Below are 72089 nucleotides of genomic sequence, written 5' to 3'. Positions count from 1 at the left end.
TTAGGAAACCCTTACTTGTTCCTAGAGGTGGATAGGCAAAGACCATCCCAAAAGCTGGAGGTGATGGAAAGTAACTTTGACAAATTTCAACAGATACGTCTTTGGTGCATCTCACTTGAAAATTTTGAATAGTCTTCTAAAATTAGAATCTAGAAAGACCAAGCTAACTTAGCAAAGGTTTTCTTTACTAGAAGTGCAGATATAGAGCCTGTACCTGATCGCAGTGTTTACTTTGCGGCTTCCAAATCAAGTTGTCTTTTATGTATGCTATCCTTTTTTTTTTTTTGCTTTCATTTCCTTTTATTTCTGAAATCTAACTATGGAAGTTAATGAAAAATCGGAAGGGCTGGAAGAGAAAGAAAGGCTAGAACAGACAAATGAATTCAGATCATTCCAGAAACTTGCCCGAATAGCATATCTCAACCTATGCAACTTTGTTTAGGAGTCTCTACCAACTCATTCCAATTTGTCAGCCAAGACAACAATAAGTCCAACAGATGCTGCTAATTCCTTCTTTCTTTGTTTCTTTTTTACATAAAATGTGATAGAACTTGAATCCACTAATTTTGTGTAAGCTAATAACCTGGTTTAATTGATAAAAAGATTTGGCCCCAGCACAAAGGTATATACTCTAAACCAATTAACTGGACACACCTTATTATTCAGTGATTTCAATCGCAAAAGCCATTTTATCTCCCAATGATCCTAATGGTACATATTCCAAACAATAAGTACCAAATTTTTATTCTAATGGCTTATAGATAATGCTTACATTATGTAGCAACTTTTCAATCAACAAATTCTTGTGAAGCAGTGAAGGCCATACATCCAAAAGTATGGTTCATTAAAAGCTGGAGTAAGAGATAGCAGCTCTCTTAAACTTTTTGGAGGACTGCGGTTTCAAGCAGGCAATAATTTACACTAGTTGATATCTTCTACTGTCTTTGTCATAATAAAACTAGTAGAGATCTATAGGACAGAGCCCAATCTTAAGAATACTTGATAATGGAGATTATACTGTATGAGAAATCTTCCATGGTCCCTTCTGCCTAGAAGCCCAATCAATAACATTTCTAGGATATGCTTCCATTCAAGTTTAGAGAAGACAAATTCCCTAGAAGTTGTAAGATTTTGTAAGATGGTAATAGGCTTGGAATTTTTAGAGACACCCTTTCAATTGGACCTGCTCTTTAACTGTTTTTGGGTGGCTTGCCTTCTTTTCTGCATTTTGTACGTATGTTCTTATAAAATTGAAAGTACTAACTTTTTTCTTTTCCTTTTCAAATATATTACTGACCTGCACCTTAGAATATGATTTTATCTACCAGTTCCCTTCCCTTTCAAGTAAAACCAAAGATAAGAGAACAGCCTGAGCCAGGTTTCATCTCTGGTTTTAATTGGATCTTGTTTTCATTTTTATGATTGTTAAAGGTGGTAATTACAGCAACTGCAAGCATAATTTACTTGGCAATGGTAGAAGCTGTGGAAGGCTCTTCATACCTGTTAGTCTTAATTCCAGCAATATATTTTACTTTTTTTTGTTAATGGTTTGAAAGTTTTTGGTGGCAGATGATCCTTCCTATTGCTGTTGATGATGTTAAAAGAGAGGTTAAGATATTGCAAGCCCTCACAGGCCATGAGAATATGGTTCAATTCTATAATGCATTTGAGGATGATTCCTATGTCTACATAGTTATGGAGTAAGTTATATTCTGTGGAGCTTTGCTTTCATATTATTCTGTACTCTTGGCTGATAATTTGGCAAAGCAGGGGACTCTCAGGGAAAGCTTGTTTTGGGCTGTATTGTAAGAATTGAGATTTATATGGGATCAACACTCATGCTCTGAGTGGTTGACACTATTGTTTTTAACTGTTATTTTAATTAAAGTTACCATTTCCAATCCAAAAAAAAAAAAATCCATACTCTTTTACTGTTTTGTAAAATGATTCTGGGTGATCAATTTTCTTTCTCTGGTCTTTATTTATTAATTTACTCAGAATTCAGCGGTTTTGTCTTTGAGTATAACTTTGCTCCTTTCTTTCATTTTTCACTGTTTTATTTCACTTTATTTTGTCTTAATATAAATTGCTCTATTAATTTTAATTGGTGGCTTGTTTGTACATTTTATATTAGGTTATGTGAGGGTGGTGAACTACTGGATCGAATATTGGCCAAGTAAGACACAATACTTGTAGATGCTTCAGTTTTTTTTTTCCTCTCTATGGTGAACCCCCCCCCCCCCCCCAGAGAAAATAAGAAAAACAAAAACAAAAAGAAATAGGCTCAAATACAGACACACAGACAAAAAAGAGTTGTTTTGTTGCTATGGTCTGCTTGCTGCAGATCATCTTTGTACTTTTTACTTCGTTTTATCATAATAGGCTTCAGTTGCCCATGATGATAATTAACAAAAATAGCACATCCATTTCTGTTATTTCTATTTATATCATCATATCTTTTATTTTTGTCATTATTTATTATTGATTTTGGAGTTGATTCTCTTTATTCAGAAAAGATAGCCGGTATTCTGAGAAAGATGCAGCAATAATAGTGAGGCAAATGCTCAAAGTTGCAGCTGAATGTCATTTACATGGATTTGTACACCGTGACATGAAACCTGAGGTATATTCAGAGTGCACAAACATTCTAGATATAGAATTTATGCTACATAGAGCTTCCCATCTTGAGAATACTTCTCGCTTATGCCTTTTCTTGCTTGTAGAACTTCCTTTTCAAATCAACCAAAGAGGACTCACCACTTAAGGCAACAGATTTTGGTCTATCCGACTTCATAAAACCAGGTCAGTAAAAGTTCTATAATAATGACATCTTTCCGATACTATTAAAATATGATTAACCTTTTTTTCTCTCATAAGATCCACCTTCTTGTAAATTTTTAAGTTCCACTTCCTATATAAAAGATAAATAAAATATGATAAAGTTAATTAGTTTTGATGTTTATAAATCATTGAATGAATATGTATCCTTTTGTAACTTCGATTATGTATTTGTTTTTCCTGTCTATATGAGATTTTTCATGTTTGCCAAGTAACTACATTATCCATGACCATGATTTTCAACAGGTTCCTCTTTTGTTGTCAGTGATGTTCTTTCCTTTTGTATATCAAGAAATTCTGAGTTGAAAATTAATAAAGTATTCTCTTATAACAATGGCTGATTGTCTAATGCAGGGAGGAAATTCCGTGATATTGTTGGCAGTGCATACTATGTTGCACCAGAAGTACTAAAACGCAAGTCAGGACCTGAGTCTGATGTTTGGAGTATTGGCGTCATTACGTACATTTTGCTTTGTGGCAGGCGTCCCTTTTGGGATAAGACTGAGGATGGAATTTTCAAAGAGGTAAGACATTTTCTGAAGCTGGGATGTTGATTGTTCATTCGCTACCTTACTTTTGTAAACTTTATGGTTTAATCTCTTCAGTAGAGGAAATTTTAACATTCTCATCCAGAGAGAATGTGCTTTTAGAATTGCTTTACATTTTATTTGCTGACCTGGAACATCAATACACCCGTTCTCTAGGGTGTCCCTCTTTTGTTGTGTAACTTTGATCACTACCATGTTATTCATCAGTCACATTCATTCCATGAATGGGTTTACTATTTATAGACCCACCTCTGTTATTCAGCTTGAGTACCTTTGCCTATAATCAGAAAAGTGGTACCTTCAATATACCTTTTGCAGCCCTAAAATCCATTCTTCTGTCCTAGGCTGCATAGTTCATGATAAAATCCTAATCCTCAAGGTGAATGGAATGGGAATCAGAATGGAGAAATAGGGTTCTTGGTTTATTTGTTTTAGGTTGTTGTTTTTAAATAGGTAGTGTACGGCTGTTGATTTAGCCTCAAACCTGTGGTAAGTAAATTGGACCAGTGGATATGAATGTTTATCCATGGTATACATGCTTGGTCAGATTGGACCCTAAGGCTTAGAACATGTTTGCTCGATGCCCTTTCCAGTCTTCTGATCTTATTTGGCTGCATCTTACAGTGGGAATGGCGCAATATTGTGGAAGTTCCCCAAAACCTTAGTGGAGCAGTGCCCTTCATGGGTTGGCTATGTAGCTAAAAAAATGGGTTGGCCTCATGGTTGATGATATATCATTTGGAACAAGATTTAAGCATGAATCCCTGAATCATTATTTGTGGTTCTGACACCAAATAGTTGGGACTTGGGATTAAGGCTGAGCTGAGTTGAGTAAATGAAAATGACACTTCTTTTGATGTTACTGACTTGCTGTTCCATTTATGTATACTTTTACTGAGTGTAACTTCCAATATCTATGCTATGCAGGTATTAAAAAACAAACCTGACTTTCGCCGAAAGCCATGGCCAAGCATAAGCAATGGTGCTAAGGATTTTATTAAGAAACTGTTGGTGAAAGACCCTCGTGCAAGATTGACTGCTGCTCAAGCCTTGTGTAAGTATCTTCCCTTAAAACTAAACATACATTGTAATGGTAAACCACAAGTTTCTTTTTTGGTGGTTTATTGGACACTGAAATGCATTTATTTTTAAAGTTTCCTTTTCAAGTAATTTTTTGACAAAGTATAATACTGTAACCACTTATTTCCAAGTTTTCTTTCTCATCACATGTGATGGACGGCAAAACTAATTTCTGACCCATTTCTTCTTTTTGCTTGGGTTATATGTAATCTTCTTCCTGACATTGCCATTTTTTCCAGCACACCCCTGGGTCAGAGAAGGGGGAGATGCCTCAGAGATCCCTGTGGATATATCAGTGCTATCTAATATGCGGCAATTTGTGAAGTACAGCCGGTTGAAGCAGTTTGCGCTAAGGGTAAGAAGTGATTCTCTTGGTTGGAAACCTGGAGCCCATTGTCTCAAGGACCAAATATCTTCACCATGACTTGCACTTAAAGAGTTCCATTAATTCTTATATCTGCATTTATTTCATCTTGCAGGCCTTGGCTAGCACACTTGATGAAGAGGAGCTTGCTGATCTTAAAGATCAATTTGATGCAATTGATGTGGACAAAAATGGTTCTATTAGTCTTGAAGAAATGAGACAGGCATGCTTTCTTTCGTATTCTAGAAACTTGATTAGCAGAAATTCAGCTCCTTTTGTTTTCCATAACGTTGCCTGTCTGTATGCAGGCCCTTGCAAAAGATCTTCCTTGGAGACTGAAGGAGCCACGTGTTGTTGAGATTCTTCAAGCGGTAAGCTAGTTTCCTTGAATTTGTTAATATAAATGTTATTCAGTGACTCCACTATCCACATTTGTTTATTGCCTGCTTTGTACAATTTTACCATCAGTAACTGGTTTCCTCTAGTTCTTTTCTCGTCATGAAGTTAGGTGTAGTTTTACCTTTGTCATGTTTGAAAAGATGAGTTCTGGTTGAATTCCAGCATAATGATTCACCACAGAGTTGAATTGTAGAAATAGATTTAATCCTACGCTTACACCCTACAATAACACTACGCATTTTTTCTTCATTACAATGTCCTACCAAATCCAAATTGTTACTGCTTTTTGCCACTTATTTTGCATTCATTTCTTCATAGGCCTTTGTGCCCTACTTCTTCGTACGCCCTCATTCATGCTGTAATTTCACTTCCTAGTTTGTTATGTTCACCTTCTCATGTGGGTTTAAATTTGCTTGAGTCAGATCGACAGCAACACAGATGGGCTTGTGGATTTCTCTGAATTTGTTGCAGCCACTCTACACGTGCATCAGTTAGAGGAACATGATTCTGACAAGTGGCAACAGAGATCACTGGCTGCTTTTGAGAAATTTGATGTGGATAGGGATGGATTCATTACACCAGAAGAACTAAAGCTGGTGAGTATCAAGATTACATTGGATTTGTGTGTGTGTGTGTGGCAGCACACTCTGAGAAAGCATATGCAGACAGATAAAACTACCAATTATTTTTCTCTCTGTTTCTGACAGAAGAAAGAAAAATCACTATGGTGGATATGCTGAAGAATATGTTTTTTACTTTTAATTTGTCTTTCATAACAAAGTTCTAAATATGATCAATCAAAAAAAAAAATTCAGATGTAATGCCTCTGTATCTTCTGATGCAGAAGGTATAACACCCCATTTCTTTAAGGAAATTAAGTTAGCATTTCTAGGGCACTTGGATCAATTCTTGGTATATGAGGCTCCATAAGTAGGATCTACCTATTCCTTCTTCCCCCAAAGCCTTGTATGCTGTAAAGAAACCATCCCATTGCTACTTGCTTCCTTCTTCCTCATTGAAAGATCTTGATATCCAAGAAATGATTTAATGTCAATACTTACTGTGATCTACTTTTTATTGATCGCAGCACACAGGATTGAAGGGCTCCATTGACCCACTTCTGGAGGAAGCTGACATTGACAAAGATGGAAAAATCAGCTTACCAGAATTTCGGAGACTTTTAAGAACTGCCAGCATAAGTTCACAAAATCTGGCCAGCTCATCTGGTTTTCAAAATTCTCGCAAGTTGTAGATTGCAAGTGAGGAGTTCAAAAGAGGTAAGAGAAGAGATAGATGAAGCAGAACTCGTGATTTTATGTACTATAAGATTGCAATCAGAACCTGGAGGACCTCATGTCTATCTAGCACATCTGCATCGCCTAACCTGAAGACCTTTTCCACAAGTCAAATTTTCTGTTGGGATCCAGGAGGACTCTGGAACACACAGATTAGACCAAGGAAAAATGGTTCTGATGAATAATTTACTTTATTTTTACTGTACATCCTTTGGCATGATGGGGCTTCTTTTTCCATCTCTTTCAATGTCATGTGTGATTGTAAATCATTAATGAAAATATGTTTTCTGAGAGTCACGATCCATTTATCTTGTTCGTGCACTTGAGAAACAATTTACCATTGGTATTGCTAATGCCTGCTGTCCATAGCATGTTTTAGGAATTTGAAGTTGCTATGCAACTTTATTCTATTAGAGCAGAGTTTGCTTCTGCAAGGAGAAGTCATAGGGTGAAAGGCGGTTAGGTGGTCTCTGGTAGCAGTCCAATAAAATGCAGCCATCTGTCAAAGTGAATGAACATCATCTAACTTGGAACCAGAGCATATTTTTATGAATTTGAAGGTGGAAATTGAAGGAGATTTGGAAGAGTATGTAGAGTGCAAAATCTTGTATTTTGTATTATTTTGCATGTATTTGTATTGTATATATTTGTATTTGTACAGTCATTGCGTCGCTAAAGAATGAGCAGAAGGTGGCTTGTGCCTTTAGAGATCTACAAAGGAGAAGTAGAGGGCCTACATGCAGCAGTGAAACGGATTTCAAGGATTAACAATGGGATGGCAGATGAATTAGCAAAGGAATAACAAGGTATCCACTATCCATTGTAGTGGGGCCAAATAGGCTACGGATTGAGAATTTCTTTCTTTGGAAGTTAGTCGTGGCTAGCCTCCGTAGTTGGTATTTTCTACCTTGATTTATTCATATTTCAATTTCTAATTAATAAAATTGAGTGTTGTTATTCAATTTATGTTGTGCAATGAGGTGAGTCACCAAAATCAGTGAGATTGTAATCCAAAAGCTTTAGTGATTAGGTTGTGAGCCAATTCTTCAATATAAATACCTTGCATCCAAGGATTAAAATATCGATACAATACATCTAATACGGCATGAGATATATCATATAGTATGACAAAAGATGGATACATGCACATTTTTGCTCTTTCATAGCATATTGAGGTGGATCATGCAAGCCATTATATCTATCTATTAAAAATACAACTTCCTAGTGTTAACAAGACTTATGTCATCCAAATGTAAAATGCACTCTTAGGCCACTAAACCAACTTCCCATTTCATGCTAAGAAAATGAAACAAAAAATAAGTTTTATTTAGTGTAGCATCCTCATGCAACCCAAATAAATAGTAATATATATTTTATGTTTAACTAAAAATTAAAAAGAGTAATCTTCAAAATAGTATTTTATAAATGTTAACAAAATGAATAATCTATCAAATCCATATTTATGTCAAAAAAGATTTTTAAGTTCAAGAAATTTATAGAAATAAAAAATACTAATAGAATTATTATTTTAGTAATTAAAATTAATGAACATGCATATGATATATTTAATACATCTTATATATTTTTAAGTTGAGATTATATATTTTTATAAATGATTAATTGATATTTTAATTTACATCAAATAACAAAATATTTATAATTTACATAAACAAAAATATTATTTACAAAATATTTGAGAATTTAATGTTAAGTGGGCTTTTTAGTTAATATTAAATGTAAAATAATAAAATAATAAATAATTGATTTAGTAATTAAAATACTATAGTTGCATATAATTTGTATCTTGGACTTCTAATTGATGCATTATCAATATCCTTCTATATTAATTGCAATGTATTTCTTCATATGTACCATTAAAATATGCATCTCTGATGTATTTATATTTTATTTGTGGTTATTTCAATCTTAACTTTAGTGTCATTAATGTATTGGTGGATTGTTTGCCTAATTGGAGTTAGCATGACCCTTAGGACTCACCGGGCTTAACATTCCCACCCACTGGTGCGTAGTAATACACAGTGAAGCCTCACAAGTCTACTTGTAACACATGATAAAATGGAGCTTTGTGCTATCACAGTAAGGAAATAAAACTAGCGGGGAAGCCCCTACTTTGTAGGGGTGAAATAGAAAAATGTCATTTGAAGATGCAATAATAGATTAGATTATTTTTTGTTAGAAAAACAACAATAACTATGTTACTACGAATAATAAATAACTATAGTGGGCTCTAGAGTTTAGGACTATCAATGGGTCAGGTCTAGGTAGAGCCAGTTGTGAGTAGAGTGTTAGGCTATATACGGGGGTTTTCTTGAAGGACAGAGGAAGACTGAGTGCAGGAGATAGGCTAAAGGCTTAGGGCAAATGGCATGATAGAATGATGATCTCGTTATGAGTTGGACCCCTATTTATAGGGAGAGATCCTAAGGTCCTGAAAGGAAGAAACCAAAAGCGTTTGATTCCCATTAAAAAAGGGAATCTCGAATTCATTGTTAGTTGTTAGGGAGCACTGCTAAGGTTTTGCCACATATGTTATGAGATATCTCAATGGCGAACTTTCCTTTTGTCTGAGTTCTACTTCCTTTAGTGACCCTTTTAAATCAACATGGCACGGATGGCGTCACTATTTAGCTTGTGTGTCCTTATTAGGCCCACGAGGTGTCCCATCACGCGTGTTATTTAACGATGCACGTGTTTCTATTATTTGCTTCTTACCTATGGTGAGTCCATTCCCATTGCAGTTCTGTGGTGATTTTAAGCTCACTGCAAGTCCACACGAGTCCGAAACTCATCGCAAGTCCATGCGGGGACAAAGTTCATCGCAACCTGTTTCGGGTCGATAGTTCATCACAGGTGTGCAATGAGTTGTGGACTCATTGCAGATGTGCGATAGCTTATAGACTCATCGCAGACATTCGTGTAGTATTGGTTTGACAACCTCTATATTCTGATGGTCTGAGTGACCACTATGTACTTACACTAGTCTCAAATTGATTATTTAGTCAGGATAAAATCAAACTTGATTATATTGAAAGCAGTAGTTATTTATTCAAATAATAAATTTAAATTTAAAATTTGATAATATAAACTTAATAAAAATGATAAAAAAAACTAAAATATTTATATGTTAAAAGTTAAACATTTTTCACTAATATTATCACATGATAAAAATTACAAGAAAAACAAACAAAATATATATATATATATATATATATATATCTTTCATAAAATAATTGGTTCCAGATCTGAATCAGTTCTAAACAGGCAAGAGCCAGAACCGACCCAATTATTAATTGAGACAAAATCATGGAACCGAAACCATTATAATTGGTTCAGTTTAGGTCCATTAGGTAGACCCAACCCATTAACAACCCTAGTTTGGTTACCTTTTTGCTAGTAATAATAATTTGTTAATAAATTATTTCTAACTAACTAACTAAATAAATAAATAAATGAATAAAAGTAAATAATGTATTTACTTTTATTAGATAAATTAACGTTTACATAATTATTTATTAGGTTTAACAAAATAAATAAATAAAAGCTTATTGGTATGAGACTAGTATAGGCTATCTCGAACCAAACCCAACCCGTTGATAACCCTAAATGTTGGGTCAGGGGATGGATAATGTGTTAGTAAATTATTTTTAAATAAACAAATGTTTAGATGATGATGATGATGGTGATGATGATGATGATGATGATGATAATAATAATAATAATACAAACAAATGAATAAATAAAATCTAAGAGAGAGAGAGAATAGGAGAGAAAGAGAATTATGCAAGAGAGAAAAGGGATGAATTTTTATTTTATAAGATGGCATAATTGTAGATAATTAAATATCTAGTAACAAATATGAAAGGGGGGGAGAGAATTATGTGATGTTATGATTCATTTATCTTATGTGTGGCAATCATGTAGTTTTCAAATGTCACTGAATCAAATATATAGGAAGGTTTGTCTTATATGTAGCACTCATAAAGGTAAAGATGGTACATTTGTCTTGTATGTGCCACTCTTGTAATTTTTGAATGCCATAGAGTCAATTACATAGAGATGTTTGTGTTATATGTGGTACTCCTGTAATTTTCAAATACCATAGATGGTAAAGAGAGGTGGGAGAATGGAAAGAGAGAATTGAGAGTGAGAGAGAGTGCAAAGGAGAAAATGGAGGGAGAAGTAGAAAAGACATGCATAAAAAATTTAGGGTAAATTATAGATTAGTACCCTGTACTTTGGGCTTAGTCTCACTTCGGTACTCGAATTTCAAAACATGTTAATTCAATACCTGGACTTTCAAAATGTCACAATTTACTCCATAATCATTAGTCATCATTAAGTGGCATGTGAAAATACGCAAATGCCCTTCGGGTGTCATCTAATTTTCTTTACTAACCATCCAAATGTCCTTTGGGTTGTTCACCATTTCTTTGGTTCAATTTTGATTCTTGCAGAAAAAGATGAACACCTTATTTGGAAGGGTAATTTTGACATTTTCAAAAGTTTTAAGTTGCACATGTCATCACATGATATAAATAACTATCAGGCTATTAATGATAGGGACTAAACTAGGATGTTTTGGGAGTTCAAGTACTAGATTGGCATGAATTTAAGTTCAGGCACCAAAGTGAGACTAGGCCCAAAGTATATGATATTAATCTACAATTTACCCAGAATTTTATTGCATGTCTGTCAAGCGAACAACATACCATGTGTTGATTTCCAAATTAGCATCACCCTTAAGTAGGGGTGGCAACGAGCTAAGCTTTTCATGAGCTATTCGAGCTCGGCTCAATTTCAACCAAGCTCGAGCTCGAGCTCGAGCCCAATTCATTGGCTCGATTATTAAACGAGCTGAGCTCAAGCCTACTAGAGCTCGACTCATGAAGCTCGCGAGCTGGCTCGAATAATTTTTTAAATATCAAATAAAAAATATTTTTATATATAATTTTTTATTTTTATAAAATGTTTTTTCTCAAAATCAAGCTCGAGCTTATGAATTTTTTACTCGAGCTCAAGATTCTAGCTCGAACCGAACTCGAGCTGGAGCCTTGTAGAACAGTCTCAAGCCAAGCTTGAGCATGGTAGTATTCGACTCAGCTTGGCTCAAATCCACCCCTACCTTAAGATTCATGGAGCTTAACATCCCCACCCATCGGTGCTTAGTGCACTACAAAGCCCCTTAGGCCCACCCGCAACATGTGATAGACACGAGGCTCTACACTAGCACAATAAGAAAATAAGTTACACCCTCACTATCAGCTACAACTTTTGGCATACCATGCTTGATCCTAATAATGGAATTAATAACAGATTCACTAATGTATTTGATCATATCTATATCTTTCCATCATATCCATGCATTTCCAAAACATGTTTATATTTGTATCTATATCCAAGCTTATTGATACGATACTTGATATTAATATTCGATCTTTTCTTGCATCTCTTTTATTTTTCCAATGTGGGCCTCTTCACTCATACACTCAAAATTTGACTCTCAACAATATCCCCCTCATGTATGAATCTCTTCTACATTAGTTATTCTATACTCCTCCTCAAAAGAAAGTTATAATTTCATCAAGTTTGATGTGTATCAATCAAGAGCCCTTCGCTCATTACCATAGGGAGCTATCACTTAGACACTAGGACCAAAACTAGGGAGCTTACAAACGTGCACAGTAATTTACATAAAAGTTGGACACTAGCTTTAACCTAAAAACTTAAACCATTAGGTATATATATATAAAGTCCCTTGCATCTCTATTCTCATTTCAATGTGGGACTCAGTCCATACATTGATTGATAAGTGAATTCCAACAATTTACTCATAATTCAGTGTTGTTACTTAAACCCACAGCACACTAAAGTAATAACAGTTAAGGATAGCTCGTTTCTCTCAACTCTCAAGTCCTGCATTTAACGTTTTAGTCATTATATTAAGGCGTATCCTAAAAGATAAATTCTTCAAATTTCACCGGGTGGGGGGCCTTGATTGGTCAAACTCTCAAACGTGAGAGTGGATTTAGTGGTTTGACCTAGGGGCATTTTCCAATGTTCTTTTTTCTTGTTTGTTTTTTTCGTTCTAAAAATAAATCACAACCATTTGGTTTGAAAATAAATTGTTTTTCAAAATAAAAACACAAAAGCATATTCTTATTGTGTAGATGTTTTCTGTTCTCAAATGTTTTAGGAGTGAAATTTTGTTTTCGTTTTAGAAATATAATTTTCATGATTTATTTTTGGAAACAAAACGATCTTATTTTCACTTCTCAAAACAAAAACAAAGTTAAATAACGTGATTTTTTTTTTATATATTTTGCTGACATGACAATTTTGGAAAACAAGTTAGAACATTCATATTCACATTAACATTGTCGAACATCTTCCTAGATTCTAAAAATCATGGTTAGGACTCAAGTAAACCTGTTTTTGTATGGATTTGAGTCTTAACCATGATTCTTATCACTTCTACCCTTGCTATGCTAAGGAGGTTAGGAGGTGGGATTTGGAATACGTGTATGAAAAGGATGCCATTTAAGATCAGAAACTACAACTGATTTGCTCACCGTTCAAGTGCCCGTTTGGGAGGGCTATGGCTTCTGGCTTTGCAAGGTAGGCCCCACATGGATATTCATGAAGCTATGTTTTGTGAAAAACTCAAAAAGCCCAAAAACATTCTTAAATTAAGCTGAGAAATCAATTTTACGGTGGAGTTGGTTTTGGTAACTTATTCGTAGTGGCTCAATGAATGCAATTCAATCAACACTGAAGCCCTTGTAAACAGACTAGAACAAGATCTGGTTGTATAGGGGTATAATGTGAGTCAAACAGACTAAACCAGCCTGATCCAATCCGATTTGGTTGATTTTTTAAAATCGTCGGTCGGTTTCAGTTCTTGTAAGTAAATAAACTGATAGATTGGGTCGGTTTCGGTTTTTAAGTGTGAAAATTGAAACCAACCCAAATCGAACCGAACATGTAATCTAAAATGTGTTTCCAACTTTCCATTCTTGGCTATTGCTCCTTACTCTTTAGTCCTTTTCTAACCTAGTTAATTGCTTTAAGTTTAAGTAACAATAGTCAAATGGGGAATTGATTTTGTTTTGGGTTTTGATTGTTATTTCTTTTTTCCAATACTTCCTTTTTTTACAGATTTGAAATAAGACTAACACTTTTATCTATTGCCTTTTTGGGACCAGCAAGACTTATAAGAAAGATCCCTAAGGTTTAAACTTACCAAACTTGGGGAGAAATTTCTGTCATGCACAGTTGCACACACTACACGGCCTTTTGTTTGGGTCTGAGTCACCTGACCCATCTGAAATCTGTAAATTCCCCAAACTGACTAACTAAACCGACAAATTGGCCCAAACCGATCCTTCATATTTGGGTTGGTTTTACTTCAGAGTTGGTTGGTTTCGGCTGGCTGAATAAGCAACCTGACCATGTCAAGTTGGTTGAACAAAATCACTGAAACTGACCCAACCCGCCCTGTGAATACCCCTACAAGTTGAATGGAATGGTAAAAGTTTATGAACTCCTAGAAGGTTGGAAACTGTCGAAGTTAAATTTTAACACAACCATTTAAACGCCCCAAGGCAAGTGCAGGATTCCATACATCAAATCCAAGCAAGGGTGGTGAACCAACAGAAACTGGAGAAAGGTGATGATGTAGGAGAACAAACAAATAAGTTGGAGTATGCAAGGACCACCTGAAGTTTAAATGAGACTCACGATCTCTTAACAATTACCTTCTAAAATGCAATTGGGAAATCCAGACTTGATGGATCTCAGTGAAAGATATCGAAGAACATGTTGTGGGCTGATGTATTGTTTCATTTGACACCACATACTTGACCCCCCTCCCTCCCAAAAAAAAACACCAAAAGATTTGTCATTCACACCTTCCTTTTGTTGGAGCAAACCATCAAGCACAATCCGTGTTGTTGGGTTAAAGTTTTCCTGCAAATGAATCAGTAGTCAATTTATTTGGTTATTCCACAGACCTTCCATCCTCAACGCATGTTGCAGATTATTGAAATAGTTAGAAAAAACTACATGGACATGAAGCAATTATAGGAGAAACAAGTAATATAGTTTATTCAAAATTTCAAACCAAACACAGCCTAATTGTTTAAGAGAAGATGAATTAGAAACCGCTTGGAAAGATAATGATCCAAATTCATGGCGTTAGGCCTGGTTTATCTGCAGTGCAATATCATTTGCACTGATGCAAAAGTATGGAGTGCAAATAATAAATTCTGATTCATTTTTGCTTCAACTTTTACCCTTTTTATGTTTCAAGGTGTTTTGATTCTCTCATTATAGGCTTAATTTGACTACAACCGAAAGGCTTTCAAAACTTGGAGAATGACTAGATGGCAGTAAATAGAAGACGTATCCTTTTTTAGGCCTCAGAAGTCCAACCATGCCGTTGATAGAAGACTTCTGTGCATTTATGACTTCTCTAGAACATATTAGTATTTAGAAGTCAAATTCTGAACTGTTTTAACCAATAGCGGGTTAAACTTAAGATGGTAACAATTGAACCTCATATACATTGTCAGATCAACTAATCCATTCCCTCGAATGATTTTGAACTCAACTCTTCATTATCTTCAAGCTTTTACAAGAGAACAACTCCAACCGTAGCCCTACAGGAACACCTTATGCATCCGGCTTCAGCTGTCACAAATTTACACTAATCAACTGAATTTGGCCTTTTAAACCCAATGGATCTATGTTGCTACACTACTAGAAGTTAGTTTTCGATCAGAAGGCAGACATTTTGTATTAATAATTTTATTTATCAATTAAATCCCAATCAGAAATATAGTACTAATTTCAGAAAAGTTGGACACTCAAACAGAAAACCTTGACCTTTTCCTTCTTCCTGGGAGGGGAAAACTGGCTCATGATCACCACTCAAGAAATGCTCATAGTTTGATTACACTATATTGCTAACTGGAATACCCCTTATTCAGCTTTCAATTGACAATTTTGTACACTGGTTCATCAACAATGATCAAGCAGCTACCTTCTTGGATGTTACAGAATTGACAATAATAGCAAACTCAGGACCCTGCAACCATGAGATTTCAAATGGTGTTAGGACAATGGCAAAATTGATACCCATATCTTAGCACATGTTTTACAATCCAACAGTCTGCAAGTATTGATATATCCAACATGGTTATTCTTTGTGTCTGTGCAGCTTTTTTCTTTCTTCTGTTTTTACTTGAGGGGGATTGGGCTTCACCAACACATTAGGGAGGGAGGAGGAGATTAAGAGCACCAATTGTTAGCCACTCTTGGAAAATTCCTATGCTGAAAATCCATCCATCAAAACAATGTTACCTTGTGAAACTAAATTCTTACAACAATAGATGGACGGAATTTCCTGCACACTATTTTTTGCAGTCAAATGAATGAGACTTCAATGGTTCAGATCATCTCACTTGGCTGATTTCGGATTGAGAAAAATCTGCCAAGTGGTAGATCCCATGGAGAACACCCAGGTAGAGAAAACAGAAAAGAAAATTAAAATTCAAAAAAAAAGAAAAGAAAACCTAATGATTTACTGCAGATATCCTGCTTCTTATTCTGAGTGTCATGATAAAAAACAACCAGGTTGACCTAAAAAGGGCAAAATTCACAAACCTTGTGAGAAGAAGGGATATACATGAGAATTAACAAAAAGCAGGTTAGAATGCCAAATGTGAACAGTTGGATGTTCATGTCCATACTGAAGATACAAGCATCAAAAAAGAATTCTGCCTGCAATCATATTCTCCTCTTTTATTCATCCAAAAAAAATCTCATCATGTCACTTCATCATCAATTGCACTAAAGTCAACATCTTCACAAATTATGGGAGTACCTTTAGAGAAGCGCCACCAACAAGAAACCCATCAATGTCTTCTTGTTTTGCAAGCTCTGCACAATTGCTCCCATTTACAGACCCTGCATATGAAGTCAGGTTCGTGATTGACCAAAATTGGAACCAAACAATTCAGACAAGTGACACCAAATTAATTCATTGCATGGGTATTGGTAATCAGACAAGGGGAGAAACCATGGATCTTGGGTTATTGAATAAGAACAACTACTTCTAATTATGGTTATTATTGTCAAGGAGGGAGGAAAGGACTGAAGAATGAAAAGGTTCCCAAATCCCCTATACAAAAAGATCCACTTGATCCCACAGACCCTGATAGCCACTTTCAATCACCAGCACCAGAAAAGGCAAAGATCTTAACTGTATTTTCCCTTTTTCCCTACAATGTCTATAGATGCTGCATATGCTTAGTGCGTGTATCTTACCCAAAGCATTTCTAATAGATTCATATTTTTATCAAAAAAATAAAAAAAAATGCAATCCATCATCCTAAAAGAAAACATCAATAGGTTAACACACCAACTACCTTCTACCACCACAAAAGAAACCACCAGAACTTGGTGTAGTGGTAAAATCTCAGGCTGGCAAGTATGAGAATGAAGGTTTGAATCTGAGAGCAGCCACTTCGTGAAAAAAAAAAAAAAAAAACGAAAAAATATGGCAGAGGTTAGGACTCTATCCAGTCTACCCCTCCCAAGACCCCAGATAGCTGGGACCAACATAGGGCAATGGCTTAAAGTTTCAAACAGGAAATTCAAACTTTATGATTTTCCTTTCACTAAATCTATTTTTGGATTAATGGAGCTACACAACGGGGGTAGCCCATCCCCCATCCCCTTAACCCCCCAACCCTGGTGGCAGCAGAATTTGATCTCAGATCTCTGCCACAAGAAGTCACAGACATGGGACCAACATTGGGCAATGGCTTAAAGTTTCAAACAGGAAAATTCAAACTTTATGACTTTCCTTTCACTAAATCTATTTTTGGATTCATGGAGCTACACAATGCGGGGTAGCCCATCCCCCATCCTAGATCTTTGCCACAACAAGTCACAGACCTGGGAACTGGGATAACTAAAACTTATTTCAATAAATCTTAATTAACTAAATAATGACCTAGGATAAAGTTTGCTAGGATTTCCTCCAACTCATGCAAAAATAGAAAGACTTGAGAAGCATGCAATTTTATGTCTTTTATGTGCCGCATCAAAAAAGAACATAAAATACCTGTAACCATCTAAAGGTACTCCTACTGCAACATAGTAAGAGTGTGTGCTAATTTTAAAAAGGGGGAGAGAGAGAGAGAGAGAGAGAGAGAGAGAGAGAGAGAGAGAAATTTGAACCAAGGTTCTAAATATCGATACAGGCCGATACGCCAGTAGGGCATATCAGGCTATCAGCCTGTATCGGTGCTTTTTTTTGGTGTTTTATTTATTTATTTTTCAAAACCAGTTCAGAGGGATTGGTTTTTAAGTCCTGGCTACCCTCTGAACCATGGCCTGACCTGATACACCCCCTGTAGGGGCGTATCAGGAAGGCCCCGATACGATATGTATCAGCCAATACGGGCCGATACATAACGATATTTTGAACCTTGGATTGAACCACAAACTCTAAATTTTTCCTATTTTCTCGACACACTGAGTGATTGACAAAAGTCCATAAAAGAGAAGATACAAACCATCATTGAAGTATAAAATGGCAAGGATAATGGTAACTACTAACTATCATAATTCACTCACTGAGCTGCCAAAATAATAAATGCCTATGCCTCCAATATTATTGCTTGGTAGTTGACATGTCTTCATTCTAACCAAAAGAAAGGGAAATTCTATTTGACTTTTCCTTGCGTCAGTAATAATAAGAAATTGAAGAATTCATGTATCGAGAGACCAACCTTATATGATATAATAATACTAACTTGATATAGCTTCAGCTGGAAGAAAATAGTTAACCAATAGTCTTGAACGTGCAATTTTCATTCAAAGTGCTATGGATGCCAAAAGGATGAATAGTTTTGGAGAAATTTACAAAATGGGGTAATGACTTTTTTTTTCTTGTGTGTGTGTGTGGGGGGGGGGGGTGTCTTTACTTCCAGTCACATTTATGGAAAGCTCATAAAAAAGGTCTATGGACGTTCAATATATGGATTTGGCCCTCTTTACAGGTTGTATGCTTCTTTTAAGGAAACCTAGAAATTCTGTTCTGAAATAATGCTTCCACCTTTGCATAAAATGTTTTAGTTCTAAAACAACATATATTTGTTAGTGTAACATAGTAGACTATCAATGTAACACATGGAACCATGACAAATTTGCAGTTTTCATAAATCAAAATGATCAAGGTAGTAGTTGGATATGGAATACCTCCATAGATAATACGTGTTTTAGAAGCAACTTCTTCTGAGACATTCTTCTTTAGCCAGTCGCGAACAGCTACATGTACTTCCTGAGCTTGCTCGGGAGTGGCCACCTTACCAGTCCCAATGGCCCACACAGGCTCATATGCAATAACTACATCATCCCAACCAGGTACATGCTCTGCATACCATGATCATAGCTCAAATTAGAAAGCAGTCATGTCATTAGGAGTGCAACCACAGGAAAAGGCATAGCACTGAGATTAAAAGACTAGCCTGCAAAAGCCTTCATCTGTTGGAAGCAGACGTCAAAAGTTTTCCCAGCCTCTCGTTCTTCCAGTTTCTCTCCAATGCATGCTATTACCTTAAGATTCTGGCTCAGGGCATATGCAGCTTTCTTTCCTATAAACTGAATTGGCAGGATGCCAGTCAAGTTAAGGTTTGCATCTGCTAGTCATAACATGGATTTAAAAATGTAGATGGACATGGAGATAGGGCTGCAAATGGATTGGATTTGAATCAAATATACCTAGATCTCAATTCCACCCATTAATAATTCGGATTCAAATCAAACCTTATCCATCAGATTCAGATATTGTATATAACTAACAAACTAAACTACAAAAATGTCATTTCTTGGTATAATGGTAAAATCACAGGTTGACTAGTGTGAGAACATGGGTTCAAGTCTGAAAGCTGCCACTTTGTGCAAAATGCCAAAAGACCCCAGATGGCTAGGATCAACATTGCATAATGGCCTTTTTTTAATAAATTAAACTATAAAATTATCAAAATATTATATATTATTAATAACTGAAGACTGAACTAGAAGTGACTTTGATATTATATATCATGAACAAGACGGTTTAAAAGTAACTCCTGTGAAACTTGAACTTATAATTTGGGAGGGGTGGACTGGATACAGACCTAATCTTAGGCTTTTTTTTTTCTTTTTTATACGGCATAAGGTGGCCATTCTCAGACTTCAGCTCATGTTCTCAGGTTTTCATCCCAAGGTTTTACCATTAGACCAAGCAATGGCCCCTAAGCCAACCTTACCAGTAAATACATATTAATTTTAAACATTATCAGTTTTGGATTGACATATCAAGTTGTTGTGAATCCATATTCAATCCAATTATAAACAGATTGAATTTAAATCACTTTAATCAGATCAGTTTCAAACTCAGTTTTGGACAAACTGATACCATTTGCAGCCCTACTTATAGAATGGAAAACATTTATTGTTTAATGAGGAGATATATACGACATAATGTTGGGAATCAATACCTGATCATCCTCACCAATAATATGTCTCCGTTCAGAATGCCCAAGAATAACCCACTTGCAGCCAATATCGTTCAATTGTTCCACACTTCATAAGAAAAAAAAAGAATTTAATTTGATCCTAGAATTAAGTTCATAAAACAGGAATGTGTTGGATTCCTTAAAGAATAATAGCATTAGTTAACTGGACAAAACAGTAAAGAAGAAAGACTATCATCAAAAGATTGTGATATTCATCTTTTCTCTTTTTCTCACTTTATAGAAAAAATGGAAGAGTGAGCATTCCCCATGTAGAAGGTTTCTATATACAATTGGGAAGAATGAAGCCAGAACCTTTAAAAGGTTTCCAAAAAGAAAAAATAAATGTTCATGCATTGCTATGAACTGCAGTCTCCCAACAAGGAAGGACAGAGAAAAAGAGAAAAAGAAGAGGTGGGAGGAACATCTAAATTAAGGTGGCATTTGGCAAAACTGAACTCGTATAACTGAGAAAGTAAAAAGGATCTGATTGTGACTCTACAGTCTGAATAGCCAAAGTTTGCATGTTTGTTTTTCTGTCATTTAAATGCAATTGAACTGTTTGAATATCTGAATGTAATAATATCTAAAACGAAATTGTGTTGCATATTTACCCCTATGAACTTATGAGTTTTTTTCTTTTCAAATGAAGAAAAAAAATAAGGGAAAATGGGAAGAAAATGGTTTACTAATGGCACTAGCTCCACCAAAAAAACAGAAGCAAAAGAGAGATGGTGTGTGTGTGTGTGTGTGTGCGTGCGTGCGCATGCACGCGAGAGAGAAGGTTTTAGGTAGAAGGCATAGAATTCCTATCAAAGTGTGAGGTCATTTTTGGAAGGAAAAGTTATAAAACACACCTTAACTCATTAAGAGGCAAATGGGCATGTGAGCTATTAAGAAGAATCTTTAAAATTAAGAGTCCAGATTCAGATGTTGTACCTAGGGGTTGATTTGAGCCGAGCCAAGCCGAATAGTATGAGGCTCGAGCTCAGCTCACCTAGGAAGTACAAGGCTCGAGCTCGGTTCGAGCTAGAACCCTGAGCTTGAGCTCGGCTCGAGTCAAAAACTCGTAAGCTCGAGTTGGGCTTGGCTCAAATTCGATTTGAGAAAAAATGTTTTATAAAAATAAAAAATTATATATAAAAAATATTTTTTATTTGATATTTAAAAATTTAAGAATTATAATATTTTTATTATATATATTATTTTCTATAATTTTATATATATATATAGCTCAACTCGTTTATTAATCGAGCCTGTAAATTGGGCTCGAGCTCGACTCGAAGCTTGGTTGAAGCCGAGTCGAGCCGAGCTTTTCACAGGTCGAGCTCGAGTAACTCGTGAAGAGCATGGCTTGTGGCCACCCCTAGTTGTACCAAATGATCTGGGATATCTGAAAAGTAATCTTTTTCAGACCTCAAACATCCATTCGGTGCAAATAAACCGGCCCTAAGTCTACCTATTTGTAACCAGATTTTGGGATTAAAAGTTCAAATGATAGAAAATTAGAAACCTTCACTCTTAGATTTCTATAACAATGGTTATCACATTAAAGCAGAGTCTTCAAATCAAATAGGGACTTTCATAGGTTGCAAGCAGCATAATGATACAGTCAGGAACTGCTCGCTCAAGTTTTCTGAGCTTAGAGAAAAAATCTAAGATTTGTGAAAAAACTAATTTTGCATATTCAATTAAGAGAAGAAGAGGACCTGATTTCCCCTGTAAAAGCTCCACCCTTTCCAACCCAAGAATTCTGAGCAGATATCTCAATTTGATCTGTTAATGAGTTCTTTACCTGATCAATGTATACAAAGGGAGGTGCTACAACAACATCTGCATCATTCAAAAAAAGAAAATAAGGAACTAAAATAGATTTTTTGCCTTTTAAGTAGATACAAAGTAACAATGACCATATTTTAACTGTCATTGCAGAATAAAGCTCAATTGAGAGACGAAGATCACTACAACAAATTAAAGTGCCAATAGAATTAGCATCAAAGCAATGCCAGTAGAAGTGAAAGGGATCAGGAAAACTTTGGATCAAGATATCCTTTAGCAGTCGAAGATAATTTTCTTCCCGTTGCATTGTAGGAGTAACATTTACTAAAGGAAAGGAGCACCAATAAAAGATGCATGCTGAGGCTTAGAAATAATGGAGGAATGGTAAAAGTAATCAAGCAGAAAAATAGTTATCTCACCAACATCAGCCTCCAGTTTGGCATTGTTCAAGTCAGAAACTAGTTTGCTGATAGAATCTTTTGTTCCATTCTACAAAAAAAGAATTGCAGAGGATGCAACAAAGTCAACTAGACAAAACTAAGACCAATTTAATAAAGACAACGAATCAAAAGAGAAAAGTGAAATTGCAAGTATAATATCACGATTGAGTCTGAAAGAGAAATCAGAAAATTTCAATAAGTTACAAAATACATAGCTGTAAATGAAATATCTTATATAACAAGATCATAATTAGAAATCATACATGGACCATGGATGTCCTGGCAAACTTTTGATATGTATTAATGCTAAGGTGCCAAACACAACCACCAAGTGTCGGACAACCTGTACTGATCAAACACAAAAGTTGACACATACACAAGGTTGTCCATAATGTTATGACAATCATGAACTAATCTATAGTATTGAAGTCTCCATGAATATATCCTAAACTTAATTAGTCCTTTTTCCTATTTACATAATACGAAAGGTTGGAAATTCCTCCATTACGGTTCAGATTAAATGGATCTCAAGGGAGCTCATATCTCACCCACGAGTTAGTGAAATCAGGTATGGGTAAGGACATTCTGTTTAGTGATATGCCTGCTAAATTTTTTGTTTGGGTTCAAGGATGTTTTCTATTTTTTTACTCCTTTCTCATTATACATCCTCTCATGTGTGTATCTATCTATATATTTTAAAATATATGCTATTTAAAGATAACAAAGCACTTCAGTTGCCAAAACTCTAGGGAAGTTGCATATCCAATGAGGATTTAAAAAATCTTATCTGGGTCCTCAAGTGATCTGTTCAAAACATTAGTTGGCACCTGTTGAGGAGTTAGTATATTTTATGCTATGTTATAGGCATTTAGTTGGTATCTGATTATTTTACTGTGGTCCAGCATGTAACTTATTGCTGCAAACTATATAAAGTGATCTGGGGTTAATGGACTGATCTCTTGACTCCCACAATCTCTTGTTCTTCAGCTCTTTCTCTTTCTTTCTCTATTTGCTGTTCTATCTCAGACCAGGTTCGAGAACTACAATTTTGATCTCCTTAAGAGTGCAAAGCCAGTAAAGTCTTGGGCGCACAACCCATAAAAAGTAGATCCCTTACTAAAACCCCATCAAGAGATTTAAGTGGATGACCACTTAATTGTCTGTTGTACTTGAGGCTGCACCTTGCACCTCTGGTTGGGAAAGTATTCATTGTAAAATCCTTTGTTTTAATTAATTAATGAAATACCTTATACAGTTTACTTATCAAAAAATGATTAAATATACTTGTGCTTGGTGGCCTTTCCCTAAAAAGCCTCCTCCTCCTTACCAAATGTTTTATGGCACGTTTGGGAGGACTGATCTGAAGATTCAGATAAGCTAGTTCAGCTGCTTTGAACACTCCGTATAGATTATTTAGGTCCCAGCTCCTAGAGAAGACTACCTGCTGACTCCTGGATTATTCTCTCTCTTCTTCCTATTTCCCTTTCCTTCCCTTCATTTCACATTTATTTCAGATTTACACTTGGCATTAACTAAACGCCATATCTGCTGTTCCTGAGTCCTGTTCTGCAAATTCATAAGACTCAAAATAGTCAAGGACAAAAAAAATGGAAACCACTGGGGGCCATTTGACAAGTCTTTTTTGAAAGATTTTCTGGAAGCTCTGACAGCCAAAAGACGTAGTGAGCTTTTGCATCAAGATCTTGACAGCCTGAAGACTGTTTGGTTAATCAAGATCTTGACAGCCCGAAGACTGTTTGGTTAAGGCATGTCTTTCCACGCGAAGACGAGTTGAAAAACAAAAAGCTCCATTTGGAGCTTCCCAAAAATAGCCCTTTGCACGCCTTTTCGATGCAAGCAAATGGAAAAAGACCACAACACGGTCTGCCGGGCTTCTAAATAGCCAACAGACCATGCAGAAAGACACACCAAATGGGGCCTCAATCTACCATGCACTTAGTGGTTTGGAATTTGGCCAAAGAGAACAAGGAATGTCAAGAAAGAACAATCAAGATCCCAAGTAATGTTAGAACCAAGATTGCTCCATCCTTGAGAAGTGATCCCAGGGTTGTCATGGCATCTAGAACCCAGTTAGACCTTGTTTTTTTTTTATCAGTGAAACCCAGTTAGACCATTTGGACACCATCTTTCTTTGTTATTTGATCTCAATTATTCATATGCCAATCCTTACTTATTTTCTTTGTATTTTATAGTTTAATATTTGCCTGAACTTTTGGGAAAGAACGGTCCTCATATTAAAGAAAAAGTACCCCAGCTCATTTACATTTACAAATAAAATTATATTGCATGCATCTGATATTTCATGTTTGCATTGCTCAAGGGACCATCTTTCAGGGAGGCCCTTGTATGGGTTTTCCATCCATGCATCATGATGAGGGCAGATTTGGCCCTCCAGTGAAATTGCGACACGTGGCACCTCGTGACAAGTAGGCAAACACCCAGGCAACAACTTACCAAGTTGGTATCCCACCCGAGCACCGGTCTGGCCGGCCTGGTGCGACCTGCACGCGGCTTGCGCGCTGCCTGGCGCGGTCTGCGCGACCTGGCCGACCTGGATCAGCCTGGCACATGATCCGACCTGGCCGACCTAGCCGCCCATAAGACGCCCACCGATAAACTCGGCATGCATACCCCGCGAGCTCGGTAGCTCACCAAGAAGCTCGCCAAGGAGCTCGATAGCACACCAAAGAGCTCGCCAAGGAGCCAGGCAGCTCGGAAGAGCTCGCCACGAGACCCGTCGACTGACGCAGGCGCCGCCCTGACAACCTGGCCCAGGCACCGACCTAGCCGCCTGACACAAGCACCAGCCTGACGACCTCGAGGAGTTCACCACCGTACCCTGGTTCTGACGGGATGTGATGAGTCTTACCGTTTGGAGGCTTTTCACCCACCTAACCCACGAGGACTCCGGTATATAAAGACCTCACCCCCCAAAGGGGGGGAGGATGGAAAAAATAGAGATAATCCCTGCTCTCTAGCTCTCTCGTTTCTCCAATATCATCTTCAAAGCTCTCTACAATCAGAGTGTTAACTTAAGCGTCGGAGAGTCCCTGCCGGGAAAATACCCCCGGGTCCTCTGATTCAGTTCTCGCAGGTCCCTCAGCTCCCACCGCCTACAAAGAGGAGGAAAAGGTTGAGTTCTCGCAGGTCCCTCAGCTCCCGCCGCCTACAAAGAGGAGGAAAAGATGGAGTTCTCGCAGGTCCCTCAGCTCCCATTGCTTACAAAGGAAAGAAGATCACCTCATGCAGAGGGTAGTCGGGTTGCGCTGCACCAGGGAGCTCCACCATTCTCTGAGTCACAGGCCGCCTAGTAGGGAGCTCGCCACCAGGTAGCTCTCCACCAAAGAGTTCGCCACCAGACAGTTCTCCACCAAGGATCTTGCCACCAGGCAGTTCTCCACCAGAGAGTTCGCCACCAAGTAGTTCTCCACCAGAGAGCTCGCTACCAGGCAGTTCGCTTCCAGGCAGTTCACCACCAGGCAGTTCGCCACCAAGGAGCTCACCACCAGGTAGTTCGCCACCAAGGAGCTCGCCACCAGGCAGTTCTCCACCAGAGAGCTTGCCACCAGGCAGTTCTCCACCAGGGAGTTCGCTACCAAGTAGCTCATCACCAAGGCACATCACCACCGGGTCAAATAACGAGGTAGTTCGCCAAAAAAATTTATACATTACAAAAAATGGTACGTGACCAGAAACGATTACATCACATCATATAAACAGTTAGTTAACTAGGGAAAATTGCATTACAATGGTAGGATGTCAAATAAATGATATTCCTGAACAGTTCTGTACTTCTATATAACAAACACATTACACCTAAGATCTTCAAACCCGGTCACCATTAAGGCAAAAAATCTAACAAAACAATACCAAAATCCAAGATAAGGACAGAAATAAGAAAATGGCATGTGATAACAGGTACTTACGCACTTCCAGTTCCCGCCAACAAAAAACTGCAATCACAAGAAAGTAAGGTATCAGGCAGTGCAAAGACAAAAAGTACAATATAAAACACTCAAAAACCCAAAAAGAAACAAGAAAAAAAATCTCTGCATGTACATTAGTTTAACTGACAGATCTTTTGTCCCATCAGCCAGAACTCAACAGTATGTTGAAGCATATGGCATTGCTACGAAGAAACAAAATGTCTTATTAAAGAACAGAAAGGTCAAAATAAACAAAAATAATCAGAAAAAAAAAAAAAAAACATCAAACTTTCAAATTCGCTGGGCTAGAAAAGGCTTTTGTCTATACAGAGCTTCACAAAATAGATCTTCTAAATTCTAATGATCAAGAGAAAAGGATGCTTTTCCATAAATGTCCAAGAAACACCAAGAGAGAGCCTTTTTGACTTAGAATTCCATGCCAGATAGGAATCCAGAAGCCTTGCAATTTTTTCGCAAGCCGATTAATGCATCAGTCCACTTTCAGCAAAGATACATTTTCAGGCTAGAAGCTCCAGAAAAAAAAAAAAAAAAAAAAAAATTAAATGAAAGAAGAGAAGATTGGAACCAGATTGCTTCCACATTCCTAAATACTTAGAATAACCACTGAACGAGAAAAAGGGGGGAAAATTCTCGCTTAACGCAAATTACAGAAAATATGAACAGATAGAGATACATACAGTCATACACACATGTCGAATACAAGTTTCAATAGCAATCTAAATGAAAGGAAAATGGAACCAAAACAGAAAGAGCTAGGGGTGGAGGGGGAGAGAGATTGTATAAACAAAAAAAAAGGTTCACCTTTCCGGAGCCGGCCATGGTAATGACACCTCTGCAACCTCGTCGAGCTGCGGAGAGATGTAGGTGAGAATCAACATGCTGAAAAAAGAATTGGGTTGTTGATAGTGTTTGCGACTGATCCAACTTCAAGCTCAAGCCAGAGAGACGCAGTCCACAGAATTGTGGACAGGAAGAGATTGTGGACATCATCGCCATTTCTCAGATCTTCCTCAGCTACTGATGATGCAGCTTCTTCTTCCCAGGAGGACACCCTACGCTGTGGCTACGACAAACCAACGGTCATCCGAGCGAGTTTTCACTTTAAAAAGACTACGGTATCAGCGTTGTGGTTTTCAGGTAAACACAAGACGGAAAAGAGAAGGAAAAAAATCTGAAAACGTACACAAAGCTGACGAATTCGGACCTGCTCCTGACAAATCGCGCCTCACACAGAGAACGTTTCATCCGTGAATCTGAAGCATCTCCCATCATTAAAAATTTACGATTACCGAATTGTTCTAGATGCACGACTGAAACGTGCTGTGACGTTGAGGACCAGATCTGAACTCAACTAATCCGGACAAGACAGATTCGGGATGGAACCTCGCTGGCTGTTGCTCTACGACCAACGCCTTTTCTATCTTCTTCTACTTTTTTATTCTTACTTTTTTTAATAGGATAATACTAAAGTCCTCGTCCTTTCGCCACGTGTTTAATGAAAATGAAACCAAAGTATTTTTCGGATTGGTGGGGTGGTCACGGATTCAAATACACGTGTGTCCACGCCCACCAGTCGCGCAATTTTAACTTTTAACAAATGCCAGATTAGTAAAGGTTATTGGAACGGGCTTTGCCCTGACCCAAACCGGATTCATAATTTTGGGGATTGGGGTCCAATAAGAGTCCAGATCTTCTATCCACATCTACCCAGATCACAATGGTACATGAAAAACATCCCGGGTAGGTGTGGACAAAGTTGTCATGAGCAAGGATTTTAAAATGGACTAGAAGAACGAACCGGTCAGGGCACCATTTTCCGGTTCGACGGTCAATTATCCGGGTCGAACGGTTTGACTCGTGACGTCATAAATAAATAAAAAACAAAAAATATTTATATGTGATAAAAAATAACAAATAACTCTCTCGCGTCTCTTCCCTTTAAAAAGAGTCTTGACTAATACCTTGGCGGCATTGAGCCAGGTTTTTATCTTAAGGTCTAAGACATCCCAAATTTCCAATCATCTTTTGGATACGAGAGGAGGTGAGCTGCTCGATTCCAAGACTTTAGAGACCTTTGATCTCTTTATCGTAGCTCGAGGAAATCATGCAATCGGCGATGGACTTGAGATCCGAAATTGCGAGCGTGGAAGCTTGCTCGGCCTCGGAGAAAGAGTGAGCGACGACATGGACGTCGTCTTCATAAGTGTCATCGTAATCGGAGGTGCTGGACGGAGGCGGAGACGAGGGAGGAGCGGTTGGAGATGGATTTGGGATAGAGATGATCAAGACGATCGCGATTCGGGATCGAGATGATCGCGAACGGCGACAGTGGGCTTGGTTGCCAATGCCCCGTGCCGAGTTCCGCTGCAAGCTCGCCGTTCGCCGCTGCAAGTGTTGGTGAGGGTGAAGTATTTTATTTTTTGTTCGTCGTTCGCATTTCGCCATTGCAAATCGCAGCTACAAGTGCTGATGAGGGTGAGGTATTTTATTTTTTGTTCACCGTTCGCCGTTTGCCGTTCGTCGCTGCAAGTGCTAAAGGGAGTAAGGGATTCGAGCGGTTCGACCGCCCAGTTCAGCGATTTTTTGACTTTTCTAACGTTTTTTAACAATTTCCGGTTTTTAGTAAAATCGGACTCAGGGAATGACCAATTACCGATTTTCTGGTCCGACCGTCCGGTCCGGTTCGGTTTTGAAAACCATGATCATGAGAGAGTTTCTGGGCCAACAACACGTTCATGGTAGTATACCGCTCATGTTTTTGTTTTTGGTCAAAATAAATTAGGGGGCAATTACTAATTTACCCACTCTCGTGATAGCGTGGCATTCCCAAAAACTCTCTCAAGTTTTACCCCTAAATCAATGTAAAATTGCATGCATGTCACTTTTTGAGTTGAGAATGAAAATAAAATTGACAATTTGACACCGATTTTATGATGTAAAAACTTTTTTTTTTTTCTAGATCACTAGTGGAATGGCCCATGCGATGCACGGGGTATTTGATATTGATGGTGATATTTGACTATTCTTTTACATATCGGGTATAGATTTGTAATTTATGTTTTTTTTTCAATTTTTATGATTTACTGTTTTTTTGTAAATTTTCTATGTATTTCTTTGTTTTTTATAATTTATATTATTTTTTTCATTTTATGTGTTTTCTCATAATTATTTTGCAATAACATATATATAATGGGAAAAATAGAAAGTTGAGGGTAAAGTTGTAAAGTAAAATTAGGGTGTTTTGACCAAACCAATTGCAACAATTCTCATTTTTTAGTATATAAGATATACATGGTATAGAAATTTTTATGATTTTCTATATTTTTTTGTAAATTTTTTGTGTATTTCACATTCTCATTTTTTTAGCATGGTATAGAAATTTTTATTATTTTCTTTTTTTTTTTGTAAATGCTTTTGTGTATTTCTTTGTTTTTTTTTTTTGTTTTATAATTTATATTGTTTTCTTTATTTTGAGGAGAAAGGTGCATAGGATAAAGAGACGCCATTTCTATTTCCTCTTTCTTATTGTGAAGTAGGGGGAATGGATAAGATATACACCATACTGAGAGGGATTTAAAGGAGAGAACTGGGTTTTAGAATTTATTTATTTGCTTCACATGTGAATGATAATATTTGGCCTTTTGCCGCATGTCGTTCTGCTCATTAATAATGGGGTCGTTCTTTGCATATCTAACGGTTAGCATTTGGATATAGGTTGATCTTGATTCGTTTATATTCGGATTTGAATTGAACATCTGTTTGATTTTTGTAGAAGAGTCTGGATCTCCTGCCAACAAAACACATTCCAAACCCTTACGACCCTACCAAGTACCAAACCGCTACAGTATTACGTTGGTAGGGTGTTAGATTATTGGATTGGCCTAATAATCATCAAGAAAAAAGCACCCCAAAACAAATCAATAACCTAAAAGCATTTCCCGATCCAATACAACTTATTATGTTAATGGAGACAATCAAAATAGAGGAGAAATGGGAAAAAATACCTAAAAAAATAGGGAGAAAACCAAAAAAGGCTTCATTTAAAAATCTAATTGATTGTTCGATGATGAAAATAGAGAGGTCAAAAAAATCCATTACTCCCTTCAATTTGAATTCTTGGGTTTTGAGCAAACCATTCGATACTTGACACATGTTGGTTTTAATCAATGAAGAGGTTCATCAATTATGCCTGACGTGAATAGGCCTGTTAATGATACCCGAAAATCCGAGGCCCAATTCGACATCCAATCTTATCATCCTGGATTCAGATTACGTATTTATGTAACCTGATTAGATTGGGATGTTACAATCTACATCCAATTAATAATCAGATCAAATTTGGATTTGACCCAATATGATTTGATTAAAATTTGAATATGATTATATTATAATATTTTATTAATTTTAATATATAAATTCTATATTATTATATTAAATTTTATAAAAATATATTTTAAATATTATATTATATATGAATTTATATATAATAAAATTAGTATGTTATATTTATATTAATTTATTATATATAAAAGTTGAAAATAAATATTTTTTTTATTTTAGTGGCATTTTAGAGAATCTAAAGTGGAGTTGGATTAAATTTGAATCCGATATGAGTTTGTTAGGATTCAATTCGAATATGAGTCTCTAAATCCAATCGAATTTCGAATCAAATTTGAATGTAGGTTCTTAATATTCGGTTCGGATGCAGATTTTGCTACATCCAATCAGAACCCAATCCGATTGCAGCCTTATTGGGGAGAAGATCAGATAAGGCCTAAGGGGAGAGAGAGGAGTAGGTTCCATAGTGGTTTTATTATTATTTTATTTGTTACAAGCATGAACCGTTAACTAAATAAAATTGGAAAAATAAAAAACTATTATTATTTTATTTGTTTTATCCAATTACAAGTGTTAATTGTTAATTAAATAAAATTAGAAAACTGAAAAAGGGTAAACATGGAAAGTGAAAATCAAGCTTTTTCACGAAACATTGTCACTATCCTCATTTTTATAAATGGTACAAACAACATTCTCATTTTTTAGTATGGTATAGAAATTTTTATGAATTTCTATTTTTTTTTTAATTTTTTACATATTTCTTTGTTTTTTCTATAATTTATATTGTTTTCTTCATTTTGAGGAGAAAGGTACGTAGGATAAGAGAGATGTCATTTCTACTTCCTACTGTAAAGTAGGGGGAGTGGATAAGATATACACTATACAGAGAAGGGTTTAAAGGAGAGAATTGGGGTTTTAGGTTTTACGTCTTCGCTTCATGTGTGAATGATGACATTTGGCCTTTTGGCTCCTATTGTTCTGCTCATCAATGGTGGGGTCGTTATTTACATATCTAATGCTTAGCATTAGGATATAGGTTAATCCTGATTCATTTATATTTGGATTCGAATCGAACATCCATTCGATTTATATAGAAAAATTCAGATCTCCTACCAACAAAATGCATTCCAAACCCCTATAGCCCTACCAAGTACGATCCCTACGATATTACGTTGGTAGGGTGTTAGATTATCGGGTTGGCCCAATGATCATCGAGAAAAAACACTTAAAATGAATCAATATAATGAACCTAAGAGCATTTCTTGATCCAATACAACTTATTAGGTTAAGAGAGACAATTGAAAAAAAAATTAGGGAGAAAAAAAGCTTCATTTAATCATCTTATTGTTCCCTGATGAAAAGAGAGGTAAAAAAAATCAATTCTTCCCTTCAATTCAAATTCGTGGTTTGGGCAAATTATCCGATACTTGACACGTGTTGGCTCTAATCAATGAAGAGGTTCATTAAGTAGGTGTTTCGAGAGAATATCAGATAAGGCAAGGAATAGGTTCCATAGTAGTCTTATTGTTATTTTATTTGTTTTATGCAATTACAAGTATTAACTGTTAATTAAATAAAATTGAAAAATAAAAAATATAACAAAGGGTATAAATGGAAAGTGAAAATCAAACTTTAAAATAAAATAAAAAAACATGATAAAGGGTAAAAATGAAAAATGAAAATCAGGCTTTTTGACAAAACATTGTCACCATCCTCATTTTTATAAATGAGAAAATGATGAGATGCAGAGATTATCCAATTACAAGTGTTAACTGTTGATTAAATAGAATTGGAAAAATAAAAAAAAACATAATAAAAGGTAAAAATGGAAAGTAAAAAATCAGGCTTTTGATGGAACATTGTCACCATCCTTAATTTTATAAATGATACAGATATAGTATAATTGGAATTATAAAATCAGGGAAGGGGTAAATTTGGAATTATAAAATCAGCATTTTAAGAGGGGATAGGTTTGGAAATATGAAATCAAGAAAGGGTAGAATTGAAATGCTCATGGATTTCTCTTTTTTATAAATGGGTAAGAAATTAAACAGCCAATCATTAAGGTAAAAGCTTAAACTCTCATCTCTCTCTTCTTTTGACAAAGACGGTACATCGATCACTTCACATTTACTTTCTTTGTTATCAAACGATGTCTACCAATCTTAGCGTCCGTTTGGTTTATAGATGGAATCAGAGTGGTGTATTCCTTCACCTGTTTGGTTCAACTTAAAATTGGAATTAGAATTACTATTGGCTAGAATAAAATTACATTTCCAAGGGAGGGAAGGGGATGACCATTTCTCTCGTATAGACCATTCTAATTCCAATTTCATACCCCTATATTTTCAAACCAAATGGACCCTTAGATCTTGTGAGAAAATATTATCTTTGATGCCATTTCAAATCTTGTGAGAAGCACCATTTTTCCCTTCCATCTGTTATTGTGGATGATGAATGGGCAAATTCCATTCAAACCATGGTTTTTAAAACCGACCCGGAGACCGAATCGGTCAGTGGTCCGATTATCGGATTGGCCGGTTCTAACAAAAAATAAAAAAATTAACCGCCCAAGTCAGCAATTTACTGACAAAAATCAATGGTTTTAACGGGCTCTTAGTTTTTCGGATCCGGTTTTGAAAACCATGATTCATACGTAATAAATGTATGTAACTGGGTCTCGTGATCCAGTCCCCGTTATTTACACTTAGCTAAACCGATGCATGCTTTATTTCCACCATATGCTTTTGCGTTTACACTGCCCACAATCATGTATAGGTATTTTCTAATCAATGAAGCTGCTTTTGTGTGCCAAAAAAAATAAAAAATACAAATGTAATGGAGGTAGGTGTGCTTTTCTCAGAAAATATCATGTCAGTGCCATATGAGTGTTTTAAGCTAATTAATTTTTATTTGGCTAAACTAATTTGAGTAAACACGGTTGCACCTATTTTATCTCGGTTTTGGTGAAAAACACTTTGATACAAACAATTTTTTTAATGTCTAGGCTATGTATATTGGTGGTATAAATGCTGATTCAATACATAAATATATTCTAGTTTAATTTTGCAAGCCTTTGATAAGCATACATTTATGTATCAATAATGACAGTTACCACACATATTTGCATTCATAATTGATAGATACAAGTTTATATCAATGTTTTGGATACAAACTTTGCGCTTCCGTCTATATAAAAAGGTGGACTTCTATCTTGAAATCCGTGTTTATATACATTACAACCAAAATATCGATTGGTTATATTCATTAACTGAACTCGATAGAAAATTTTTTGAATGTACATATTTGTTTTTTAATGGAAACAAATGCAACCTTAATATTTTTCAAAGGTGGTTTTATCTTATATAGAGTTAATAATGTCTACATGTATCAAATCATAATAAACACAAACAAATAACCGTATACCAGAGATTGTGTACAATTCACTTCTCTTCTGTTTTCCAAGATAAAGAAAGTTATTTCAGACGATAAATATGGATACCAAACAAGCTTTCCAACTTTTCCTCAACGTTCTAATTTTTTATTAGTTTCTATCAAACCAAACACAGCCTTACAAAGAGGTTGAAAGTTTCTTGAAAGTCTACGAATCAAGCGGCTGCCGACTTGATCTGATTTACAATTACAACTTTTCACCAAACATAAAATAAAAACAAAGAAGGAAAAAAAAAAATTAAACAAAAGAAGGCAAAGAAAATAGTAGCATTCAACGATTTACAACAGACGATGAATTTCGTCTCACGCCGGAAGAGGGTTGAATTTTGCGATTTGAATCGACCACATGCGATTAAACCTGTTCATGGGCCGGGTAGCCCGACGGGCCAGCCCGGCCCAGCTCGGCCCCCGGACGGGCCTGAACACACATTTGAGCCTACGGGCCTAAAAGCCCAAACTCAACTATGTTGTGGGCAGGGCTCGGGATTTGTTAAAAAAGTCTGGCCTAAACCCAGTTCGGCCCGACCTATAGGCTAAATAAAAAAACCCTAATATCCTAACCCCTCTTCTTATTCATCTCTTTCTTGTCTAAGCCAGTTAACTGAACATCTTCTCAGTTTTCACAGTGACTCACAATCTTACACTCTCAGGCAAACATAAAACCGATGAACACTCATCGACACAACTAATAAACTCTGACAAACCGGTGTGAGTCCTCTCTCTCAAACACCAACTCAGCACCGGCAAATACAATCACCAACGATGAGTCCTTTCTTCTGTTAGGTTGGGTTTTGGGTTTGGGCCCTGGTTTCGGGCTTTTTATCAGTGTTGGACTTGAATTCGGGCCTAATAAAATCCTGTTTATAGAGAGTGAAAGCCCGCCCGGCCCATAAACAGGTCTATATGCAACCACAGTCGCCATAAATATAAACCGTCCAGACTAACATAGATTCAAACTAACAATTTACAAAGGTTGCAAATTAGTAAAATCTGCACATATGGAAGACTGGGTTAATGAGACACGAGTCACAAGACAAATCAACGTTGGTGCATGTCCGTCCCTAATGTCAAAGGTGGAGCTAGTGTGGCTAGTGCCTCCCTTGTTTTGTTAGTTGAACGCTTTAGTGTTCAGTGGGATGTGGAATCAAAAATAAGGTTTCAGGTTAATAATAAAATACATAGGGCTAGGGTTCGACATAAGTGGTTACAGGCTCTAGCCCCACAACTCTTGACAAAGAATATTCCGAAATTCACAAGGCTGGGCTGAATTTATCCTACTTAACAGATTACTTTGCCCAAAACCAGCACAACTGGATGGCCATATGACTTAATATCTTAAGTCTCAATCATGATAATGTCTCCATTTGTATGGTGGATGAGCTTCTATATCTGCAAAAGAATGCCAAAGGTATTTTCAGTCTAAAACGCTTCACTTATATTCCCACCTCTTTTAACATTACATTATGTATTTACTACTATTCTTTTATTTCTAAGGTAAAGATATAAATAACTATTTTATATACAAAATTATCAAGACATCGTTGTCTAATCATGTATTAACAAAGTAATTTACTTAAGTCTCTATGTAAATGAACTGTTTCAGGAATTATTCTTTTTCATGGGACTATTTAATACCCACAGTAGGAAAGTGGATTTATTTCTTTTATGTGGGACCTGCCAACTTACTTAACCCTCATTTACAGAAAAACGATCGAGGTCAAGTATAAAATGGTTAAAGGTTCATATGAAATTGCTTAGGATGGGAATATGGGATCATCTCAACCATGTCTCAATCCTTACTTAAATAGTTCAGTTTAATCAACTCTCACATCAATAAAGTTGTTGTTTTTGATGATGTGGAAGTGATTTTAATTTTTAGGAAAATTTGTAGATTAGTACCCAGTATTTTGGGCTTAGCTTCACTTTAGTTCTCGAATTTCAAAATGCTTCAATCCAATATTTAAACTTTTAAAATGTGCCAATTTAATACAAAATTGTTAACCGTAGTTAAATGGTATGTGAAAGTATGCAAATGCTCTTCCAGTGTCATAATTTTCTTTATCAACCATCCACATATTCAAGCCTCTTAGTAGTCCGTAGAAAAAAAACAATTTGTCAAAAACCGATATTGCTTTGGTTCAACCTTGATTCTTGAGGAAGAAAATGATGAATAGTGTTGAGGGCAATTTTGATGTTTTCAAAAGTTTCAAGTCACACAAATAGTTTTCTTTATCAACCATCCAAATGTTCAAGTCTCTTAGAAGTCCATAGAGAAAAGCAATTTGTCAAAAATTGATATTTCTTTAGTTCAACCTTGATTCTTGAGGAAGAAGATGATGAAGAGTATTGAGGGAAATTTTGATATTTTCAAGTTTCAAGTCACACATATCATCATGTAATAAAGATAATTATCGGATTGCTAACGCTAGGAACTAAACTAACACGTTTTAAAAGTTTAGATACCGTATTAACATGTTTTAAAATTCATGGACCAAAGTAAGACTAGTCACTATATCCAAAATATACGGTATTATTCTACAATTTTCCCTTAATTTTTAGAAACAAAACCAATCATGATGTCAAATGCCCCCTCAGAATTTAATAACTAGAGTTTGAAAAAGAAATCACCATGTTATCAATTCTATTTACAAAACGAAAAACGAAAGTGGCAACACGTAGACGATTCTCTGCTTCAGCAAACCTATTACTTTTTAGTTGGATTAGATATTTTAATTACTTAAATTAATTGGCAAAACCACCTACCACCTAGTCTTAGACCAGTTGGTGGAACATTAGCTTCGAGATGCACTAAAATTAGGGGGTTGGTGGAAGTTGATCCTCTAAAATTCCACTTGCCGGTAGCTGATGCCAAGACGCATTAATTGAATTGCCTATTCGTTTTCACATTTTCTCATTCAATTAATTTAGAAAAAACCACTATGTAAATATTCATATTCAGTGGATCACATCAATCGCATTTATACTTTATTTGAATTGGATTTGGATTACAATCAAATATTGAATAATGTTAATAAATTAAACCAAAAATATCACATATTATTAATAAAATGAACTAAAAATGATCACATTAATTAAAAAAATTACATAGTGTGTTTATTTTTATTGGTTCACATTTAAACAATTAATATGTACCATTGAAGACTTTAATAATGTTAAAGATTCAATTTTGTGACAATGAAATATCATCTTATCACTGGTTTAAATTTTTTACTTCATGTTCTATTCATGCACCATAGATTTTGCCCATTAACAAAAAAGGAACTTCAATTAAGGGTGTCAATGGACCGGTTTTGTACTGGACCAAAATCAATTTGGACGTATTGGATAAATCCAGTCCAAAATATTTATTAGATTGGATTGGACTTGGTCCGTCCATAAAAAATTTATATTGGATTGGGTTGAATTAAGCCAATATTTGGTCCATTGATATAAGATTAGAATATAGGTGTCAATGGACAGGGTTTAGGTTGAATCCAATCTAAATTAAAACAAATTTGAACATTTTGGATGGTCCAGACATTGAATTGGATTGGTCCAAAACATTCATTAGATTGAATTGGACCTAGTCATTTGTAATGGACTCACATTGAACCAGATCAGATTGGACCAAATCCAATCCAATTAACACCCCTAACTTCAACTACACTAGACTTAAATTAGGGTTTTGGGCTCATCCAAAATTTAACAAATACTTAATGCAACACCCGACTCAAGTTGCAGCCTAGTGATTATAGGTTGCATCAATTAAACCTCTTAAGCTATTTTGCTTCGTTTGCTTAAAGTAAATGAAAAAGAAGGGGTTTGGTTGTATTGGAAGGGTTGGGATCCATCATATGAACTGTTGAACCATGCTAGATGGCTGGGTGAAATCTTAAAAATTTTCTAATCCTTCTAGGAATCGGATTCAATATGTTTTGAAAATTTACATTTTTCAGGATCGGTCTTGCACTGAACTAGACTAGATTTGAAACCCGACAAAGAGGGAGATTTATACATAATACGGATACCACAAAGGCAGATCCAAAGGTGGAAGTTCATGCCCAAATCAGTCCTAAAACCGGCCCCCATTGAAAATGGCATAGTGTATAGGTGAAGTTGATTCGGTAACACAATTTTCAACAAAATTGCAACCCAACTGCTTCGATCGAACTGGGGAAGGTGAGCCTGAAATTTCTATGAATTTTGCTTGCAAAAATCAAAATAAAATTGATCTCTATTAGTCTTTGAAATCCTAGGTCATGATAGAGTTTCTTGGAAGACAAAAGAGAAGAAGAGAGAACAAGAGAGAGTGGTCTTCTAGTATAGTTCGCCCTCTTCTTCTTTTATCTCCTTATTGAGCATTCTCCTAATCAAATTAGGAGATTATCCAAATCTAATGGGTATGGGTGCTCTATACCCATTTCCAAACTCAAATTTGACCGAGAGCACATGACAACTTAAGTTGACATGTGACAACTTACTTTATTAATTATAGGCCTTAGGCCCATTTCTTTCAAATGCTCACGACCCAAAATGTTACATAGCCAACTTAGGCCTGATTTGTATGGCATGGGACCCCACAATGACTTCACATAAGTCCACATGGGTGTGGCCTAACCTCTATAAAAATGTTTGGTTGAATTCACTACTAAACATAGTGAACCCCTCAGCCATCCTATGAAGACTTAAGGGTAATGGATTTAAATAAGATAAAGTGCATCATGTAGTCTCTTAATGGTCTCTTACACTTAACTTCTCGGCCTATAATGATCAAACATTACCTAACAGGGAATGACCTCTCCCCTGGCTACAAGGTACAGTGCCACTCTCTGATTTGATGGATCCTAGGAATTAAAACCTTTTGCAAACAACTGCCCCAACATACCCCAAATTTTGACCCTTAATGGATCTCACTGATTGGCATATCAAAAATAGCCCAATCCAACACCTAGTGCAATACCATAATCAAATCTAGGGTTTATGTATAACTTTCCAGTTTTGCCCATCAATCTCTAAGGTCTAGGGCATAACTGGAAAATGGTTTGGGTTTAGTGTGTCATCCAAACACACATTGCATGTGCTTTGGGTCTAACCCTAGTTACTAAGACAAGCTACCCCAACTTCATTGGCATCACATCAGTGTTAGCCTTAGTAGGATAAACTCCCCAATGTCTATCTAATGGGTGAGAACATTCTAAACTAACACGAATCTCATAAGTGTCCAGTTTAAGGGGTAATTTCACAAAAGCATACCAATATACAATAAATGTATCTATACATTAATCTAATTAGAGCTAAGGGCATACATTGTCTAACAAGTTGGAGTTAAAGTTCTCCTTTTAGGCATCATTTGGCATTCCTTGTTTTAAGGACTTGTCTCCTTTTTGCACTTAAAATGCTGCTATGAATACTGAGTTTTTAACTAAAAAAAGGAGATAGGTCATTTAAATAAGGAACGCCAAATGCAGCGTTAGTCCATTAAAGATTAAATGTAAAAAATAGCTTATCATAACTTGGGGGGGGGGTTGCCAATATATATGCATTTGTTTTTTTAATAACATGTGTTTTAAGAAATAGAATTCTGTGAAGGGGATGTATTCAAATTCTGGTTTTGCTTTTCAAGAGAGAGAGAGAGAGAGAGATAGCAAAATTTTGGAAACCATAATTACCTAATTGCTAGAGGAACTGATGATTAGTGAACCGGATCATTATGAGTTTTATCTCAGATGCCTCTCTCCATATTTATTCTCTTATCACAAACCCATTTGGATTCCCTATTAACTATTAACAAATGTTATGATTAAAGTATGCATGGGTCTCAAATAAGTGGGGAAACAGATACATTCTCATTCAAAAATTGAAATAACTTCCTAAATTAAAATGACTTTGGGTTCCATAATCAATTCCAAAAAGGAGGTAGAAAGGAAAATGACACAAGAACAAGGAAAACTTTGGGGAAGTGAAGGGCTTCATGCTTCCATTTGATACAGTAACAAAAAAGAAAGGTTCCATCTTGATAAACTTTTGCTTTTGAGCATTGGACCGTGGAAAATAAAATTAACCAAAAAAAAAAGCATTTGGAGCATTTGTAAGAGTTGCTTTTGATTTTGAGAATCAAGTTACTACCTTTTTTGTGCTAATGTTCCTGCTTGTTGAAATATAATCAATCTGTTATGTGAATGATTTGAATATTAAACTAGCCAGGTATGTTGAACTTGGTACAAAACTGATAAAACCAATTTTTAATATAGTTCAACTGTTAGGTCTAGAACCAGGGCATTTTTCGGTTTAGTTCCTGATTCAGTTTTCTAAAAATTGCTTCTTTCTTGCATAATCTAGCAATCATGTTGATCCCATCTAGTATATCTTGTGGAAATATAATTTGTGGCACACTTCTATATAAAGCTTGTTAATGAGTGGTTACCATATTTCTAAAGCTTGCTACTTATTTCTATCCCATCAAGACATGGCAATTTCTTAATAAGACTTGCTTTATTGGATATAGAGGTTTACATTGTTGATCTAATTGATTTTCTTTTTTAATTGGGAAACATGGCTATTACTAGGTTAATCATCATTAGCCTGGACATATTTTTATATTTCAAACCTGCTATGCAGGATGAATAAGGTCTAGGCTTAGGTTAAATCCCCTTATAATAGGGGTGCTCATAAACAATAAAATGTTTCAAGTTGTTTTTCATTCAAAAGTTACATTTTACCTGTATTATATTTCAATCAAGGTTCAAAGGTTGGGACCTTTCATGAAGGCCGTGAGCCTGTGGCTTTTGCTTCGATTGGTGGGCAGGGTGATGGTAGCTTCCTTTTGCTTTTCCTTTTTCCTTGTTTTTCTGCTTAATGCACATCTATTGTTTGTTCCTTGTTAGATCTTCCTTTTGTACATAAATGTGAACTTTTAAAAGCCATAACTTTGCAATCGAAAGTTTGATTAGGGTGATCTTTTTTTTTTATTTTGGGCAACTTTTCGAGATTTATGTGTTTCCAAGGTGAAAAAGGTGCTTTGCCCTATTGTTTTTTCTAAAAATGCATTTTTTTTGCTCTAAATGTTAATTTTTTATATAAAAAATTAAAACTAAATAAAATATATGTTATAAAAGAATATAAATATACTGAAAATGCGTATTTGATTAAAAACCATAGTGGACAAAAAAACCCCAAAACCGTGGTGGATAGAAAATTGCTGCGAAAATACAAAAAAATGCACAAAAAAATTGATGAAGATCACATGTTGCATGATAACTATATCTTGGTTCACTCAAGATTTTGTCAAAGTGGATGAACATATGATTAGAGAGACATCACTTGAAGAGATTCAATATCAACATAATTATCACAAGGCACATTAATAACATCATACATATGATGTTATAGTCACAACAAGCAACAATTGCAATGTACTTATTGTTGAGTTGGGTTTGTGATGTGGATGAACTATGGTGAGTAGTACTATTCCTAAGTGATTTTGGATGGGCCCAAGGTATTCGTCCACCCAAAGGAATGACCCTTTATGGTTTTCTCAAACTGGACAGTAGAGAAACCATCACCCATAATTTGTTTTAGTTTTTGCCATATGTGGAGTCATAAGACTATTTCCTTACGAGCATCACAATTAAATCTCTTCGGCCATTTGTACCTACAACATGCAATATTAATGAGCATAAAAACATCATAACCATATTATAATCAAAGCAACATAACAATTTGTATGAGATAGATAAAACATTAGCTATGTCATCACACGTACAAGACCAATAATATCCAATCAAACAAATATAAAACAAAAAGTGTATTTGGTTGCAAATTATCATAAATGTCAATAGTAATGCATGACTTTGTAACAATGACTAGGGGTAGCAACTTTTCACCCAACCCGCTGAACCCACCCAATGGGTTGTGGATAACCATTGGGTTAACCATTACAGACATAAGTATTAATTCCTTAGCCTTTTTTTTTAATTTTCTTCATTTGAATTAAATAGTTTATAATTAATGCGTTAATTTTCTATTAATTATTGACTAAATTTAGTTTTGTCTTGAATCAACACACTTCACCCAACATAAATCCAAATCAATTTGCCCCGAGTTTGGACCAATTCAACACGATCTGACCTAATCCAGCATATACCGATCCGGGTAGACCCGAATCTGAAATAGACTACATGCGGGACGGTTTAGTAGCGCTTGCTCTACCTGGTTTGGGTCGTCTTGTCCAACCAGTATTCACACAGCATGACTTGGCCTGGCATAAGCCAATCCGTGTTGACCCGAAATCAAAATGGTTTCAAGTGGAATGGTTTGGTGCTCGTGTGCTTTGCCTGGCTTGGACCGTCCGGTCGACCAATATTCACACAACCCAAATATGAATCGACCTGATTTACTTGCATTGACCCACTTTGGGCCAGTCGGTTCGGTCCCAAATCCATGCACAACTTAATATGGTCCAATCCAAGTCAATCCACCATTGGTTGAACTGGTCCAATCCGATCCGATTCGATCGGATTGATCTGGATCTAAATGACCCGAATTCGAAATAGTTTCAGGTGGGATGGTTTGATTCTCGAGTGCTTTGCCTAGTTTGGACCATCCAATTAACCAATATCCACACAACCCAACCCGATTTACTTACGTTGACCTACTTCGGATCAGTCGATTCAGTTCCAAATCCATGCATAAACCTGATATGGTCCGGTCCAAGTTAATCCATTATTGACTGAACTGGTCTGGTCTGGTCCGACTAGACTTATCCAGATCTAAATGGTTCAACTACCCTTAATGTGATTAGATCGAAGATAATCCAATTCGATAATTCAAGTTTGTCTGACCAGTTTGAACCTAAGCGATTCGGTCAAGCCCAAATCCAAACATGACCACTTATGTAAATAGTAACATACATGTAATGTCATTTGAACTTTCACATCTTGTGTAAGTAGTAACTACAATTACCACCAAACTATGACCAACTTATTTGTTAAGAGAGAGTTAATTTGTTTTTTAAGTCCATAAATATAAGATTAATGTGTTTGGGCGGGTTGGATTGGGTTAAAGCGGATTTAGGTTGAACCCAACACATTTAATTTATATAACTGGGTCATTAATGGGTTGATGGGTTAAATGGGTTGGGTTGAAGCTCAACTCAAACCAAACCCAACCTAACCCGCCCAATTGCCACCGCTAATAATGACTAAAAAGCTATAGATAGAACACTAGCTAAGTCATTGTTGATTCCTTTGGTATTGCTCCCTTATTGCATTTGAGTGTCCCTAATAGCACTCATTTCGACATTGGAGGTGTAAGAACTAGCAACTTTTGTCTAACTCCATGACCATTACTTTCATCAGTTGATGCCATGTGCTCATTGGCCCAATGGTTAATGTTTGCATCCTTACGTGCCTCTCTCTTTATGAAATGTATATTATGAAACACGCTGCTATGATGTACGGTTGGATGTCTAAGTCATATCATGGCTTATTTTTCAATATTGAAAATTTTCCCTTCAATATCTCAAAGCGTTGCTCAATGACATTGTGTAAAGAAGAGTGAGTGTAGTTAAAAAGATCCTCCTTAGATCTAAACCTACCACTGTGACCATGAAATTCACTAACATGATACTGTTGTTTATCATATGGAGTTAGGAATCCTAATACATTAGGAAAGCCAACATCAACGATGTAATATTTACCTACATTTCATATGTGGTTAGTATTATGAGCAACAATTGAGTAAAAGTGTAATGGATATAACATTTTATTTTGAATCACCTGAATGAGGTATTGGAAACCTAATATTTGGCCTCGCCATGGCTTCTACAAGTATCATAGATTCATGTGTAGATCCTTCCTGACTAGTGTATACAAAGGTAAAAAGCATATCAAAGTCACATGTTGCTAAGACATTTGATGTGAAAATTTTATCCTACCCCTATAAGGTATTTACTCAGCCTGCGGCACACTAGTAGAAACATGTGTGCCATTCATAGCACCAAGGCAATCTTATTGGTGTTTAAACAATCTCAATAAGAAATCATAAAAAATAAAAGAACAATAGTGTGATTAATATTGTAATTACCTTGAACTTCAGGTAAAATCTCTCTAACTCCCTAATATATGTTGAAACCTGATCGAAGGAAGGCGGAGCCACTATCTCTCTCCCTACTCGACAAATTGCTATGACAACCCTTTTTTTGTGTGTATTAATTGTCCAAGAAGAGTGTTGAAAACGATCTGCCATCATTTGGCCTACAATTATAAAAAAAATGCCAATGCCTCTTCTATAATGATATTTCTCATGTCTTTCAGATGTCCCTTTTGCCTAAGTAGATTCGAAAGTTTTTTAACACATGTCATTCCATCCTAAATGGCTCATAACATCTATTTAGATTTTTTTTAAGTAATATAGAATTTCATGCCATGCGTATGTTATATATGTTTATTTAGAGAAGATGTCTTACATGGTTGTTTTCGTATTCTCGTATTATGCATTTTCCGCACCAAAGGTAGTGCAACACCCATCATCATCATGTCATTATCTAATGATGACAAATCATCACCATTTATACACCTCTTACACCAACGTGTCACCATGACGATATGTTCCATTGTAGTAGAAAATATTTACCCTATGATGATTATAATAAACAAGATCAAACAAAAATATGTTCCAAAGCAATAGTCCAATATGTATTGGACTCAAGAGTGCATTCTCACATTGTTTCCAAAAAAAAAAGCATAGAATGAAACGTATCATAGTTCATATAGGAGTTCCAAAAAAGTCACATAGGAAGCATATCAAAAAAGTAGAGCAACTATTAGTTCGAAGATAAAAGTGCATGATAAAAGATGTTAATGCTGGCTCAGTGATCCATCACCCATGAGAGTTGCAAGTCAATCATTCCTAAGTTCAGGTCTCATTGGCATTAAAGATTTCATTCATTTTACATTATGAAAGAGTTTCATCGCCTTGAAGTAGCAGTAGGTTGAAAGGTGTGATTTTGCATACATGTCATTAAGAATGTTCATACATTGTTGTATTTTTTCCATCTCCTCCATTTCCATGTCCCTTAGCCTTTCTTCATTGTCCCTTTCTCTTGCTACTTCTCTCTTATATATCTCTACATCTTATTTCATTTGATTCTTCTTTGTTTTCACCCAAGTATGAATGACACACTCAATCCCTTGAACGTTATGCCTTTTCCCCTTCTTCATGGTGGTTGGAGGATCCCCAACTCTAGTATGACGTTCAATAGTCTCTATTGAGATATTATGTTAAGATCAACGATGTTAGGATTTGACAGTAATTCCCCAATAAATGGGGTTCCACTGTCTTGAAAATCAATACTAGTACAGAGCTACATGGCTATGTGAATTCAATAAGGTGATCTAGATCCATGTTGGTTAAGTAATCCCTATTTCCCACTACTTGTGTCCCCTCAAAGAAGTATTATAATTCATCCCAATGTCGATATGTCATCATCCTGAATTTCTTTGCCCACGTCCATTTATGCATGTGTTTATGTATAATTAGTATTTACATCAATAAGCTTTTAAACCATGTCAGTGTTTGTGATTCACTAACATTATAAACATTCTGCCAAACATCTTCATTAGCAACTGGTATCTTGGTCTTAGGATCTACTGTAAACCTAGTATTATTTATGAGTTTGTTGTAATCCTAATGGCACTTCCTAAGTATGTTGTATTTGTTCTCGAATTGTGTATGCATATAATTTTGTATTAAATAAGAGTACACCCATAATTAAAGTAAGACAGAAGCATGGAACCATTCTTCTATCAATATGTCATTCCCCAATAGACACACAAGTGTTCAACTAAAGATGCGACTACATAAAAATATACAAAAATATTGATTTTCCTTACCCAAACATGCAAATTAAGTAAAAGAATAAATTTCTCATACCATGGTTCTTTTCCTTTTGTATCTCTAAATTAATTGGTAGAATTGGTTCTGGTTTTGAGCTTCGTATTCTAATTATAATTGGGTTAGGATTGATTCTTATTGGCTCAATCCTATCAGTAGTGTTCAGCTTTAAGAGAATCAAAAGATTCATATGTTGACAATAGGGTTATCAACTATCATATGATGACAACAGATCTGATTCACAGATCATATATTTACATAACCTGTAAGTGTATAGATCTACAAAGCATGGAGAATTTAAAGAGCAACCTTATTCTCTAAGCTGGTTAGTGAAAGAGCCAACTCAACTCAAACTCTCATCAACTGTAAGTTGTTGCTAGCACACAATTTTTGCTCGGCCCCTTCACCTTACCTTTTTGTACCCTTCTTTCAAACCCCAAAACTTAGAATCATAATCAAATCAAATTGAGACTTTACAAAGTAAAAAAATTTCTCTTTTAACACAATCCACAAGACAAATGAAAACCTCGAAATCAATATCGCTGTCAAATCAAATATGGCCTAGACTTAGGAAACAATAAATAAGTCACACATACACCATTCATCATGCCAACTTCATTTTTGATAGCCCTGCACAACTAGAATTAGAAAACCTAGACTATCCATTTCTTTCTTAGATTAGAAGCATCCACTCAACTCTTCACCTTAATCTGTCCTTACCCACCAAATTTTAACTCAAACTTCCCAAACTTCCCCCATTTGACCCACCATCAGGCCAAAATCCTAATTCAACAAGCCTCATTAGTTAAAGTTTATCATCCATCATCCCAACTTCATCTGACCGATCAAACTTCACCACCGTGTTTAGAGATCCAAAAAACCCCAACACTTCAAATTTAATGACCAAATTCTTCCATTTGACCATTAAAAAAAGTGAGATTCCATTTTAGGTCATTTAATTAACTATTCCATTTTGGGTTATCTCATTAACTGATAAACCATTGACCCAAACTAAATATGTCAATTTACACTTATGATCAAAGATCTATTACTTTTATCAAATTCAAAATATTTAAAAGTGCTTATTCACCAAATTTCATCCCAAAATTTTTCTGTTTGACTCTTCATCAAACAAATATTCCATTTTAGTAAATCTCATTTATTAAAGCTTATCATCCATAATCCCAACTTTATTTAATCAATCAGACCTTATCACTATGTTCGAAAACCCAAAAAACCCTAGCACATCAAATTTCACAACCTAACTCCATTTGACCGTTAAAAAGTAAGATTTCATTTCGAGTATTCTCGTTAGTTGATAAACTATTGACCCAAACTAAATATGTCAATTTACACCTCTAATCAAAGATCCATCACTTCCATCAGATTCAAGATTTTCAAAAGTGCCTACCCACCGAATTTCATCTCAAAATTCCCCTACTTGACCCTTTATCAAATAAAGACTCTATTTCAACAAATCACATTGATCCAAATTTATTAACCATAGATCTCCATCATCCTGATCCTATTAGACTAATTAGATCTCACCACTGTGTTCAAAAACCCAAAAAGCCCTATCACATCAAATTTCATATCTTAATTCACATGTTTGGCCATTAAACTAAGAAGATATCATTTCGACACACGAGATTAAATTACCACATCATCTGTCCCAACTTGAAACCTTAAAAGGGTGATGGATGATGCCAGACCTATTCTTGAATTGTTCAAACACCTGGACCAATGAAATTGAGCCTAATAAGCTTAAGAATCTCAAAATACCAAAGATACCCCCACTTAAAACTAAAAAAAAAAAAGACAAAACCACATTTAAAAGTTTACCAAATTTACATTTTCCACCACTGGCAGCCCCACATACAAGACAACCATGACAAGCATGCCCAACCTCACATTGGATGCACAAAACCCATGAAAACCATCCCCAAATCGAAGAAAACATTTCACCAAAGATGAAATCTTGACTGAGTACCATTTTCTTTGAAAAATCTTTACCCATTTTTGTGAAAAAGTTATTTTCAAGTTCAGACTCTCTGATTGGATGAATTTCAGAACTCATTCCCTCATTTTTTTTATAAATACAGACCCAACTCAAAATCTGGGAGAGGGGAGGAGAAATCTACAAAAGAAGGAGAAAAGAGTATTTCCATCAACCTCTGTAATACCTCCATTTTACCTGAAATCCCAAAGTCTTTGAAGATCAAGCCTTAAATATGCTTCCACTGTTTTCCAAACTGAAGATTTAAAACCTGAAACACTGACCCCAACTCAATAACTCGTCCAACCTTCATTTGAACTCTTTCAAGCTGTTGGCAAACTCTTCTCAAGGTTGTACATGAGAGGTAAGTCTCTTATTCCACCATTTTTCTAAATTCGAATTTGTAATCTCTATTTTCAATTTAGTTCTGGGTTGCTTGAAGTCCTGAAATCATGGAAAACATGCATTCCTAGTTTCCTCCAGATTGAGAAAAAGAGGTAGAGAGGTGAGGGTCTTAGGGAAATTAGTACCTAAGACCCAATAACATTACCTCAAATCAATTCTGGGTGAAGTTGGAAGCATTTTTTCCTAAATTCTAGACCTCTGAGCAACTGTTTTCATTGGTGATTCATTAGAATTTGAGGTTAGACAACTCCTGTATTGGGTTGCTACATCTTGGAGAGAGGGGTGCCTAACACCTTCCCTGTCACAATCCTTGGAATCCAAAATCTCTTGGTAGGTGCCTTTCCTGGCGAAGAAAGGAGACACTATCAAAGCAAGTAAATTGGATTTTCAAATCTGAAAATAAAGACCCAATTCCTCTAAAAAATTGGTGGCGACTTCATTTCTTTAAGCCGTCCATGAGCTTTCTAGAGCTCACAACTACCAGTATCAATTAATCAAATAAATTTGAACTACAGATGTTTTCCACCTAGCATCCCCCAGTATGATTCCCTCTTTTTGACCATAACATGGCTAGGCTATTAGTAGACATGGGAATCCATTTTAACGAATAGTTTAGGTTGGAAGGTATTGCCAATGGTAGGTCCTTCAGTCTTGAGTAGAAATCAACTTGAAAATCTCTTTCACCAACTAAGCTATCCCACTCCCTTTATAAATCTTAGTCTATAAGAGCTAAGAGTTCAGCCATTGGAGAAATTCTAGTCCTCACCCATCCCAAGTACCTTAGTAGCATGTTTCCACAATGGTCTTTGAACACTCCTATACTTGAATGAACCTCCAAGGGAACTATTGTCAAAATTTAGTTTAGTCTATCATTGTTTAGGTAGTGCCCCATGGCATAGAGCTGACCAAACTCTAAGGAGAAATAGTTGATGAGTTAAACCCTCTTAAGATTTAATCAACTGTGATTCCTTGTTATTACTTTCCAATGTGCCACTACTGTCAAAAAAGGGTATAGAATACTTTCTGCATGGTTGCTTCCCCCCCCCCCCCACCCACCCTAAAAAACCCAAATCCTAGGAAATGCCACTGGTAAGTTCCATGGCAGAATGTGGGCATAGTCTTGAGAGTATTAAAGCCAGTATAGAAGCCTGAAAACCAGATTTTGATGCCTACATTGGTATGTTCTATGGCCCTTTTGTCTTAACCCATATTCTTTAACCACTCTTAGTCTGCTTTCCATACCTCTATTTTCATATATGTTGATCTCTGTTTCTTCATTTAATTTGACATAGTCATCTTTCATGATTTTCTAGTTAGACAAATAAAACCTATATGGAAAAATTCTAACCAATTTTTACTTATATTGGCAATGGGATCTGATGGAGCGCAATCCGGTCGGTCTTAGCTGTCAACGAACTCGCCTTTGAGCTGGAGCGTCGGGGAGCCTGAAACGGGAAAAATGAGAGAACTCCGGGGGGAACCCGGTGTGATAACTCCGAAGCTCAAGTCAGTAATGTCTCAAAGGCAAAGTGTAGACCAGATGGTGCAAAGTTCACATACCTTGTTCGTTGGGGGCAAGGGGCTCTTATAATCACTTCGCGCACTCGCTCCGAGGCCCTTGTCAGGTCGGGTATGATTACCCTTACGTCTGTCAATTCAGCCATCGTCCTTTCTACTGGGACAGAACCGTCACTGCCTAACCGTCTCTCTAACTGGAGATGGTGGTGTTAGGTGGCGGTGGCAGGTGGCCATTTAGAGTGCGGCCGTCAAGCATCAGATCCCAAGCCAGTCAGGTGCGGTGCCCTTGGGAACGGACTTCCTCAGTGTCAGGCATGGTACGGTTTGTTTGGTTTTGGTGCCCTGAAGGTGTGGAGTGGTGAGCGAGGCGAAGTCTTGAGTTTGGAGGCAAGTATAGGGCAGGTCAATTCGGTGAGGTGTATCCCGAGCTATTACCAGGTAGGTCAGTTCGGTGAGGTATGTCCCGAACTGTTACAAGGTAGGCCAATGGATTATTTTTCGGTTTGGGGCCAAAGGTGAGTTCGGGCCCTTAGTAGGGAGTTCGGTCCGCTGGTTTCTCCTCTTGGTGAAAACGCCTTAGGCTTGCTTTTGTGTCGAGCTATTGCTTTTGCCACGTGTCGCATAACTATGAGATCGGGCCAAATCATCCTTCATCAATTGCCCTCCACTCCTCGCGCCAAGGGTCTTGCCCTGGTGCGGGGAGTTTTGCAAGGTGGTAAGTGGATTTGTCCCGTCCTTCGAATCTTGATTGCGCGAGTTACATTTGCCAGGGTTCTTTGGTACCGAGAAGGCGGGAAACGTGCCTACTGCTCATGAATGTTGATGGTCGTGACAGCGCGCATTTTAAATTTCAAAAATTCACATCGCTGGGACGTGACAGTGGGTCATTTAAATTTGAAGAAAGCGTGCCTCTGTCGTTCTGAAGGGACGTGCGCTGGCGGTTTTTGTCAGTTGCAGGGGAATGTGCGGCGCGATTAGTTTCGGAAAGACGTGTGCCGATGCGACGTCGGTTTCAAAAGACGTGCATTGACGTTTCGCTCTTTTCAAAAAGACGTGCACCAATCACGTCTCGACCTAAGGGGACGTGCTGTCAGCGCGAATGTGGGCCGCCGGATCGTCTTTGATATGCACGGTTGGTTCTTGGTTACTGTAGCTATAAATAGTGGGGGACCCTAGTCGATTTGTCACTTCTGCGGTTTGCCTATTGAGATCGCGTCCAAGGTTTTTAGCTCGCGTCTAGGCTGGTTACTTAGCCTCCAAGGTTTTTTGGCTTGTTCCCGTCTCCGGAGCCTTCAAAACTTTCTTCCGGTGAGTACCTTCCTGAATCCACCTATTTTTCTCGATGTCTAGCTTTGATAGCTCAGACGACTCTTCAAGTAGGACTGATGTAGGTTCTACAAATCGAGCCGTATCCCCCGACTGCCTTAGTGATCCCGAGGTGGAACTTGAGGATGACTATGAACCCGTAGGCCAAGCAGCTTCGGGCAGTTTGGCGTCTACCTCTCGCCGAGGTCAGATGCTAGATAGGTTTGGTACCTCAACCATGACGCCCGAGGGGCTCCAATCTATACTCATCTCTTACAATATGCCTGGGGGTATACATATTTCATTCTCTCGGGTAGTTTTCCTTGGTAACACGGTCCTGACGAGATCGTGATTTTTCGAGAGCAGCTCGCCGCGGGGCTGCGACTGCCTTTCCACCCCCTTTTAGTCAAAGTCATAAACCACTTTGGCGTTACCATTGGCCAGCTTCACCCGAACTCTATTCGCAACCTAGTGGGGACAGTCTCCCTTTTTTGCGAGCAGAATTTCCCTTTAGACGTGGAGATATTCTCCTCCATCTTGATGCTTAAGAGACAAGCGGGTTCTCTTCCTGGGGAAAGACGAGCGTATTACCTTTCTCCTCGCCCGGGCTATAGATAATGGTCGCCCGCGTCATTCTTGCAAGTGGGCACTTTTTCCGTTGCCAAAAACCTCCCAAAATCAGCCACTATTTCACTACTGTGGTCGTTGCGTGGTGCAACCACTACGATGAAATTCGGGTCAAGAAGAAGGTCAAAGCAGTCGGACTTTGGATATTTCGACCCAGACCCGGTTCTACATCCATTTTTTTCTATAATTTCAGTTTTATTCATTATTATTTTATCATTTATTTCATTAAATCAAATAAATAAAAAATAATCTAATTCACTTAAATAAATTTGGTCTCAAATAATTTTCATTATTTAATACTTTTGGAAAATTAATAAAAGTTAAAAAAATTTAACCATTTATTTATGTAATTCGAAAAAATATATATATTTACAGTAATTTACTAATTAACTTATTACTTATTTCTAATAATTGTTGGAATATTTATTACGAAAATAATTATTATTAGTCTAACAATATTTATTAAATTAATGCGTGTATTTATTTTTTAAAAAATTATTTCCTTTGAGGAAATTAAAATAATTTAAATTAATTTTGTGTAAACCAAACAAATAATTTCAGGAAATTAAATTTAGAAAACTAATAATTATTGCTTATTAAAAATAACTCAAAATTTTCTGAAGATTTTAATTCATTATGTTAATTAATATTTTGTTAAATAATTAAAAGAAACGGTTTCAGTTATTTGATAATTTTAGAAAATTAATAATTATCAGTTATTTAAAATGTCTGATGATTTCCTGAAAATTGTAATTAATATTTTGTTTTCGGAGAAAATTATTTACCTTAATTTATTTTGGTGTAATTAAAACATATCATTTCAATTATTTGTAATAATTTCCTAAAATTGTAATTAATTACATTAATTAATATTTTTTAATTTTGGAGAAAATAATTTCCCTGAAATAGAACAAATAATAATTATTTTTTATTTAATTTTGGTGTAATTAAAACAAATAATTTCAGTTATTTGATAATTTCAGGAAATTAATTAAAAATAACTCAAGATTTCCTGAAAATTGTAATTAATTACATTAATTACTATTTGGTTTATTTTAGAAAAGAAATTCCTTCAATTAAAACAAAATAATAATTATTAGTTTTTTAATTAATAATTTCAATGGAAAATTAATTCTCAATATTTTTTTATAATTGTGAATTACTGAATACTATCAAAAGTTAGTGTAATTTATTGTTATTTAGTTAGTATATATTGTTATCTACTTTGCTTTTATTCAGTTAACAAAAAATATTGTTATTTTCGTTTGTTGTAACTATTATTGTTATTTAATTTTTATTGTAGTTTGTTGTTATTTTTTATTTATAACCATTATTTATTGAAAATTATCGGAAATTAGTGTAATTTATAACTGTTCAAATTGTCACTTGGTCAATATTGCTGGTTTGGTTTGCATGAAACCAACTAGCTGGGCAAAAACCATCCAACTTGGTGGTTGAACCATTAATCTATTTGACCCGATCAATAAGTCAGAGATTGCACACTTAATGTATGTGCAAAATTTTGGAGGCCATAGCTTTGCGTTTGGATGTCAGATTCAGATGATATTTTTTATTTCTTTGATTTTGGGTAACTTTTTGAGATCTCTGTGTCAAAAGTCATCAAACGACCCATTATTTTTGCCCAAAAAAAAACCTCTTTTGGGATCCAAATTGCAAATTTTAGCCTCTTTTACAAGTAAAAATTAAAAATTACATTAAAAATATAAATTAAACATATGTTTGACATAATGTGGCATGATTTGGCCCATTTGACCCAAATGATCGAACCAATGGCCCATGACCCGAAGAAAAAATGGTTTGGCATCCGGGTTAGTTTTTAAAACATTGATTGTTATTTTTGTTTACCATGTGGGTGACACTATCATTTTATTACATTTTGTAATCAAATAGGATATTGGGTTTTCTTGTGCATCTCATGGGTCCCTAATATATATATATATATATATATATATATATTTAAAAATTAGCATTAAGATACCAAAAAATAAAAATAAAAATCTATCTAGAGAATAGGGGATTGACAACTCTCACTAAAATGCAACTTAGATTGTGATTGGATAAACTAGTCATAACCAAAAAACAATACTTAAATTGAACTTAGATGAACATGACATAATTGAAAATGTCATAGAGATCCATCATCAATTTTGCTTATAAAACTCAATTTAGAAAGAGTATAAATACAAATTTGTAGAATACAAAACCTTACGTTATATATTATTTTATATGCAATTATATTATATATATTTGTATTTATACTCTTTCCAAACTGAGCTTAAATAAAGTGGATCTTGATTAATACCACATAAAGCTTCAAAACAGGGTTGGTTTTTTCAAATGGCCAAGCCGAGATAAATTATCTGAAAGCAATAAGTATTCAATGGATTGTGTAATCAATTATAATATCATAAAATGCATGCATCCACATCCATTCAACCTCTCGCTAGACCATTTGGGTGTCATTGGTGTCACACCTTATTAGCCAACATGTTCACCTTATACGAAATAGCCCGTACAAAGCTGTCTGGTCTCATGTATTAAGAAAAATAATTAGTAATAATTTATTATTTTTATTAAAAATTACTAATATAATTAATTCAATTTATTAAATTATTAATAATTTCTAATGATGGGCTGTCGAAACAATGACAATACACTACATCAGTTATAAAATACATGGACCCAAATTTTGGACGGTGATAGCCCATGTATTTTATAACTAGTGAGACGTTATCATTATTTATTTCAACAGCCCGATGCACAGTCAGGAAGCATTTCGGAAAAGCACGGACAGATTCAATGCAGATTTTTAAATTTCATTATAAACTTATAAACATTCAAAAAACCTCACTCTATCATCAACGCCTGCCCAACATTAATTCCGAATTCACATAAATTCTGATTCTGGGTTAAACAGCCATTCTCTATTTTTTTTTTAACCGAAAAGATAAATTTAAAGAAAATTTATGGTTGGATTCTCTTCAAAAAAAAAAAAAAAAGAAAAAAATTATTGGTTTTCTAAAAAACCCACTTTAATTTAAAAATTAAAATATGTCAATTTTAATATTCCTTGCCTATTTGATATTTCTTGCATGTTTCAGCCTTGCAGTGAATCAAGAGCACTTGGAGTTGGTAGTCGCCGTTTGGTCGTTTGTGGGCTGCTGAGTGCTGGTTTTTTCGATTTTGTCCTTGTGTTTTTTACCTGAGCGCGAATTCGTCTTACAGAGGTTAAACTAGAAAATACAAGCAAAAATAGTCAACAGCCATTCTTCTGCTTATCGTGCGCTGGTTCGAGAGCTTGTGCACTCGTAACTCGTTTCAGACGAGTTCCAATGGCAATTAGGGTTTTCTTGTTCGCTCTTCTCCTCATCTCATCTCCTTTCCTCCAAGGTAATGTTTCTTGATCTCTTATTTCCTGATTTTCAGATCTGAACGAGTTTTGCTTGCTTTTTGTTTCTGGTTTTCATTTTTATTGGCGTCAGAAATGTCTTGGTTTTAAGATCGGTCCACCTTAACTTCACTGGAGTTTTGTTCGTATTGTCTCTGTGTGCATGTATGCATCAGGAAGAACTCTGATATGCTACCTTCAAAATTTTTAGCCGTTTTAAGATTTACTGTGAATTTTGGCTGGCGGCTAGTAAGAAACTTATATCCATTTGTGATGGTCCAATCAGCTTTTCTGCGAGTGCGATTTTTTGTTGTTTGTTTGTTTGTTTTTAATCTTTCCTTCCCTTTCTATGGAGCTTGTTTAGTTTGTCATTCGAGTTGCCATAATGTTTCTATTTCTATATTTATTTATTATTTATATGCCGATAATAAAATGTTTCTATAATCTATATTTATATGAACTGTCCCTTTCTTTGTTGTTGAAGCGATTTCTTTCATTTCGGGTTTATGCCGTTTTATTAGACGGGTTGGGCAGATTTTCGTTTAAGTTTTCATTTATTTTTACTTCTGGTACATACATGATTTCGTCCTTTGATCTAGATTATATTTTGGACCCAATTGAGTCTGAAAAACATGTACCCATCTTTTGTTGTCAATTCCTTGCATTTTATATAGACAACGTTATGTTTAATCAGTGTGCTCGCTGGTCTGTGTTTGTCGACAGTTGTTAAGTGTCAATCTGAGTCGGAAGTTGAAGTGACCGAAGTTGTTGAAGGAGGTGATCTCGGAATTGTTGGTGATGATGTCCAGGATTATGGTGATGGGAGTTTTAGTCCAGCTCCAGGAGTCGAAACTGTCTATGTTTTCCCAAAAAATGCAGCACGCTGTAAGAGTTTCCATCAATTTTCTTTTGTATGTATAATTTAACTTGCTTAGGATCGAGTCTTTAAATTCCTTTTGTGTTCTGCAGTGGTGCCAGCAGGGGAAGAGGCTGAAATACTAGTTGGAGTAAATAATGAAGGTAAGCTTTTTAGCCAATTGCGGCGTCAAGTTCTAGTTTTTGTTCTTTATTTCAAGGCCCACCATGCATCACCCCTGTTCACAAATCAGATTATTGATCTTAATGGACCCTTTCATTATTTTGTCACACTTTAGCTGTATCCATAGCTTTCCTTAGTGGTTGTTTTTTAATAAAAAATACAGGGGAATCAAATTTGAATGTTGTTGCTATTAAGGCTAGCATCCACCTTCCTTTCGATCATCGTCTGTTGGTCCAAAACCTTACTGCACAGGTAAACCTAAATTATGTTTTTCTTCGTGATGCATGTGTACTGTGTTTTCAGGTAATCATTATTGTTTATTCTACTCAAGCTTTTATTGATAGATGAATAGTGTTAAGTCTGTAGACTTGGTTTATTTATGAAAGAGTTGGTGACTGTGTAATGCTGATCCACGTGCCTCCTACAAAAGTCATTTGGTTTTTTTATACCCCAAGCTTTACTCCCAGAGGAGGGGTGGACAACTGGCCACTGTCAATTTTATTAACATCAAAAATACCTGGTGGGAATGCAAGTACATTACCCCTCGTCCCCTCCAGAAAATATATATGAAAGGAGTTCATAAAATACACTAACCGTAATTACAAAGTTCATTTGGTGACTGGTGATATAGCTGATGATGAAAATTTTTAGTTTTGCATCTTTTAGAACTGTATAGTTCTTTTTTCGGTGTGAAGTTGTTCTCTATATCATTTGGATTGCAAAGTTTCTGCTTTCCTAGAAATGTCATTTATCACCTATGATGGAAGATTCCTAGTTTTGATTAAGCTGTTGATTGCTTGTGGATATATGGAGGAAGCCATAACTTGTTTTGCTCTGGGCTAAGTGACTCAATCTGGGGTTTTGTACTTTCAAAATGTTTGATATTTTGGCTTTTTGTAGAAGATTCTCTCTTAATATCTGTATGTTATATATTATGAGCTTGTCTTAGTATCTTACTTGGTGTATGCATATTCTTTTACTGCAGTGAACAAGAAATTAAATGTTACTCAGCTGATATTATTTATTCTCTAAAGTTGCTTTTCTGTTATGGACTGCGGCTCATGGTAAATTCCTCACTAAAGAAAAGCTTATGAAAAGAGGAATTCCAGTCACCTCTCCAACTGTCCTTTATGCAATATTTCACAAGAAGACAGAGACCATCTCTTTCTGCACTTCCCTGTTAGCAGGCAAACTTGGAACTATGTGCTGGCAATCCTTCACTTTAGCTGGGGAGAACATGTTAGCAAAAATATATTCTTGGGAAAAGGCTCATAATCTCTCAACTAATGTGCTTTTTGTTACATACAGATTCTAGTGAACTTGGGTCTTGTCACCCCATGTACAACCATCTTTACAATCAAATACAAAATACTTTACCTTTTCTCAAAAAGAAAAAAAAATCTCTAACTTGCAACTGTGTACTTCAGCCTCTCAAAGATTGCTTGATGAAACTGCAAAAGAAGAGAACAGAATGGGAAAAGAAGAAGGTGGAGTAGAAGTTGAATAAATCTTTAGATATAGGATTGTTACTTGGAAGTACAGGGTCAGGGTCTCTTACTATTTATTAAAGGTGATTATTGGAAGTTGAATAACAACCTTAAGGCAGTTAATATTCTGAAAATGCAACACAATAAGCTAGAGCTTCAGGATATATGGGGGATGAATTGAACAAAGTAAGGTTAAATTTGCCAGATACAAGGGTGTAAGTATCCTGATTATCTTGGATTTCGGAGTTGGGGCCCGTTTAGTTTGCAGGAATGGGGCTTGAAATTGCAATCAGAATGGTCTATTCCGATTCCAACCATTTGGTTGGGTGGAATCGGAATCCCATTCCCATTCCTGGTGGAATGACATCCCCCATTTGAGGGAATGGCTATTTCCTCCCCCTCCATTGGGAATGAGAATCCATTTCTGCCGATTCTAATTCGAATTCCTGTCTAAACCAAGCAGGCAGGGGGAATAGACCATTCCAATTCTTTTCCAATGGATTTCGACTCCAATTCCTATTCCAATTCGAACTGTGAACCAAATGGATCCTTAGTTTTTCTTTAAACTTGCCCTTTCCCTAGTAGTTTAGGAGAATTTCCAGTTTAGTTGAAATTTCATTTTTTGCTTAAGCAGTGCTGACCTTAGGGGTGGAGCTGGTATTTACCTGTTGATTTTAATTTTTAATTAAGGATCTAAATTTACAAGGTGATAATTGCACTCCATGATTCTCCAATCTCCACAACAGGTTTTAATATGTCTACAAGACATTCCTCCCTTGCGTTCTGGTAATCAATGTGAATCAGTGGTGTCTTGGTTGGATTTCCCCCTCATATATTTGATTCTGGGGCAAATTATTTCTTTCTTTTGGAGTTAATTTGGTAATTTTCAGTAGACCTTTGGTCTACAATATTACAGTGGGATAGAAGTCTTAAGAGGTCAAAATGTGTATCCAGGTTCAAAGTAGGCATTACAATTTTTTCATATAGGGGAGTTGGTTAATAATGACTTGGTGCAAGTACGAGACATAGGTTGAAGTGGTAAGAAATGATCCAAGGACTTGCAATCTAACAGAAAACATGATTTTGATAGAGCACAATGGAAGGACAGGATTCATGTGACCGATCTTTAATAGTTGGGGTTAAGGCTTAGTTGAGTTGAGGGCAGTTAATTAAGAGGCTAAGGAGTTAAAATCTGCTATGTATGATGATGCATACTTTGCCCCACAAGCTATTATTTATGTGCCATAGCAATAGCACTATAAAAGGTTTTAATGTTTTAGGTTTTATGAATTTATTTCTTAAAAGAAAATGAGATTACCAAACATGGGTGAGTGATAGTAATCCAATATTCCAATGTGGCCGAAGGGTTGATCACGTGGCATATTGGCTTGACCATTCACTAAGAGTGGAAATGTTGGCTTTACTCCAAGGCTTAAGGCTGGCTAAGCAAATGGTCCTTCATCAAGGCAGAAGGGGATTCTAAGCTAGTAATTGGTTGGATGCAATCACAAAGTTGGGGGGTATAGGAGTCTCTTTCAATTGGGTCAGAAGGTTGGCTAATGGGCTAGCTGATATGTTGGCAAAGCAAGGGACTTTTAGAGAAAACTTGTTTTGGGCAGTAATGTAACTTAAGTTTGTTTTTTGGGCTCAGCACCCTTTTGTTTGAGTGGTTGACAGTTGTATTTTTGTATTAAACTAACTTCAATGAAAGTCACCGTTTCCTATAAAAAAAAGATTAGGCCCAGGTAGCCATGTGTCTCCCAACAGTTTCTGTTTGTCCAAATTTGTAAAAGCAGATGTAAAATTTTAAATGATATGCCAATAGCCAACCTCAAACTGGGCCAAATTCTTATAGGTGGCCTATTCATAGAACAAGCTTGAATATAAACTGAGACTTAGGATCTAATTCCCACCTTCACCAGGATTGTGGGGCAAGGGTTACATGGTTTGTGTGTGGTGAGGCCAAAAAAGAAAGAAAGAAAGAAAAGGAAAAAAAGAAAAAATGTGAATGTATTCTGTATTTGCATGACTTTTTGTAGTAGGATTCCAAATTGTTATTTTTTGGGTAATTTTGTTGACAGTTTGGGTCCAGGGGTGTTTTGGTCATTTTATAATTCAGATTCTGGTCAGGGGCAGTTGGGTGCACATCTGTTGGGTTTTGGTCTCTTGGGTCTTTTTTTTACAAAAGTTATCTTTTGGGGTCTGTTTAAAGTTAGCTTTGTTCTTTAGGAGTTATTTGTGAAAGGGAAACATTCTAGGGGCATATGTGTAAATATATAAATTGGCTTCTCCAACAAGTCATTGAGTCTTATAAAAGAGAAGTGGGCTGTGTCTGTAGGGGTCTTTTTAGGTTCTCTCTCTTGTTTGAGCTGTACCTTGGCCCCAACTAGGGGTTCCAAGTATTGGAAGCTTGGGTTTTGAGGGGTCAACCCATTTTGGCACCTTCCAATCCTTCTATCGCTGCGTGTCTGCACGGGAGGCCAGCTTGATGCCTTTATTATTGTAGCGGAACTGTTCCAGGAGAAGTTCTACTTTAGGTTCAGGTCTGAAATCCCTAAAAGTCTTAACTTGTTTTGTTGTTTTCAGAATGGTATTTCTTGTGCTTATTGTTGTATATTTGAAGTGCTGCATGTAATTTGTTTTTCTGTTCACATCAGTTTGGAGATCAGGCTACCCTTGTTGTGTAGCCTAAGGGTAATCTGTAATCATGGGCTGGGCCCAAGCTGGGCTTAGCACCTATTATTATTACAAGCTTAAATATATATAATATAATATAAAATATATATAATATATTACATGTAATCACTATTATCATCATTTAAGCCTTGTCCCAACCATATGAGGTTGGCTACATTAATTGTGTTCCTCAATTGTGTTCTTTTTAGTACCATATCCATTGCTAAATCACGGGCCCTTAAATCATTTCTCACTACATTAACCTATTTCCTTTTTAGTATGTATGTACGTATCCAGACTATAAATCAACCCTAGACCGTAGCTCCATTGAGTGAAGAAAAAAAGTCTGCTGTAGTGCCGTACAGCTATGAATTCATGGTGGGGCCCATGCAAACCATTGTCTTTCAGCACATGTTTATGTGAACATCACTGTCTGCAGGTACATATAAGAAGAAAATATTGTGTATATTGTCAAATATAAGTAGTACTTCTATCCATGAAAAGCCATTTATGTGGTGCCAATGTTTTTACCCAAAAAATGTTGTCTGTGTTCTAGGATGCAGGAAAGTAGGACTCCAGATAGCTGGGACCAAAATTGGTTATGGTCTAGTGAACTTAATTCTAGGTTTTAGCTGCAGCAGGTACAACTAACAATCTAGACTCAGGTTTTCACTTCTGCCCTAAATTTAGGCAGTAGCTCATGCCTTCTATGTAATTGGATAGGATTTGGGTCTGGGTCAACATGACCCGTAGAGTGGTTTGGGGTCCCATCAGTTCCCACTTTCCTTAAATTCAGAGGATTGGAACCTCCATTCATGTGGCCTACCATGAAGCCTGGGCCAAAAGCAAGCTTCAAACATGAAAATGGGTACATGTTTTCACTATATACAATTTGAATTTGGGAGATGGAGAAAAGTTCTACTAGGACTCTTAAAATGTTGAAAAAAATAATAATCATAAAAAATTCTGAAAAAATAATACTCCAAGAAGCTTATGTGGAAATGAGTAAGAGCTGCCATGGTATGGACCTTATGGGAGGAACGGAACACAAGGATCTTCCATGAAAAAAAAAGGAGTGCCGAGGAAGTTAAGGAATGCATACTAACAAGATCCATCCTATGGCTGAAAGCATCAGAACTGTTTGTAGATTTTTCCTACGATGACTTTTGGAGGAGTTGGGTAGCAGTGGCATCAATAGCATCAAAGAAATCCAGACTACAAGCTAGTTGGGCTCCTCCTCCAGAAGGTGTAATCAAGCTCAATTTTGATGGCAGTAGTCAAGGTAATCCAGGGCCTTCTGGAATTGGTGGAATCTTGAGGGATAAGAACAGCAACATCATCTCTTTATTCTCAGGCCCAGTAGGAGTGGGTGACTCAACAAGAGCTCAAATACTAGCAGCTGTACAAGGTTTACAGATTGCAAGCCAACTTGGAGTGGAAAATCTGGTAGTTGGAGGAGATTCCAAGGTAATAGTTTGTTGGCTGCAGAATCCAGAGACCGTCACTTGAGGCTACAGAGATCTTCGGAGGAAAGTTAAATTGTTAACAAGAAGTATGACAGTCAATTTCCAATGGGTCAGCAGATCAGCTAATGCTTTGTCAGATTCTTTGGCTAAGCAAGGGGTTTCTCGGGCTTCTATGTATTGGGTTAATCTATAATTTCACAGTGCTTGGGCTTGTACTCGTACCTTTGGGGAGGTAGCATCTCGTGCCTCCTCCAAGGCTGGTTGTACTCCCTTTTCCATCTCTTTAATAAAATTGCCTATTCATTCATCAAAAAAAAATAAAAAAAACTTCAAGTAAGATGGTTGAAACTGATGATATCATGCCGGATTTTGGTTAACAGCCCATCTGGCAATGTGTCCTGATCCTCTACTTATGTGCTCCATCATGGTCCCCAGACCACAACTACCTATACTGTGACTTCAGATGCAAGATACTTCCAGAGGAATATTTCTATTAAAATTTTGTTGTATATATAATCTATGTATGAGACCTAATCTGATTTACTTCTAAAACAGGTATTTCTTGTTTTAGTTATGAATGCTTTTTGCATCTTTACTTAGTCATTAACCTTTCAAGAGTTTTCCTTGCTCTTACATTTTCATCCATTTTAAAGTCCCTGAATAATTGTTGGGTGGTTAACCAGAGATATGGATATAATCATATAATTGTTGGCTGGGTTAAGAGATCTGCTAACTTTGTATTTAGTGTGTTGTACTTATTTTTCCTTCTTAAATTAATAAAATGTTTGAGTTATTGATAAAAAAAAAATGAAGTCCCTGTCTAATGTGTATTCTAACTTTGGTTCATATGCAAGCATGTTTTCTTTGGTTTCATTTTAACTGCAATGTGTATTCTAACTTTTGTATTTTTTCTGTTCTGTGCACCTTTATTATTAACATATAATTTCGATTGTGATTCAGGTCTTTAACAATGCAACTGTTCCAACTTCTGTTCAGGCCACTTTTCCATATATATTTTCTGTTTCCAAGTACTTGCAGGTATGTAACCTTGTTGTAATTGGTGTGCATCTTATGAATTGATTGTTTGATCAGCAATTGGCTTTTGCTTTATATTTGAATTTATGTGAAAAGAAAAACAAATGAGGATTGTAACTTGATCCTATGCATATTTGTCTTTTTAATCAAATAAAAAAAATGTCTCAAGCATCCTATTATCTGTTCTTGCAGCCTGGATCATTTGATCTTGTGGGTACAATCATTTATGAGATAGATCAGCAACCATTTCAGAGCACTTTCTACAATGGTACCATTGAAGTTGTTGAGGCTAGTGGCTTTCTCAGTGTTGAGTCTGTTTTTCTTATTACCCTTGGCCTTGCTCTTCTTGGCCTTTTTGGGTTGTGGATATATGGTCAAATAAAGCAGCTTTCCAAGGTAAGTAATGACTTTGTAATTGTATGTGACACATGTATGTGTTAATATAAATATGTTGAAAAATCAGGACTTATTTTTCCTTTTTTCTCCTTTTATAAACAACAGAATACAAGCTTCATTCTGTTAATGTAGGTTATATTGTGGGATTGATGTAGTAATAGAGAAGAAACTAACAGAAGGTGATTTAACTTCTTTGTTTTGAAGCCAATAAGGATTGCTAGGCATTTCACCTAGAGGAAGTGGTTCTAGCCATCATGCCTAGGCATCTCTCCTGCAATTAAGGAACTCTTTATTTCATTAAAATGACTACATCATAGTTGTTAAGGTGGGATGGCAAGCCTAAATGACAGGGATGCACCTTGTTGCCTAGGTGTTGTAAGTGTTCTAAAAGGGTAGCCTAGATTTGCAGGTGAAGCTCATTTTTGCATTGCGCCTCACCTAGCTTGTTATGTTTTGATGAGTTGACCTTGAATTTGAAGTTTTAATTGGTAATTTACAACATTGTAGGTTGTAGCCATGTTTTAATTTGTTAGGTATTAACATGGAACAGGAACAACAGGTTGTGCACAGTTGTAGGTATAGTTGCAATTTTTACATGTCAGCTGCTGCAATAGTGCCATGTTTTGATTTATAACTGAAAATATGCAACTTGGGTGGGTTGGGTTTAGGGTCAACCCTAATACATGAGCCTTGGGCCAAGGCCTAATCCAAGATGAAAACCCAAGTTGGCCAGCCCATGCCCAGACTGAGCTGGGTTTGGGCATGCTATTGCGTGGTTAGGCTAGACCGCTAGGTCTTCTTGCTCATCTTTTTCATTTCTACATGTTATCTACCCTAAAAACAATTGAACAACAAAAGAGAGGAAGAAGAGAGGAAAACAAAGAGAGGAGAGGAGGAAGAAACTTTAGAGAGCCAAAAAACTCTGGCTGGCAGCACCAGGTATGTTATTTGTACTAGGAGACAACACAAACAAATAAAAAGAATGAAAAATTACAGTGGTGCCCTTGGTGGCATAGTCTAATATAAAAATAAACTAACAACACTCTAACAAAATTCCCCCTCAAGTTGGGCTGTATATGTCAATCATGACCAACTTATCACATAATTCATTGTGTCACAAACTCTAAAGCCCCTTTGAAATAACATCAGCAAGTTGCTCTTTGGAGCTGAAATAAGTGGTACACACTTGATCCTTCTTGAGCTTCTCCCTTATAAAGTGTTTGTTTACTTCAATATGCTTTGTTATCAAAATAGAGAGACATAGGGATGTCCACACTAAATCCCAGTTCCCCAAACTTTATCCAAAGCACTTCAGCCATCCCATGAGCCATGGCCTTACAACACTTGATTTAGCAACCACACTTTGCCTTTTTCTCTTCCATGTCACTAGGATTTCCTCCCACAAAAGTACAATACCAATGGGTGGACTTTTTGTCATCCACAACACTTGCCCGCATCAGTATAACCCTCCATTTCAAGTGATTTTGCTTCTTGAATAGTAACCCACTTCCTAGATATTTCTTAAAGTACTTGAGAACTCTCTTAGCAGCTTCTAAGTATGGTACCTAGGAGAGTGCATAAATGGACTCAAAACTCCCACAACATAAGCAATATCTGGTTGCGTCATAGACAAGTACAACAATTTCCCCCTAACCTTTAAAACTATTTTACATCTTTCAAAGGTTCTCCATCACAATCACCCAAGCTGTGATTAACACCAATCAATTGGCTTTGCACCTAGTTTCCTTGTGTCCTGTAATAGATCCAAGATGTATTTCCTATGAGAAACGAAAATACCCTTTTAGGAGCAAGCAACCTTGATTCCAAGAAAATACCGTAGTGGCCCTATATTGTTCACCTCACATTGGGTAGCCAAAAACTCCTTCAAATTCTGTATCTCAAAACTCTTGTCACTTGTGATGATAATGTCATCTATATATACAACCAGTGCTGCAACATTCCCTGGGCTCCTTAACAAAGAGTGTGATCAGACTGGCATTGCTTGACCTTGAACCTTACTTGCTGATCCACCATATGAAACCTACTAAACCAAGCTTTGGGAGACTGCTTTAAGCCACATAAAGACTTCTTTAATCTACACACCTTGCATTCTCTTCCAAGTCACCATTACTATGTAATTCCCAATCCAGATTGGTAGGCAGAGCGACAAGACAACCCAAATTGAGTTCAATTTTGCTACCAAAGCCAAGTCTCAACATAATCAATGCCATATACTTGGGTATACCCTTTTGCCACCGATCATGCTTTGTACCTTTCTACTGTCCCATCTACCCTATACTTTACTTGAAACACACATTTACACTATTAGGTCCTTCTACTTGGGAAGATCCACCAACTCCCAAGTGTTATTCTTATGGAGGGCATTAATCTCCTCCTTAAAATTTGCATCAATGTGCGACTGATAATAAAAAGGGTATGTGTGCAACTCATATTCAAATTAGTAATTGTGATGATCTGGTTAGTGTTAATAATTGGAGGCAACTCGTAAAATTTTAGATCGGGGCATAACTTTCCTGTTGTATTAATTGAAAGTCCTAGTTGTTTTCTATTGATTGCTCTCCTATTCCTGTGTTATTATCATGTTTATAGCAGGCCTAGCTAATGCAATTATGATATTTGCTCTGTTATTTATCAGAACATTTTTTTTTTTAAACTTTCTGGTTTAAATTACCCAGAAAACTAAAAGGATGCCAAAAGTTGAAGTGGGGACTGGAACAACTGATGCTTCAATGGATGAATGGTTGGAGGTGAGTAGATTGTCAAAGATGCTCATTTCCCTGTCCTAGTGTTTTTTCCCCGTAATTACAAGACTGCTAGGTTCAACTGATCTCTCATTTTTCATATGCTGCAACTGTGTCCCTGAACATGAATCACTAATACCTTCTCTCTCCCCTTTTTTTTTTGTCAGGGAACTGCATATGCTCAATCACTGTCCAAGTCAAAGAAGAAGAAGTAGAAGCCATCTTAGACTGCATTTAACTCAAGCAGAGGACTATGGGAAAGCACAGTTTCTCATTTCAGACTATGTAAGGTGGCTTATAAGAGGGCTCAAAGGTTGAATGGTTTCTCAGAGAACAGAAAGTGCCAACCTAGCATTTGTAACATGTGAAGAAGTTTCTATGTTTTCCTGTGGTCAATACTGTTGAGTTGAACTCCTGACACAAAACTACAGGGAAGGTTTTAGTCAAAAAGTAGGAAAAACAATTTTGGTCAACCCCGTAAGGTTAGTTTTTGTTCCATATTTGGATGAATATGATCTGTTTCAGTGTTTCTATTTGATGATGCTTGAGGTACTCCGTTCATTTTTTTCTTGGAAATAATGGAGAATATGTTTGTGGGTTCGAAGTGGAAGTAATGTTTTTTTTTTTTTTTTTTGTTTATGTTTTTATCTTTTTGCTTTCTCTCGTAAGGAATGGTCGGACTTAGGGCGCTCCTCTCACGATTGGCAACCGAAACAGTATTTTGATCTTGTCAACTTCTGTACTGAAGATACGTTTACTTTCATGCAAAATGAATAGTTCTTCAGAAAATATGCTATTTTCTGGTGCTTAGTTGTAGCGTTGACACATAAAATGGCTGTGGATAAGGAGAACAGATGTTAAGGCCATGTTTGATTTACTTCTCAGGGTTTCATTCTTTTAATTGGTGCTGGTTCTAGGCAAGAATGAATAACATTAGTGTTTAATTACAAAATTCTTGTCATGGGTCACATTCTTTTTTGAATGAAAAATTAGCCCCATATCACAAAAATTGAATAGCCTTGAGCATTAAAAACAATCATGCCCCATCTTGTTCATTTTCATTCTTTGAGGAAATTCAGCATGCTAAATTGTTGACATTAGATGTTTACTTTTGTAAAAACATTTTTATAAAAATATTTTTATGAAAACATTTTTATAAAAGTAATTTTACATGAAAGCATTTTTATGAAAACACTTTTATTAAAGCATTTTTATAAAAATACTTTATTAATGCACTTTTATAAAAACATTTTTGTAAAAGCACTTTTATGAAATTATTTTTATAAAAGCACTTTTATGAAATTATTTTTATAAAAGCATTTTTGCGAAAATATTTTTACAAAAGCACACGAAAGTATTTTTTTTTAATATTTTTATGAAAGCATTTTTTATAAAAATACTTTTATAAAAGCACTTTTATGAAAGTACTGTTACTAAAACACATTTATAAAAATATTTCATTAAAACACTTACTTTATGAAAACACTTTTATAAAAGCACATTTACAAAAATACTTTTATAAAAACACGCTCAGTGGTAATTATCACTAACCCCGAGTTTACGTTTTGTGCACTTATTGGTGCATTGGTCGAGTGCACCCTCCAATTACGTTCGACCACGTTGAATTCAGCGTTGAATGTGTAACGATCGAGTTTGGAGGTCCGTCAATCGATTCAATTGGATGCAAAAAGACAAAACCCATTCATCTGTCTTCACGAGTTCGAACTCCCCCCTCTCTCTCTTCACTTTGAAACCCTAGCACCTCCAAGCTCGATGGCGCCTTCACTTCAACCAGTGCCATTGTGAATGACAAAGCCACCGGCGACCAGGGACAAGTCGTCCGAACAAGCATGCCCGGACGTGAGATGCCCTTTCCATTCTTCTTCCTCCTTACTCCCCCTCTCTCTTCTTCTTCCTCTCCCTCCTTTTCATATGCTTTGCATGCTCGGACCCTGAGATGCCCTTTCCATTCCTTCTGGCTTAAAAGCCCTTTATTCTCCATGTTGTTCCTACCATACTTCCACTTAGCACGAGATGTAGATGGCCGGCAGAGTTCGTCTTTCACCATCCTCTCACTTGATCGGGAAGGCGTACATCCATGTCTAGATTCTTCCAAGAACAACTGATAACCACCCTTCTTACCATGACCTTCAGCAGAAAATAATTACAACAAAAAAAAAAAAAAGAAAAATCACAACAAAATCAAGACAAACACAATATTGTAGATTACAGACCTTGCGGAAAGAGGGGAGAGAACCTATAAGCAACGACCAAACTCAGCGAAATCTTAGATATGTGGAAAATGAACAAAATTTGGGAAAATGGTAAAAAAAAAAAATTCAGGAGCGCATGCAATGGGTCCTCGGCGAATAAAGAACACATTCAGTTTTTTTGTTTTTTTAAGTTTTTTTCCTAGAACAAATTCTAAATTCTCGACTGGGAGGGGGGCGGATCCAACATACAAGTTTTGGCCAGGAATCGATTAGGTTTGCTCTCTCTTGCACCACACCCATCAATGCAAAAGGAAAAGGATGAAAAGTATGGGCATGTAACCCTATTTTTAGAATAATCTGAGTAAAGCGGGAAAAATGATTTTGAAGCCCTAAATCTCCAGCGAAGCAGTTATGGACCAGCTACATGGCCAGAGAAGAATAAGAAGAATGAGACGTTTCCCACCGGAAAATCCATCCCTTAACCCAAGAATCCTTGTAGCAGTGGCAGTCGGGAAATCCACCCGTGAACCCAAGAAGGCGTTTCTATTGTCTTGCTGTCTCCGTTGCTGTGGCTCCAGTGGTTGCCAATGCTGAAGCCGCTAACGCTGTTGACAACTTTCCTATCTCTACTCTTGAACACGGTGTGGATTCGGCGGCGGATTACTACTGCATCCATAGCCATTAGCCCTTTGCCAGACATAGGGAATCGCCATTGAAATCAGAGAGAGCGGTTTAAATCATGTGGACTTCGTGATAGAGAAACCAATTGCAGGGATGCCATCGGAGCTGCTCGTCTGCAACTGGGAGTTCATATGTTCCATCATAAGTCATTCTTCTTCATTGAGTTTGCAGGGAAGGAGGAAGAGCAATATCTTACCGATGAACAGGGCTAGGTTCGAAAGGCAGAAGGGGTTTTAGTCGAGTTCTAACATGAGAGGAAAGGCCAAACGTGTTTTGTGGCTGGTTCAACCAGTCGAACCGTAATAACGGAGAAAGTCTTCATTAATTCGCGGTTAAGACTGATGAGATGATGTGTTCGCCTCATATTGGTGGGTGCACAGAACGCACGGACTCACTGACCCCATGATATAGGGGCCTTTGTAATTTACCCTGATAAAAAACTCATCAACTGAAAAACCAGAAATGCACAGAACTAGATGTAACCAGATAACCAAAAAAAAAAAAAAAACGAAAAACAAAAAAGAAAATGAAGATCTTATATCTAAACAAGATTGGAATTTTGATGAACAAAAAATGGTTAGCCAAAATCGAAGGTTGTCATTATGCCTAGGGTTTCTATTCCAAGATCGGAGATTTGAATGAACACGAGGATGCACTTTCGTCTACAGAAAAAAAAAAAAAAAAATCAGATCTGCCAAAGCAGGTAAATGAAGAACTTATATCCAAACAAGAAAGGAAAGTTTTGCTCTTGAAATAACTGGTTGCAAGTTGCAACACATCCGAGATGAGATGATGGTTGTCTAGATTGTAGAAGTCAGAGGTTTTAATGTCACATGCAACCTGAAAGTGTAGAAGCTGATAATTGGTTAAAAAAGATCATTAACAATGCAGATCGAAGGATGTCTTAAGCAATGATCAAGGTTGGAGGTCGTTTGTTGGCTGCAACATAAGATCAGATGTTAATTACTGTTATGCCTGTGGTCGTCTTTCTGGCTTTGGCATTTCAAGGAAGAAATGATTTGCCATGATCGTCAGCTGCAAGGTGAGATAGGAGAACGTCTTGAGCAGTGATATGAGATCGGAGGTTTCCATCACTTGCACTGTGATATTGGAAGTTACTATTTCGTCTCTTGCTCTAGACAAGTTCCACTGAAGAAGGGAGCAAAAGGTTAGCCTATTTACCTCCATTGAAGATGGGAGCAAAGCCATCAATTTCTTAGAAGCAGACGTTGCCCCCATTTTGGATGCAAAACCTGGCATGTTTGCAAATTTGACTTGTTTTTCGATATATATTTACAAATTACAATGTTAACAAACAACAAACTTGAACCGGAACACATATTTGCAGTAGTTCATGGTTTACACTCTTACCAAACACAACCTTACCCCCAGACAAAAAAAAAAAAAACACTCCTCCCTTGTTATATTGACAATACATTGATTTTGTTTTTTTGGTAGATGGACAATACATTGATTTGAAAACCTTAATAAAATTATTTTATTGAAAAGGGATTGACAATGGGCTAACAAAAAAAAGGGACTAAAATCAATGGTTCAACCGTTTGAGCCGATTAATAGACAATACATTGTATTGAATACCTTGTATTCATGTGGTATTTACAATTAAACCATCCGAACTTGGTTTTCAAGTAAGATCGATTCTGTGTCAAGATCGAATATCTAAGGGCAAAAATCCTTTGCAAATGGTTTAACCATTCTAGTAAATGGGGTTTGAACTGAAAAAAAGGGCAAGCCAATGATCCTGTGGGAATGGTCACGCTTTATATAAACGCATTGGCTTCAAAACTTAGAACAAGTTTTTTCAGATCGACAATTGGCTTCAAAACTTAGGATTTAATGATCCATGAAGGCCAAGCTTGTGATGATAGAACTTCTGAATTTGCCGAATACGAAAGGGATTCTATCACTCTAGTCTACTCCTATTCCTAGTTTCCAATTTTCCATCTCTCTCAGACTCTCACTTTGAGTTCTCAATAGCTGTTGACGTTTGGTGTGGTTGAGCAATTCAACAGTCACAAATTACTGGTGATGTTTGGTGTGGCTGAGTAATCCAACAGTCACAAATTTATTCTACCAAAACTGTTCCACCATCTTGCCTGAAATTTAGGGACCACGTTCCCTGTTTTTCTTCTATAAAAGGGGAGCTTACAGGGAGTAGTTGTGTGTGGGGGGAGTGAGCATTAGAAAGCTGAAGAGATTGGGAGAACACCATCACCATCTTCCGGCGAGATCTGCTTCTACTTTGTTTGGGATCAGTCTTCTTCTTCACTGCTACCATTAAGGGTTCTTTCACACCAGATCAAAGCAGTCATTTATGCTATGGAGTGCTTCAAGGCTTTGTTAAAGGCATTTCGGCTCTAGTAAGGTGGCTAATTTGTAGTACTCTCATCAAGGACATGAATAACAAATTACTCTCATCAAGGACATGATTTTATTTGAAGATATGTTATTCTTATTCTCCAATGCTTTTTCTTCTTCTTCTCCTCTTTATAAACTAGAGGTTGTAGCTGTAGGTCTAGCAATGCCACAGAGGATGGAGCAATGCATCAGGTTCTCCTCGTTCGACTTTTGAAAAACAAGAATTCGGAGAGAAAAATGAACCCAAGGCTAGAGAGAAAAAGGTGAACTTTCATTTACTGTCGTGGGCTAGCTAACCGTTTTATGGCAGCTTGGCTAGCTAACAAGCTCAACTGTTTTTTGTTATTCTCTATCCCCCCCCCTCAAGTTGGGCAGGGGAAACAAGGCCCAACCTGCCAAGTGGCAAAGTGAACTGTGCAACACCCAGAGGTTTAGTAAATAAGTCGGCAGGCTGCTTCACTGTGGGAATATGGAAAGTCTAAATGTGGTGGCGCAAAACATGTTCACGAATGAAGTGGTAGTCAATATCCAGATGCTTAGCTTGTTCGTGGAAAACAAGATGTGATATAATATGCAAAGTTGCTTGATTGTCACTGAATAATTGCATGGGCATTTCACCAAGAAAAGTAATGTAATCAGTAGTTGAATAGCGTGTAAGTGGGCAACTGGCCCAATCAAAATCACAGAAGGCATGTACCATCGGTTCTGAAGAGGA

At 36.4% G+C, this 72089-nt stretch overlaps 3 protein-coding genes and 1 long non-coding RNA gene across 8 annotated transcripts in view; 2 read left to right on the top strand and 2 right to left on the bottom strand.

Moving 5' to 3' along the window:
- The window catches only part of LOC148876400 (calcium-dependent protein kinase 28-like), an 8200-nt gene extending 1372 nt beyond the window's left edge, over nucleotides 1-6828 (top strand). The window contains exons 2-12 of the mRNA XM_088966765.1: nucleotides 1570-1700; nucleotides 2135-2176; nucleotides 2512-2623; nucleotides 2724-2802; nucleotides 3193-3362; nucleotides 4314-4440; nucleotides 4706-4821; nucleotides 4946-5053; nucleotides 5139-5201; nucleotides 5652-5825; nucleotides 6317-6828. Coding sequence (XP_088822891.1) covers nucleotides 1570-1700; nucleotides 2135-2176; nucleotides 2512-2623; nucleotides 2724-2802; nucleotides 3193-3362; nucleotides 4314-4440; nucleotides 4706-4821; nucleotides 4946-5053; nucleotides 5139-5201; nucleotides 5652-5825; nucleotides 6317-6481 — 1287 coding nt within the window. The 3' untranslated portion in view covers nucleotides 6482-6828. The remainder of the gene's footprint in view (nucleotides 1-1569; nucleotides 1701-2134; nucleotides 2177-2511; nucleotides 2624-2723; nucleotides 2803-3192; nucleotides 3363-4313; nucleotides 4441-4705; nucleotides 4822-4945; nucleotides 5054-5138; nucleotides 5202-5651; nucleotides 5826-6316) is intronic.
- A 7515-nt stretch (nucleotides 6829-14343) lies between these two features.
- LOC148876399 (uncharacterized) lies at nucleotides 14344-15225 on the bottom strand. Its single transcript, XR_016105907.1, has 2 exons — nucleotides 15099-15225; nucleotides 14344-14510 (listed from the first exon to the last, which is right to left on the bottom strand). It is a non-coding gene; the product is annotated as an uncharacterized LOC148876399 (long non-coding RNA).
- Nucleotides 15226-15334: 109 nt separating this feature from the next.
- Nucleotides 15335-27726, bottom strand: LOC148876398 (triosephosphate isomerase, chloroplastic-like). 5 transcript variants are annotated; one of them, XM_088966760.1, is made up of 10 exons: nucleotides 27502-27726; nucleotides 27099-27396; nucleotides 26277-26303; nucleotides 22309-22378; nucleotides 21820-21943; nucleotides 20096-20180; nucleotides 19082-19214; nucleotides 18813-18986; nucleotides 16429-16511; nucleotides 15335-15630 (listed from the first exon to the last, which is right to left on the bottom strand). In XM_088966760.1, the coding sequence occupies exons 2-10, from the start codon at nucleotides 27291-27293 to the stop codon at nucleotides 15574-15576; spliced, it is 948 nt and encodes a 315-aa protein (XP_088822886.1). In that variant the 5' UTR covers nucleotides 27294-27396; nucleotides 27502-27726; the 3' UTR covers nucleotides 15335-15573. The 5 variants fall into 5 exon arrangements, with proteins under 5 accessions (XP_088822886.1, XP_088822884.1, XP_088822887.1 ...); XM_088966758.1 differs by having other exon boundaries at nucleotides 27481-27722; XM_088966761.1 differs by having other exon boundaries at nucleotides 27099-27360; nucleotides 27481-27720.
- A 27195-nt stretch (nucleotides 27727-54921) lies between these two features.
- Nucleotides 54922-66711, top strand: LOC148876397 (translocon-associated protein subunit alpha-like). The gene is made up of 8 exons (XM_088966764.1): nucleotides 54922-55242; nucleotides 55964-56125; nucleotides 56210-56260; nucleotides 56443-56531; nucleotides 62869-62946; nucleotides 63136-63339; nucleotides 66036-66107; nucleotides 66269-66711. Exons 1-8 carry the CDS (start codon nucleotides 55185-55187, stop codon nucleotides 66314-66316), a joined length of 762 nt encoding a protein of 253 aa, XP_088822890.1. The 5' UTR covers nucleotides 54922-55184; the 3' UTR covers nucleotides 66317-66711.
- The last annotated feature ends 5378 nt before the right edge of the window (nucleotides 66712-72089 follow it).

The sequence above is a fragment of the Nelumbo lutea genome, chromosome 1 (assembly GCF_056320005.1).
Source record: "Nelumbo lutea isolate HS-2025 chromosome 1, American lotus-T2T, whole genome shotgun sequence".
Classification (NCBI taxonomy): Eukaryota; Viridiplantae; Streptophyta; class Magnoliopsida; order Proteales; family Nelumbonaceae; genus Nelumbo; species Nelumbo lutea.
Note: the sequence above shows the minus strand (reverse complement) of the source record. Positions and strands in the feature narration are given on the sequence as shown.

Bases quoted from the DNA above. Each gene is read 5' to 3' on its own strand.
- LOC148876398 (XM_088966760.1), bottom strand. From the start codon at position 27,293: ATGGCGATGATGTCCACAATCTCTTCCTGTCCACAATTCTGTGGACTG. The intron at 22,379-26,276 runs GTAAGTACCTGT...CTTTTTTTGTAG, and splicing joins TTGGCGGGAACTGGAAGTGC to AATGGAACAAAAGATTCTAT. The intron at 16,512-18,812 runs GTATTCCATATC...CTTCATATGCAG, and splicing joins AACACGTATTATCTATGGAG to GGTCTGTAAATGGGAGCAAT.
- LOC148876397 (XM_088966764.1), top strand. From the start codon at position 55,185: ATGGCAATTAGGGTTTTCTTGTTCGCTCTTCTCCTCATCTCATCTCCT. The intron at 56,126-56,209 runs GTAAGAGTTTCC...TGTGTTCTGCAG, and splicing joins CCCAAAAAATGCAGCACGCT to TGGTGCCAGCAGGGGAAGAG. The intron at 56,532-62,868 runs GTAAACCTAAAT...ATTGTGATTCAG, and splicing joins TCCAAAACCTTACTGCACAG to GTCTTTAACAATGCAACTGT.